Raw genomic sequence first — 56,495 nt, 5'->3', positions numbered from 1 at the left:
ATTTAATGTAAATAGTTTTTTTATATAGTAAACTATGTATATGAATTAATTGCAGTTTAATAGTGGGTTTTTTTGCTTATGCTCATAAATGTATATAATTTATTATTTATATGGAACACAAAAGTGTATTAGATACTTTGCAGATAAATAAAAAAATCACATTATCTGCCCTGAAGTGATTAGTTTAGATCCTTGTCCTGCAATCCAATCCATGCACTGCAAGATCAGGGCCCTAATTTTAGACAATGAATGACAGCAACAAACAATGGGATTGGAATAAGGGGAAAAGTTACAATAAATAAATTAATAAAGACGTGACTTACTGATAATATCTTATATACTGTGATTTTGGACCTGATCCTGCATTTCTTTCATACACACAAAATGTCCATTGACATGAGTGGGAGCTTTGAATGCACAGAAGCTTTGCAACACTGGGCTGAGTATGCAGCGAAACTGATTCACTTCAACTGTCAGGATCACATTAACATTCCATCATAAGTGGTAAAATTACTAACTTCCCCATATTGGCCAAGAGCAGGAGGCATTCATGTTCATTTAATTGTGTGGCTTTATGGGCAAAGAAAGCAGGCCAAATGTATTTGGGTTGAACGCTCTACTTCCCTGCTTAGCATTAGTCACAAAGCATCCAGGTTATCCAGTAAAAATTGACTTTCATACTTTTTGTTAACTAACTTTTTAGTGGCAAAAATGTTCCAGTGTAGAAGGGATGAGAGTGAATAACAGCAAAGTCATCACTTCATGGAAAACATGGCCTAAGGGAGCATGAAAAGCTATGGGAGTATAATGAGAATACATGAAAGGCCACACCAGGGCACCTTAGAGGAACAAATGTGCTGTGAACTGAATATCTTGTCTGGGTTAAATAAAGATGAAAAAAGAATCCACCTGACCACAGACTCAGTCAGGAAAAATTGCCTAGCCTTACATACGAATGTGGATGGGAAAAAAAAGAATAATAAACTGGATAGGATAGCAAAAACCAAGACTAGATACAGCTGTAGGGAGATAGCTGTAAAGGGAAGTACAGTAGAACATCACTAATTCACCCTAAAGATTGGAAGAGACAGTGTAAATTAGAGCCTGGCCAAAGTCCATTGAAGCCAATGGGGGTTTTTTCATTGACTTCAATGGACTTTTGATCAGGCCCTTAGGGGAAAGGGGCCTGATCCTTTGAAGAGCTGGGTGTTCCCTTTCACTGCAAGTTGAAGGTGTCTAGCATACTGCAGGATTGGACCCTTAGGTCCTGATCCTGCAGGTGCATAAGAGTTGGCAGGATCAGACCATTAGCAAACAAACTAAAAAAAGCAAGGCTTATCTCATCACAAAATGCATCATGTGACTTCATTTTAATTATTTGATACCTCATAAGTAGGACTGCCAACTTTGAAGGGCACAAAACCAAACACCCCTGCCCTGCCCCTTTGAGGTCCCACCCCTGCTCGCTCCATCACCCCTCCCTCCACCACTTGCTCTCCCTCACCCTCACTCACTTTCACCGGGCTGGGGCAGGGGGTTGGGGTGCGTGGGGGGTGAGGACTCTGGCTGGGGGTGTGGGCTCTGGGATGGGGTTGGGGATAAAGGGTTTGAGGTGCAAGAGGGGGCTCAGGGAAGCTGTTGGGGGGGCTCTGGAAGGGAGTTTGGGTGCAGGAGGGGACTTCAGACTGGGACAGGAGGTTGGGGTATGGGAGGGGGTTCAGGATGCAGGGCCCTGGTGGCATGTACCGCAGCTCCCAAGAAGCGGCTGCCAAGTCCCTGCAGTCCCTAGGCTCATGGGTGGCCAGAGAGGCTCCGTGCACTGCCCTTGCGCCCGCAGATGCTGCCCCTGCAGCTCCCATTGGTCGCAGTTCCTGACCAATGGGAGCTGCGAAGCCAACACTAGGAGCAGGGGCAGCGCGTGGAGCCTTCCTGGCTGCCCATGTGCCTAGGGGCCACAAGGACCTGGCAGCTGCTTCTGGGAGCCGCACAGAGCTAGGGCAGACAGGGGCCTCCTGCTGCTGACCGGAGCAGCCAGGGTCCCTTTTCGACTGGGCATTCTGGTCGAAAACCGGATGCCCGGCAACCCTACTCAGAAGCATACTTGTAAAGATAGTGTAGTATTTTTTGTTACAAATTCTTAGTGATATGAGATCTTACTACAGGGATGCCTCTGCTATTAAACCTGTACTGAAAAGTGGGAAGAAAATGTTATTTTGTGACTTACAAAATGTGTGGATTAACTGTTTTGGTTTCTTACTCTTGACTAATTCAAATGAACTATCAGTTTCAATTCATTTTGGAGTCTTCATCTTAAGTACCCTGCTTTTAATTAGAAAAGCTATTTCAGCTCTTACTACAAAAGCATGTAAAATATGATTGAAAACATCTCCCCTGCTATTCTGCTAATACGTGAAAGATCTCTAAATGTTTGGCTCCATTTATTTTGTCTATTATGAAGCATCATCCATACATTGTGGTTTGGGACTTAATCAAAATAAGCAACCTGAATGTTTAATCAAAATGTCCCATACTGCCAGTATCACAGTTTTAGTAAGACAAGCACGGCTAACAGTTGTTTTGTTTTGGGAAAAGATTTTATTTGTTGATATTTTGAGTAATTAACCATAAGAAATTACGATTACGTTGTCTTGACACAGATAGACCCATATCTCAATACAAAATTAACATTTTAAGCAACATTGTATATTTATCATATCATGTTATACCATTAATATTTTCTTCCCGTCGCCCCAAACCTACTTAAACACAACCTTAGCATGGTTCATATGTATATGTGTAATCATTCCTATTACTTTTTTTTTTTGGGGGGGGGGGGGGGAGCTGAATGTTTTTTGGGGGGGCAAGTCTCAAGAAAATACAAAGGAAAGCTAATGGAGGAAGGGGGAGGAGATGTAATTCAGTTATTATCCTCTGCATATATTCTTCTTGACTATCCTCAAAATATAGGATTGTCTCTCTCTCAAAGCATATCAATGATTTAATTATTTCTATTGTTTTCCTGTGCAAGGCATACTACTACTTTTATCTGGGTTTTTTTGAGAATTTGTCTGGGACTGTTCTCACATAATTTAAACCTTCCTTTGTAAGATATTCTGTTAATAGTTTTTGCAGTGATCTAAAGTAGCAATCGTTGCCCGATGTCCACAAATTTAAGATTTTTTTTTGCTATAAAGAGCAAGAATAGGAGTAACTTCTTTATTCCTTGTTTGAATCATTTTAATGGTCCAACTCCCAATATACATGTCTTTAAGTCCTGTTCAAGTTCTATCTCTGTTTTTTTTATTTCTTTCAAGATGGTTTTCTAATTTTATTTTTTACTATCCAACAGCTGCATATCGTGTGTGAAAGAGGGTCTGGTTGTTTTGCATTTCATACAAATATCTGGGGCAATACTATGTATTTTATTATATAGAGATGGAGAAATATACATTGTGTAAACTAAAAAGTACTGAATTTGCACTACTTGGTTAGTATTAGAGACAATATTTATCATCTGCATTATCTCATTCTATTATTTTACTGTTGTTTCAGATTTAGTCTGCACTCCATGACAATAGCTTTATGTGATTTGTTCTTTAAAAACATAGTCATGAGATTATACATTCTAGACGTAATCTTGATCGCTGAAATTTGAAGACCACATATACAATTGTAAAATACAGATAGTTTTGTCTGTTCCTTTCTTCTCTGAAAGTATTTTTAATAAATAAAAGATAAGCAATCTGTGTAAACTCATATTATGCATACTTTTCTTTTTTTAATATATCAGCTACATCTGTTTGTTTGAAGGGTTGTCCATGCCTAAATAAATCCTTCCATTTATCATAGTAATATTTGCCCCAACATCATTCAGCTGGGGTTTGAAAGCAAATTACCATTTTTTGGTAATGTTGATATTACCGAGATCTGCTCTTTTTGTTTGGTTTTATGCCTCATGTATGCCAATTAGTAAGTGCACTTTTAAGTAGCAAGTGGTATTTCTGGGTGCCAGAATAATGAGATATGATCCAGCTGAGCACATAATTATATAATGAGATTGGGTTTGTCAGTGTCTGTTGCATCTGTATCCATGATGTACTCTCAGTATTAGAGAGCCATTCCAGTACCTGTCTAATTTGTGCTTCCTTATAGTATCTCTTGAAGTTTCATAATGCCAGGCCTCCCATTTCAACTGGACATTCCAGCCATTCCATTTTGATACTTGGATTCTGATTTGACCATAAGAATCTCTGAATAAGTTTGTTTAATTTCTTGAAGATTTTTTTCAGAGATGTAAAGGGAATAATGGAAAAAGGATACAAGACTTGGGCAGGATATGAATTTTAAGTACATGAAATCTACCTATCAAAGTCTTTGGTAATAATACCCAACTTTCTAGGTCATTGTAAATAATTGTCATTAATGGCTCAATATTTAATTTAAACAGCTCCCCCACTTTAGTGATACATTAATGCCTAAATATATAATGTCATTACCCACTGCTTTCCATGGGTATATATCATTTATTGGGATCATATGAAGCCAAGGTGTAGTATTGCTGATGTAGAGTAGTTTAATCTGTATCCCAATTCCTGACCAAAATCTTTAACTATTTCATGTAATACTGGCCTACTTTCATTTATGACTTGTAAAAAAAGCATAAGGTCATTCGTATATAATGAAACTTTGTTTTCTATTCCCAATACACTTATTCCCTGCATTTCTGCAGTGTCCCTGATCTTTTCTTCTAATGGTTCAATAATTAAATCAAATAATAAGGGTGGTAAAGCACACCCTTGTCTTGTTCCACTTTATAATGGTATTGGCTCAGCTTTTGTGATCTTTCCCCAAATACATGCTATAGGATTTTGGTAGATTATTTTAATCCACTTCTGAAAGTGTTCCCCAAAACCATATGTCTCCAACATTCTAAATAAAGGCCACTGGTCATAGTTGGGTCAGAAATGCAATTAAGTGCATTTCAGAATTTATTCAGGGTAAGAACTATTATTAAAATAATCTTTTCAACTTTGACAAGGCTAACCTTGTAGGTACTTGAAACACATAATTAGATAAGATAAAGAACTGTAGGGCATAATCTGTGAAGAAAGAAGTGGTTCGGGACTATTTAGAAAAGCTAGACGAGCACAAGTCCATGGGGCTGGATGCGCTGCATCCAAGAGTGCTAAAGGAGCTGGCGGATGTGATTGTAGAGCCATTGGCCATTATCTTTGAAAATTCATGGCAATCGGGGGAGGTCCCGGACAACTGGAAAAAGGCTAATGTAGTGCCCATCTTTAAAAAAGGGAAGAAGGAGGATCCTGGGAACTACAGGCCAGTCAGCCTCACCTCAGTCCCTGGAAAAATCATGGAGCAGGTCCTCAAGGAATCAATTCTGAAGCACTTAGAGGAGAGGAAAGTGATCAGGAACAGTCAGCATGGATTCACCAAGGGAAAGTCATGCCTGACTAATCTAATTGCCTTCTATGACGAGATAAATGGCTCTGTGGATGAGGGGAAAGCAGTGGACGTGTTGTTCCTTGACTTTAGCAAAGCTTTTGACACGGTCTCCCACAGTATTCTTGCCAGCAAGTTAAAGAAGTATGGGCTGGATGGATGGACTATAAGGTGGATAGAAAGCTGGCTAGATTGTCGGGCTCAACGGGTAGTGATCAATGGCTCCACGTCTAGTTGGCAGCCGGTATCAAGTGGAGTGCTCCAAGGGTCAGTCCTCGGGCCAGTTTTGTTCAATATCTTCATAAATGATCTGGAGGATGGTGTGGATTGCACCCTCAGCAAGTCTGCAGATGACACTAAACTGGGAGGAGAGGTAGATACGCTGGAGGGTAGGGATAGGATACAGAGGGCCCTAGACAAATTCGAGGCTTGGGCCAAAAGAAATCTGGTGAGGTTCAACAAGGACAAGTGCAGAGTCCTGCACTTAGGATGGAAGAATCCCATGCATTGCTACAGACTAGGGACCGAATGGCTAGGCAGCAGTTCTGCAGAAAAGGACCTAGGGGTTAGAGTGGACGAGAAGCTGGATATGAGTCAACAGTGTGCCGTTGTTGCCAAGAAGGCCAATGGCATTTTGGGATGTATAAGTAGGGGCATTGCCAGCAGATCGAGGGACGTGATCGTTCCCCTCTATTCGACATTGGTGAGGCCTCATCTGGAGTACTGCTTCCAGTTTTGGGCCCCACACTACAAGAAGGATGTGGAAAAATTGGAAAATGTCCAGTGGAGGGCAACAAAAATGATTAGGGGACTGGAACACATGACTTATGAGGAGAGGCTGAGGGAACTGGAATTGTTTAGTCTGCGGAAGAGAAGAATGAGGGGAGATTTGATAGCTGCTTTCAACTACCTGAAAGGGGGTTCCAAAGAGGATGGATCTAGACTGTTCTCAGTGGCAGCTGATGACAGAACGAGGAGTAATGGTCTCAAGTTGCAGTGGGGGAGGTTTAGGTTGGATATTAGGAAAAACTTTTTCACTAGGAGGGTGGTGAAACACTGGAATGCGTTACCTAGGGAGGTGGTGGAATCTCCTTCCTTAGAAGTTTTTAAGGTCAGGCTTGACAAAGCCCTAGCTGGGATGATTTAGTTGGGGATTGGTCCTGCTTTGAGCAGGGGGTTGGACTAGATGACCTCCTGAGGTCCCTTCCAACCCTGATATTCTATGATTCTATGATCTTGCCCTCAAAAGGAATGAACTCAATGATTGAATAGGCAGTTTCCATATCTTACTTCTATGATACAGCAGTGATTTAAGAATTATGGCCTGATCCTGCTGCACTAATATATCTCAAACTCTTAATGACCTCTGTGGGAATTTTTCCTGCGTTGAGTCCTGCAACTGGCAGTAGATCCAAGAAAATCATCTGATCATGTGATTGAAATGAACCTGGTTACCTCTGAAAACAAGACAAAACAAACAAATCATCCCACGCAAACAAACATTTTATTGATGCCAACAACAACAAAGTATAATTCCAAAGCTATCATCTAAGGGACACTATTTTAGCTCTAATCCCAGCTCTGATGCTGATTTGCTATGTGATTTTAGACGTCATGAAACCACTTTGTATCTCAGTTTCCCCTTCTGTAACATGGGGATAATAATATCTTTCATGCCTAATGTATAGGTGTGTTGTGGGCTTTAATCAATGTTTGCAAAGCACTTTGAGATCCTTGGATGGAAGGTACAACTGTATAAGTATCATACAGACAAGTAAAACTGAATTATGTGAGGATATAAAGTCACCTCCTTTCAGAGACTGAAATTGCTCCACTCCTGAGACACTTTACTTCTGTCTTCAAACAATCAGGAGCTATTAATAAGTTGCCCCGCACTCTGATGTTCATTTCGTGTGAAATTATCTGCTCTCTCTATGTGCTTGAAGTTCCATTAATTTAGGGAGAACAGATTACTAGAGTCAAGATTCACTGTGCAAATTTAATATGGGAATTTACCCGTATTGCTTAGCTCTCTCTTAAATTAGAAATCATTTTGTTACAGCATTGTTCAAAAGTGGGTTTGGCAAAGCCTCATCTAGTCTTAGTGCCCAATATGTATTTCAACAAGTTCTCCTAAAATGCCGAAAATCCTAATTCATGATCAAGACAGTAATTTAGACAGTTATAATGTTCCTTTTGTTAATAAATGAAGGTTTTGAGCTCACTGTGCCCTTACTTCATTTCAGTCATCATAATTAATGATGATGTTATTGCTTATGTTAAATGCTGTCTCTCTCTTTGTCCATAGGTCCTGATTCTGCAAAGACAACATTGAAGTCAATGGGATTCTGCACACGCACAGGGGTCTATACAGTTCTCTTTGCAGGATCAGGGCCATACTTTGTCCAACCATTCTGTTGGCTAGTCCAAACCATTTGTGATGTGGTATCATACTGTTTTGCTGAACAGATTTAAGGAGATTGATGTTAGTTTATGGTGTTTGGGTTTGTTCCCGAGCTATCTGTCACAACATAAACCATGGTAAATTGGATGGTTTTACTTCCCAGCCAAGTTATACTTAAAAGAGTTCTGCATGAATCTATTTTAAAAGTTACTACTTAAAGGAGTCCTACATGAATGTGTTTTAATCTCACTTTTATACTCCATTTAAATTTACCTTATCAACATGTTGCAGGGAGCTGGAAGCGCCTCAATTCATTCAGCTTTTTTTTTTTGTTATTCTGTAGGTACTTGTAGCCTGAGCCTGAAACTCTGACTAATAAAGCTAGCTCAGCTGACTTCAGATGAACTACTTTGGTGAATAAGGAACAGTCAAGAAAGAGATGTAGCATGAGTCTTACTTGTCATTAGTTGCAAGTGAGCTGTAGCAGAACTTTAACTACATGCAGCAAATATTCTTATTAACTGGTTACAAAATGCAAGTGAAATGAGGCTTATGAGTTTTAGCTCAAATAATACATGTGATGTTGACACACACATCTTACCTCAGATGATGGTTAATCACAATGGTTCTTTGGCAAGTCTCGGCTTATGAACATTTGGGTAGATGTACTCTAGCTTTAAAAACTCTTCTGTTGGTTTGGTGCAACAACAACAAAAATTAAATCAAACATGACTCTTTGTTTCTGTGACTGGCAGTGTTGATTATTTTCCTCCCATATTAACATTGAAAAGTGTACACAAAAGAAGTCCCTGTTAACAAATGGAAAGCACCCACCCTCTGACTAGAAACATACATATGTGATGCAATATCATATGTATATCCATCACATTTTAATGCAGTGCCTGAGATATCTAATTTTACTTTTCTATTCTCTCTACAGTTCCCCATTGCTTAATTTTCTTGCTCAACTAGTCCTATTTCTAGGGGCCTTATAATACTTTTTATTTATGTAGCACCTTTCACTTAAGAATCTCAAAGTGCTTTTTATCAGCATAAATCCTAGTAAAGTAAGTAAACATTGTCTCAGTTTTGGTGAGTAGTATCATTAATTAGTATACGTTATTCAGCTTTAGAGCTCACTTTTGTCAAATTCAGACCCTGCAGTTTCTGCTTCCTGATCATGGCAGGAAAAGTGGCTGTAAAGGATTGTCTTAAGCACAAACCAAACAACACAGAACAAATATTTTTTGCAGCGTTGTTGTAGCCACGTTGGGGCTGAGATACTTGAGAGACAAGGTGGGTGAGGGAATAGCTTTTAGTGACCCGACAGTTGTGTGAAAGAGACAAGCTTTCAGGTGACACAGAGCTCTTCTTCGGGTCCTGTACCCCTGTGTAGCTCGAAAACGTGTCTCTTTCACCAACACAAGTTGGTCCAATAAAAGAAATAATACTGACAGGTAAGGGGAAATATTTACTTGACTGCACAAATGCTAGGTCCACCTTCCAATGGGAGTGTTTGTCAGCACAGGTCACAGGCTGGGGGACCCTATCGGGCTTTTCCAGAGGACGGGTGCAGTAGAAGAACCAGGTCAGAGAGAGCGGAGCCCTTGTTATGCCTGGCTTTGCTGGCAGCCTTGGCAATTCTTCACCGCAGTGATCCCAACCCGGTGAACCTCACCACTGTGCCCGTAACGAGCCCAGCTCGGGGTAACCCGTGACAGGAACCTGCAGCTGCTGCAACCTGCTCCATGGTGGGCTCTGGCTACCTGAACTCCCCTCTGTGTCTTAACGGCCCCCTCCCGGCCCCTCCCCCACTGGCCTCAGTGGTTCCCCCCCGGGAGGCTCCTGCCCCGTCCCGCGGGGCCCCTTTGTGTGTTGACATCCCCATCCGGGTCTCAGAGATCCCTGATCCGGACTCGCTCCTCACAAGCCTCTGACGGGCCCTATCTAATGCCGCTGCGCGGATTGTCCCCTTCCGGCCCCCGGCCGTTCCCCACGCGGCGCGGATTGGCCCTGTCGGGTACCGTACCGCCCCCTGCGCAGCGCGGATTCCCCTTGCCTCCCCCCAAACTCTGCGCCTCACGGATTGGCACCGCCCACCCTGGCATGTCCCTCGGTGGCCACCGTAGCGCAGCCAGTACGTGGCAGTGGGTCTGTCCTGGCCTATGAGCGGCGGCCCCGTGCCCCGGAAGGGGCGGGGTGTGAGCAGGAAGAGCCCCCCTTCTGCCGCGCCGCTCGGTCCCCCTTGGCTCCGCCATGTCGCCGGTGAGGGCGGTGCTGGCGCTGCTGGCCGCGCTCTCAGCCCCGGCTGCCGGCTACTTCGTGAGCATCGACGCGCACGCGGAGGAGTGTTTCCTGGAGCGGGTCCCGTCTGGCACCAAGATGGGGCTCATCTTCGAGGTGGCCGAGGGGGGCTTCCTGGACATCGACGTGGAGGTGAGGCGGGGGAGGGCGGGCAGGCCGGGGGCGAGTAAAGAGAGGGGGGGAACCGGGGGTCTCGGCCCCGTGAGGAGGGAGGGAACGAGAGCGGGACGTGGGGAGCGGATCTGCAGGGAGAGCTGGGGCTGTGGACTGACCTTGGCGGGGGGAGTGGGGGGGAGGGTAGGCCGAGGCAGGCCATGCCATGGAGCGGGTGATCCGTGCTGTAGGTGAGAGCGATGGGCTCTCATCATGGCTGGCGGGCAGAGGCGGCGTTTTTGGCCATTGCCTTGAGCTTGTGGGGCTGTTGGTTGCTAAAGTGTAAGGGGGGCTAGCCATGGCTGGGGGCGGGGGCGGGGGCGGCGCAGCTGTTTAGGTGGGATGAGGGTTCAGCTTCTGGTATTGGCTCACCCCAGGGCGCATGGAATGTCCTGAGCAGAGCCCAGCCCAGCTTCCCATCTGCCCGTGCTGAAGAGAGGATGATAAACTAATGCCTTGATGAGGCAAAGCGAAGCTTTTTGGCATCGGGGCGCAGAGCTGTGTCAGGCTCTATCTTATCAGGGGTAAAAGCAGGATCCTTTAAGGGCCAGGGCAGTGTATGGATGTGCTCTATTGTGGTGTGAGGGAATTCTGAGTGTAACCATTGGGTGGGGGGTAGGTGGGTGAGAGCAAGGATGTGAAGCTACTGACAGCCTAGGGGGGTGGGGGGGGATGGAAGAGATTTTGCACCCTGAGCAGTTAGTAGCCTAATGGCTAGTAATGGGGAGAGCTCAGAGCTATGAAGGTAGGGAGAGTGATGATGGGAGTTGCCCTGGTGGAGATAAATCCGAAGACAGATATGTGTTAATCACAATTGGCTGGAATGTTCATATAGCTCTCTCTTTGGTCACTTGCATTTCTTTATATGCCAGGCTTACCTGCCAAATTTCTACTGGCAGAAGTACTATCACACTCATGCTAGGTCATGGTCTCTGCTGCTGGTAACTTGAGATGTCCAAATTCCCCCAGAAGAGGCTAAATTACATCTGCAGATCAAGTTGCCCAAGGCCAACTGCTCTCTATTGTCAACATAACTGCAGAAAGCACCTGGAAAAGGCACTACTATGTCTAGTAACTGCACTTTCAAAACCACCCTCTTAAAATCTTCCTTCCTTTCTCTATCCCACATCCTCTTTTGAAAGCTTTCAAAATAAGCAGGGGATGTGGTAGGAGATGTTTCTTACAGAATAGTGCTGATTAGTTTGGGGGGCCCACAGCAGTTTACTAGTTTTGATGCATGAATTTGGACTTAACTTAGTTGGATTTGACTGACATGTTATGAATCGTGGGCTGTTAATTTTTTTAACACCTTCCCCCCCTTGCCCTCCCCCCAAAGAAATCCAGGTCGGTAGGAGAAAAATGTACACACTTCATCTCAAAGAATCCCAAAGACACTTCAGTCTACAAGTGGAATCTCTTCACCAACCACAGATGCAGTCAGCTTTGAAGTGGAACATGGCAAATATTAGGCTTATCTTGAGCACTTTCACAAGAGGATGTGAGATATAATAAAGAAGGACAATACTGAGGGTGATTTTGTGAGTGGAATGACTAGATGTAGCAATACCTCTTCTTGGTGCTTTTTGCAGTTATGCAGTGACATTATACAATAGGTAGGAGAGGTATTGAGGAAAAGTATTAAATGCAGTTTAAACTCACGATATCTAGGACAGCAGAATGTAATGAAACAAGGCCAAGATGCAAGTTTCAACACTCTACTTTTGGCAAAAAAGAGCCTTAACATCTTAATGACCACAAGTTGTCAGTACACTGGTTCAGTCATATCCTAAAAATGGCACCTGCAGCAGCACAGAATCGTATACTTAAAAACAATAGTGATTTGTCAAAACAAGTAAGTTGGTTTCTCATTTACTTTCCTGACAGAAATGAAGGTTAGGGTTCTGTGTTTATCTTATGTTTACTTTTGGATGCTAATGTTCCTCTTGACCGTTGAAAGATAATGCAAGTCTTGGCAGTTAAAAAGCCATTTGCATCACGTTAAAGAGGTGTTTTCTGAAAGGTTCTAATGCAGGTAGAAAAATGTCATGCTGCTTTTTGGTTGTGGGAGGTAAGAGATTATATAGATTCTGTTGGTATTGCATATCAATTGTAGGAGTGGTGTGTCCAAATAGAATATCATGAGTTTAGTTAAAAATTTGCTTTTTCTAAATGCATGATTTCAAGACACACACAGAGTAGTCGCAAAAAGAAAAGGAGGACTTGTGGCACCTTAGAGACTAACCAATTTATTTGAGCATGAGCTTTCGTGAGCTACAGCTCACTTCATCGGATGCATCCGAAGTGAGCTGTAGCTCACGAAAGCTCATGCTCAAATAAATTGGTTAGTCTCTAAGGTGCCACAAGTCCTCCTTTTCTTTTTGCGAATACAGACTAACACGGCTGTTACTCTGAAACCTGACACAGAGTAGTGAAATTTTCTTTTTTGCCCCCAGATTACAGGGCCTGATAATAAAGGGATTTATAAAGGAGACCGAGAGTCCAGTGGAAAATACACATTTGCTGCTCATATGGATGGAACTTACAAGTTTTGCTTTAGCAACAGAATGTCCACCATGACTCCTAAGATAGTGATGTTCACTATCGATATTGGAGAAGCTCCAAAAGGGCAAGACATGGAGACAGAAGGTGAGAAGAACTTCTGGAAGGAAAATGGTTCTGATTTGTGACCTTGAAACACTAATCTTAGAAGCTTTTCTCTGCACACATCCTTCCGAAGTACTGTACAAGAAATCTCAGAATTCTTATCTCATTTAGTCGCTTTAGTTTGTCATTTTCTTGAGCAGCTACAACTGGGTCTAAATATTTTTAGACACTACTATACAACATAATGCAAAATGACTGGGAATCACTCTGCTGCCTGCAGGCACTAATGCTTTCATTCCTTAGTCTTTTCCTAAGTTTCACACTTCCAGTTCAGGTGCTCAGTGCTGTGTAGATTACTACATGCATTAATTGAATTCTTTGATAAGTGTGCTAATATGTAATTTTCTCCTAGCCATGTAAATTACTGGTTTATCTGCAGCTTTTTGTCCTGTACTCGTGTTCATCTCTTACACTTTTCCCTAGGTGGTGGAGATACCTGGGATGGTATGTTTACTGCTTTTTGAAAGCTCATTAGCATCTTGTCTTTTGCATATGTTTATTTACTAACATCTAACTTGTGCTTTTCCTCTCCTCTAACATCTGTTTGTTAGCATGAGAATGTCTTTTTAATAAACTACACAAAATGAAGGTCTGATCTTGATCGATGCTGGTTACCTGCAGCTTCTATTGTGAGGTCTGGGTGCTTAGCATCTCTCAGGATCAGGCCCTTAAACTGTTAATGAAGATTTGTCTTCAGGGGGTTATTTATGGCTAGCAGGAGACATAATCAGGAGTTTTTGTTAAGTAGAATTCAATTTAAAATACTGAACACCTAGTAACTTTAGATATTTCATAGTTGTTGTTTTGCTTTCTGGTATTAAAGTGGGCATGGGGAATTGAGAGCATTTTGGAGGGGAATGAACCATATTATATTCCTTGTAATATAATCTTACAGCTAATGTATAACCTGTAAGTGAAAAATTACAACAGATGTCATTTACTGTAGAATTAAATTAAGGTTTTGGGAAACGGACTGAATCATAAAATTTAGAAAATCATGCTACAGTACAGTAATTAGCAAGAAGACAGTATTACCTTTTGTCTTCTATTATAGCAGATATGTAACCCATGTGTGAAGTGAGTGCTTGACGTTTTCTTGAAATATTTAACAATTTTCTAACTGAGTTCTTATTCATAAGAGATAGTTAAAAGATTCTCTCAAGTCTGTGAATAGCACACCTATCATGCAGAATACTGACACAAGTCTAGTTTCTTCAGCTTAAGGCAGATGTTTGCCTATAAGCAAGTATCTTTTCAGCATGTTTAAACAATCCATACAGTAGTAATCTTTGTTCTTACTAATAAGCTACCCATATTGCAGTAGCCAGCTGGTCATGAGAATGGGTGGTGTATCTTGATATCTGTAAGGTAAGGTCAGTATTGCTCAGGCAACTATAAAGGGTTTTTTTGGTGACAGAATTCATAACTCATGAGTTATTTTCTCCTTCCTAAAAGTGTGGCTTTTGAACAGCCTTGTTCTTTGTCTTATCACTGAAAGAAAAAGGTCCTTCATGTAGCATTTAAGGCTGCATTTAAAATATCTGTCATTTACAAGCAAAAGTAATAGTATGGTGGCTCCCAAGTATTGTCCTTAAATGTCCCATGAATTGTCCTGAACTTGTAGGTAATTCCTGCAAGATATCTGAACTGTTAGTAGCAGAGGTCAACCTCTGGAGGAGTGACTTGAAGTTCTTGGTGCTAGAGAATTCTGATAAGTACACTTTATTAATCTAAATGTTAGAGTTGCACATTGCTCTCAGCATTGAAGGCACTAAACTGTATCCTACTGTCATCTGACATACAAACTAAATACTAGCTCTCTTGCTCCCAGCATCTGGTGAGCCACCTCAAGCCATTGTTCTATGATAATCACCCGGTGTTATTTTCCTCTTCCATTATCAGGCTGCTGTCATGTCATGCCAGTACTTGGAAAGAAAGGTGTCTTCCTTCAGAACTTGTTTTATCCCATATGTCAACTACAAAGGAAGGTCACAAGAGGAGTAGCCAAACACATCTCTTCAGAAACTTATCTTGTTTAGCCAACATCACAAGTTTAAACTAAATTCTCAGTTGCTGTGCTGTTGGCAAGTTAGCATTAAAGCTCTGTACTATTTAAGAGAATGTGTTTGAAGGACGTATAGTGAAGGTAATCCTAGCAGGACAGGCATTAGCACAGTATTGTACTGATTTGATATGATCAGATAAATTTTGCACCCTGCTTCTCTGGAAAAGTATGTATATGTTGAATGTCACTGATCTGTGTTGACTATAAAATTGGTCACCCCTGCCCTGGCGTCCAAGTTAGATACCATGGAGAAGGAGGCCTACCCAAATGTAAAATAAAATTGTAAAGGAAGAAACCTGTGAACCTGACTCTGAGATTCTTAGAAATATCGTTCCCATCATTGTCAATATCAGATTTACTTATCGAATAATCTTTTCCTACAAGGTTGAAAAGTTTTCAGCTGTATAGACCACATTTTACAAAACTAACTATAGTATGGAATTAAATATAAATATTCATCCACTTTCAGGAGAAGCTGTTTTTGATATGTCAATAATACAGACTTTCTGACATCTTTTAAAATTATTCTGCAGCTCATCAGAACAAGCTAGAAGAGATGATTAACGAGTTAGCAGTGGCCATGACAGCTGTAAAGCATGAACAGGAGTACATGGAAGTTCGTGAGAGAATACACAGAGCAAGTATGTGGCTTTCTTTGACTTGCATGTTGTTTTTTTCTTAAACGTTGGATATTTTGAGCTTTAGAGAAAGTATCTAGAAACTACATTTGGTTATTTGAGAATTTTAAAACTCTCAAGTCCTACTGGCATGATAGGATCTCAATGTCCTATCACTTCATTTCTTTCTTTAAACCTGGCTGTCCCTAGTGTAACTAAAAAATTCTGTTATGCAAAATGTGTATCTGCTTTGCCAGTGTAAAATTTGAAAGATAAAGCAGGAACTATTTGCAATTAGTAAATGGTATGTTCATGAATGTCTCAAGGTCAGTGATACGTTTTCTGGTGGTAGATGGATGCATTATTTCATTCATGAAATAAGTCTGGCTTGCTTTGCTGTAATTGAGCCTAATTCATCTTGTCTTCCTTATGCAGAGATAGGCCTTTGGACATTAGTGGAACTATTGCTGCTCATGTGAGGAAGGTGAACAGAGTCTAAGACGCAATCCCCACTCTTAAATAGAATTGGCAGATAGAATAAATACAGTACAAATAAAGGGAAAATCTGTTTTCCTGTGAAACACATAACTGTACGTTAGAACTTTCTGTATAGGATTCAATACATATAATTTTCCACTACTTTAGGGCTGAATTTGTAAATGTACATTAACATCAATGTCTCCTTATCCTCATGGATTCAAAATTACCTTGATAGGTTTTTCATAAAGAGAAACATAATCAAAGGCTTGGGGAAAATGAGGCAGATTCCTGAGAGGACATCCATCAAACAAAATCCAATTATTAAATTCTTCCATTGCTGCATTTCATTACACTGGTTCTAGCAGTTGTGGTCCGTGTTCATAATTTCACATCCAGGAAGAATGTGTCTTCATGCTTTCTTCAAGCAATAATGATTACTGCAAAAGAATTGACCTAACGTTTTGTGAACTAGATATCCATATCCAGTTTCTGTCTTCCTAACAGTGTCTATTATGCTGTTTTTTTTTTTAAGGATATAGAAGATATGATGGTATAACTTTAGGCTCTAGGAGAGAGTGTTTTAAACGCAGTGGCAAACTAGTTGTCACATGACTCAAACAGTTTGCTGCTGTTACTACCAGCATTATTCTAGAATTTTACCTGAGAGTAACAGCTCATTCTTGACATGCCAGTGAACTCTTTAAATGTTTACAGTACAAATGCTTTGCAGTATGTGTAAACTAACCAGTTTTAGTGGTAGTTGGCTGTATTTTTGTTTTATCAATATTGGAAACGGTACTGACTCTGTAGAACAGTGGATTGATAGACTTGATACTGTGAAGTTAGGAAATGCAATTTTTGCACTAAAGGGGAAGAAAGCAGGGGAGTAAATCTGGAGTAAGGTACCAGGTGCGGCCATCAAACTTAGTCTGGGTTAGTAGGCATTCTCATGGAGATGGGATAGGGCATTGAAAGGTGCTGCAACTCATGACTGATGTTGAGATTGAAAGAGCTTCTGGTGTCTGAAATAATTCCAGTAGGAAAATTGCCCCTTGGATTGGAAAAATGGACATGTAACTGGCAAATTCTGCTTGGACCTTTAGACCTTATAACCCTTTTGTAGCTGTAATTTTAGAGTGATGTGTCCTGTCTGTCAGCTTTATTGACCTTTTAGAGAGTAACACAGTCATCCTAGACCACTTGGCTGTGAATGCAGAGTATGCCAGCATTCTAAGGGTTGTATGGATGAATGCACAGATGTGTATAGTGCTTGCCATCATAACCATATAGACCTTATTTAATACCTTACACCATACTTATTTAAATATTTTAGTAGTCATATACTTCTGTTTTTTCTCCAACAGTTAATGACAACACAAACAGCAGAGTGGTACTCTGGTCATTCTTTGAAGCACTTGTACTAGTTGCCATGACACTGGGACAAATCTACTACCTGAAGAGATTTTTTGAAGTCCGAAGAGTTGTTTAAGAACTTTTCCTGATGATCCCAAACACTCACTTTACTATCTACCAAACATCTTGGTCACAAAACAGTATCATTTAGTTTCTAAACCCTAATTTCTGAACTATAAAACTTATTTGCTTAAGTTCCTAGTTAAAATGAAATGTTTTTATATATCTTCTGTAGCAAAAGCTGTGTTAAAATATCTTGTCACTTAATTGGCATAATTTTTTCACTTGAAATCTGCCTAGTCTTTATGCTAAGCGAGGTCTAAACAGACTGCAAATGCTATAATTCAAACGTAGTAATAAGCAATGTTACTGTCTTTTTCTAACTTTTTTTCCTGTTTTCATAATTAATTGCAATTCTGTTTAGGGAAACAGTAAAAGGTCCTAAAGTGACTATTTGCATTCTTCGCACCTTTAATCCTGCAGTAGACATTATGGAATGAAAATAATCCCCTCTTCACTTTCATGTACTGCCCAGAAGGGCAAATGAAGCAGAACTTCATTCTAATATGACTGATAATGAATAGAAGACAGCTGGCATTTCCACTATAGTATGCATACTTGGTCACAAAAAAAATCCACCGTAATGATCTTAATTACATTGATTTGTTCCCTACATTCTTTTTAATTAAACATTGATATTAAAATACATGCTTTCCTTTTATTACCAGACAATTATGTGGCTTTAGTTTCACAAGTTTATAACTATCAAAGCCAGTTGTGTGCAGTGTCTTGGCAAACAGTAGTTATTAACCTCATAGTGCTTGCAGGTCTGAAGCTCATACTGTTGGCACTATTGCAGAATGCACCAGTGTTCAGGAAATCTGGATTTCTGATGCCAAAGGGTTAATGGTTCTTGGGGTTTATTGCAATGCTATGCAGCCCTTATTTTAAGTGGTATTTTCTGCCATTATCTGGTCCTAATTAGCATAATGCTAAGTACTGGTGTGTTTTTTCTTTATTTCAGGCACATGTGGATTTCATTTTTTGTATAAACAATTACTTTATTTTCTTGGTATCTGATGCTGGGTTTAAAAAATTTAAAGACTCGTTTATGGTGTGGGTGCTGATCCAGGATTATGTTGTAACTGATGTATATTAGTTGTAATCTTTTTCTTTTTCTTTTTTGGAATGGGGTGGGGTCTTTTCAAGAGGGGGGGAAGGTCTACAAGTAACACACAACTGTTTTGTACAATTAATTTAAAATTTGTTACAGGTTTTCATGTTCCAAGTAAACTTTTTCAACCTTGGGCAAACACTTGCAGCAGTTCTTCAAAAAGGGTGGCTGTTACACCTTAATGCAACTGTTGTGTGCCAATATTTTTGTGTGAAACACTTCAAAATTGAATTCTAAGATGTACATTTAAAATTGCTTGTGAATCTAAATATGACCCAGGTTCAATAAACAAACAAATTCTTAAAAAAATTGTTTTGTCTTTTGACAGTTAACTAGGACATTCTCTACCTTTTCATGTTTGAGATTTTGCTTTTTAAAATATTTTTAGAAAAAAATGAGTGCAAAGAAAAATACACCTTAGTTGGAATATCCTACTCTGTTTATGGGGTAAAAGAAATTTTGGACAATACTAAATATACAGCTTTTACTAATAACGTGCAGCCACACTTGTATTTGAATTCTATTAGTTTTCTTATCAACCTGTGGAAAGTTTTTGAACTAAATATACAGTCAAATGAGTACAAACTATTTGGCCTGATTTTTGCAGGGAAAGCTAGTTGGGCACTAGTTGCTTTAGCATTAAGTGCAAAACAGTTTGATTAGAGTTGGGTATTTGAGGGCATGTAAAGAAAATGTTTAAAATGGGATGTTAGCAAAGAGTAGATGCTTGATGGAAAATGCTTATTTTATTTTTGTAGGGAGGCTTTTTTATGTTTAAAACAGCAGGATAATAGTTGCATTTCACTAATACCCTATAGTATTCATGCAAAACTAAATAAAAACAACTTTAAAAATTGAGACATCTGACCCAGCAGAAGAGGAGATAGGGAATCTCTCTTTCTTATTTCAAGCTGGTACAGGTGAAAGCACCTGGACTGCTTGTGAAACAGTATCCACATAGGTTTCAGAGTAGCAGCCATGTTAGTCTGTATTCGCAAAGAGAAAAGGAGGACTTGTGGCACCTTAGAGACTAACAAATTTATTTGAGCATAAGCTTTCGTGAGCTACAGCTCACTTCATCGGATGTATCCACATAGGTGCCTGAAGCACTTCATGGGCTTTCCAAACACAAGTACAACTATCTGCTGTCCATCTTCTAGCTTCTGTGCAATTATGTTGCTGACTAGTGGTTTCTGATTCAGGTCTAATCTGCCCACCACAGTGACAAGCACATTTCTGTATCATCATCAAGATCTGGATTTTACTATGCATATCCAGGTAGTATCCACATAACTAGTGCTGCTGCTTTCCTAGCACATCTACAATCTGTCCTTGGTTGAGCCGCCATTAGGTATAATGGGCTCTTAGTTCATCATAAATATAAATTTCTAATGCATTTTATAAAATGCCTGGTCTGTAAGCCCCTAGACTATTATGTGGAATATTCAAATCTGATCCCTTTAAAATGTAATCTTACTGTGTGTTCAGTAACACCTCAAATTTGATGTCTTTGACCTAGATGTCATAAGTTGTCCATTGAATATATTGCTTCCTTGATACCTTCAATATTATAAAGTTTTTATATAGGAAAAATTAAGGCTATAGGGTACCTTATACTGTATCTACATGGACTGTCCTCAATCTTGTTAATTAGAGGTACAGCTGGCTGAAGCTAGCCAGCATATCCACTGTTACCTGGTTAAGTGTGAAGGGCACTTGTATACCAATTACTATGTATTTCAGTTTGGAACTTCAAAATTTCACAGAGGCTACTGAAGAGCAACTTAGTTATTCACCAAATGTTGACCTCTTCCCATAGTGACTTGTGTTGTGAAAGGTACATTTCTATGGTCTCTACTTATGTAATGGAAGGAGAGAAGAAAAAAAAATCTCGCCTAATAAAGCAAAGTCAGTGGCAGAGAAACTCACCAGTATCCCACCGCTCATACCCATCATGACTTCAGGCTTGCCTACTAAGATGTAAACAGGTGTGCTTTGGTACATGTTAAGCAAGAACTTCTTAAATGCATAGGACCTGATTCTTGTCTTTTGTAAGTTTTACACAGACATGTTCCTTCCTTAGTGCTGGTGCAAGGAAGGTCAGAACTGGATCCGTATCTCTTAGCTAGAGGAAATACTTACTTTCCTGTCACTTTGAGGTTATGGGGTAGAAAATTCAGCACGTTCGTCTGTGGCAATCTTGAGTGATGTAAAAATGCTCAAATAAATTGGTTAGTCTCTAAGGTGCCACCAGTCCTCCTTTTCTTTTTGCGAATACAGACTCACAGGGCTGCTACTCTGTAAAAGGAACTGGTGATGGTTGAAAGGTCTGGACGCTAGAAATCACCTCTGAAGCGCTAACTCAGAACGTGCTCAAACATTTACCCTGGGGAGTGTGGAATAAAAGCCTCGAGAGAGTGTAGAAGGATGTGGCTTAGTCCAGAAGCAGCCGCGGAGCAGTTTCTCACGCTACTGTCCGCCTCGGCGGCGCTGTACCGGCACCCTGCTGCAAAGCGGAACGCATCTGCGCCCGGCCGCTGTTTTCCCACGGACTCATTGACGACGGGACCCAGCCGGGCCGGGGGGAGCCTGAGCGGGCGGGCAGTGGCACGAGGAGCCTGTTCAAGATGGAGGGGGTGACCGAGGGGCGCTGGGAGTCTCTGCCCGTCACGCTCAGCCCAGGCGTCCTGCAGACCCTGCGGGAGCTGGGCTTCCCCCACATGACCCCCGTGCAGGTAGGGGGCGGGAGCCGCCCTGCTTGCTGGGCCGTGGCGGGTGGCTCTGCGGTGCGGACCGTGCTCAGTACAGGGGGCCCCCTGCCCTTCCCCCGAGCCGGTGCTCGCCGCCATCCGCTTTCATACGGCGTGGGGGAGAGCTCGGCCGTCTGTCCCCCGGAAGATAGCCGGGGTGCCACCCCCGTGGTATCCCTCAAGGCGGGCTGCGCCCCTCCTCTCTTAATACGGGGGGGGGGCTGTGAGCGACCCCCTCAGGGCTCCACTGGGCAGTTGTACCTGCTGGGCCCTTTAATAGGGGGGAGGCTTTGCCCCCCTCCCCCCCCGCGTGCAGCGGAGGCTCCTGTGAGTATTTTTATGCTGCTTGTCTGCCCCTCCGGCCAATGCAAAAGGGGGGAGCCCATCATATAGCGTCCATGGTGTGACCTGTGTGCGCTGCCTTTTTTTTAATGTGAAGGGGGAGGGCCCCTTTGGTGCAGTTTGTCTCTGTGTACGGTGCATAGGGGATGGCAAGCCCCAAAGGAAGATGCTCCGTTATGTAATGAGTAGCGCCTGAGAAGGCAGTAGGTGCTAGTGTGTGCTGCTCTAGTGATCTGATGGAAATGACAAGTTGGTTCAAGTCCTCTGCTTTAGATGAGGGGCTGGTGCTTAGAACAGAATCAGAACTCCTGGGTTTTCTATTCCTGGGTCAGTCACCGCTCAAACCTGCCCTCCACAGGTCTCTCTGTTCCTGCCCCCTCACCCCAAACCCCTCCAAACACACTTCTCCAATTATTGCCACCCTGTCAAGCTTCCCATCTGCAATGCATGCTATCCCCACCCTGGGGCCCTCTCAAGACCCCCATTTCTCTTGGGGCAGGTCCCTATCTCTGTTTCCCCCTGCACTTCCTGTGTGACCTAGAACAATCACTTAACCTCTCTGGGATTCATTTTCCCATCTGTAAAATGGGGTTGATGACACTTATGTGCTTTTGTAAAGCACTTCTAGATTCTTGGGTGAATTGAGTTACATAAGATTTGTTTAAACCAGTGAAGATGTAATTGCGCCATATTTCTGTCTCCTTTAGTCTGCAACCATACCTTTGTTTATGAACAATAAAGATGTTGCTGCAGAAGCGGTGAGTATTTTGTGAATTGAATTCTCTGTTTATTTTTTCTTACAAGTATTTGCACTCATGAAAAAACTAACTTTGCTTCAATTTTCACAGGTAACAGGCAGTGGCAAAACATTAGCTTTTGTAATTCCCATATTAGAAATTCTCCTCAGACGGGAAGAGAAGTTAAAGAAAATGCAGGTAAGACTGAATTGAGGGATTCTGAATATATAAATAAATATATAGCTGTAACTTAAGATTGAAGACTTATAGGACTACTTAAGAGTCAAGTTACACATGTGATTAAAGGTTTGCAGGATCAGCCCCTTGTTACATTCATAACCAGGAATAAATTGAAAACACTTTTTTAAAGTTCTGTGCTGCTTGTTATAGATTTGTTTAAATGTGTTCCTGAATAGCTTGTGAAATTGATTAGTAATAATTTGTACTTGTATAATGCGTTTTGTTTACCAAGAACAAAAGATGTCTGTAAACTGTTAGAGAACAAGATATCTCAGGGACTATGACCTTTAGTTTTTTATTGTACTGTCTCTTGACTTCTGAACAAATTTGAATTCACTTCACTGCTGCTTGTCACTAAAGATCTTTGTATTGCCTTAAAAAAAATGTTGTGCACCCAATTAAAAAAAAGGGGGGGGGCATTTCAAAGGGATTTTGTGTTACTGTACTGTGTGGCCAGCTGTGTAATGCATCCCATTTTGACATGTTTCAGGACATGAGGGGTGAATTGGATCACTTGTTTATTTCTCAGCACTTTAACAAAAATGGTGTTTGCCCATGGAAACTTTAGCATCATAATTTCATAGTCACAGCAAATAGTAAATGTCTTTTGGGGCATTTGTCTATTTCTGTCTTTCCTTTTGTTCTAATGAGCAGGTTGGAGCCATAGTCATCACACCCACAAGAGAGTTAGCTGTTCAGATTGATGAAGTGCTATCACATTTCACAAAACACTTCCCCCAATTTGGGTAGGTATGCTTAGGTTTGTAATAAAAACAGACTTTTCTTTGGCTTTTGTTTGCAAATTTGTGAGTGACATGTTTCTTGTTTCAGCCAGATTCTTTTGATCGGTGGTAGGAATCCAATAGAAGATATTGAAAAATTCAAAGAACATGGGTGAGTTGACTGATAATGTGTTTCTATTGGTGCCTCTCAGAGCAGAAATGAGGCATAATCCCTGCCCCAAGGAGTTTACAAATTAGGGTGCCAATCCTGCACATATTTAAGGATGTATTTAACCCATTGCCTTCTATAAATCAAGTTATTTATGTGCTTGTGTTTGCGGGATCTGTCTCCTGAATTAAACACGGATAATGAGGGACTAACAAAATAGTAGGAAGGGATCAAATGTAAAATCTGTGTTACTGACCAAGGGCTTGTTGACCTGAATTTTATGGGTTAGTTGTTCTGGCTCGCCACTGATCACATCCGACCAGAAGATATATAGGTTCTTGTCCAATTCAGACTACAGGGTCCGAGAACTCAGAGAGTTCTATATCGGGAGAGGACTCTCGAGGTGCTTGACAAAACCACTTACACTGAGGACGGTACCAAATTGATAAAAGCTTTATTGAGATTAACAAAAGAATAATAAATGCTATGATTCTTCTGACTGCAAAACAGTAAAAGAATGCCAGAACTCCTGGTGGTAACATTCCTATTATAAGTACCTTAACTTAACATACCTTGAGGCCCCGGTAATAGGAGGTGAAGGACCAGCTTACTCCTGGCATGCCCGATAACAGGATGGTTCTGGTTTCCCCAATAGTTAGGAATGTTGAGCACTACACAAGCTGAGCTGATAGCATGATAGAAGATAGGAGAACAAAGAAAAGAAAGCTAAAGCTCCCTATGATATCCTTACAAGGTATTTTATAGGATCCTGACACTATGTAATTCAGATCCAACCTACTATGCCCAAATCTTATTTCCATACCCTAAGAAATTTATGGGTACTCTTAGCCTATAGGTTAGTGGATTATGACACTTACTCTCTCCATATTATCTCACTCCAAAAACTGCCAACCTAGGCTCTCTTGGCAACTTACAAGTTTGTGGAATACCCTGTGGTTACCAACCGGTTGCAGATGCCGGATAAACCTGTTCAGTGTTGTATGTAGTTCCTCCCTTTGGTTCCCCAAAATTCAGGGACCATTCCTATCTGTGCCACAGGTTGCTAGCTTTTATGCTGACTTACTCTTAACTGATTATACTTTTACCTATTTAGCGGATCTTACTGGATACAGGTTGGTAGGCTTTTGCATTTCAGCAAAACTTATTCTATGTATAATTATTAGGAAACACATATTGTATGCCTCAACACATCCTAATTTCATAGGAATTAATACTGATAAAATATACGAATCATATATAAAATGGATTAATTCATAAAGAAAAACATATTTGATACGGATGGCTGAATTAGTAGGATATAATAGCTAGAAAAGTAATCCTATGGGCTACAGCTAGTGCATAGCATAACTTAAAGTGTTGGTGTTTTTTTTTTTTTTAAACTAAAGAGAGATTTTAGTTGGCTTACTTAGTGTAAAATGTCACAGCAGGGGTAAGTGCCAAAGAGGATCTTAAATAAATGGCCTTGTGGTTCAGCTTGGGAAGGTGGGGTTGAAAAAAGCATGTAAAAAATTAATGGATCTTTTAAAAAATACTCTGCATTCACTTAATTGTGAGAGACCAATCTGTGGCCTTGTAAGACAGGCTCCTGGATCCTGTGTTCTGTTCCTGTCTACAAACTACTCTGAGACCCTTCTCCTGGTCCAACACCTTGTGCAGTTTATTTACAATGGATTCCTACCACCTTCATAACATATACAGTTCCTATAACAAGCAAGGGAGAGCAATCTCTCTCTCCCCCCCCTTACTGCCTGTTTTCCCCCTTTCCACTTCCTTCCTGGCTTATGGCTTAATTAGCCTTTCTGCCCTGCCCCACCAACAAATTAGGCACAGCTCTGCTTAGTCATCTCCATTCTGCCTTGCTTGATTGGAGCTGCTGTGAACAGTGCTGACTCAGCCTTCCTTGCTTGGCACTCTGTCAGGGGCCTGAACTGGGAATACCAGAATATTGTCTAAGTAATTTGATACGTAATTTTCACAAACTGCTTTCTGTGGTGATACATATGTGGAAATTCTGAAATAAAGTGGCATAGGCTTGGCGGTCTTGTTTGCATGCCAGTACGCTTTTTCAGTTTACAGCTATTTTATAGCTATGTAAGCTCTAGGATCAATACAGGTAGCTGCGGAGCTGTTGCATGCACAAGTTATTTATCTTTAGGGTTTTGTTCTTTTACCCTTCAGCATAATATCTGAGCACATTATATGTTAATAAGACAGACAATAGCAAAGTCTTTAGTGGACTGAGCTCTCTTCCATTGTCAGAAGTGCACAGGTCAGTCCCCACTTGAAGATTCCAGACTGTGTTTTGAGTGGAGGTTTGTGGTATGATGAGATTCTGGGGTGGTGTTGACATCCAAGTACAATTAAAATATAACCTAAGCTGTATACTCCCTATCACCAATAGTGGGAACATCATTATAGCCACACCAGGCCGTCTAGAGGATCTGTTCAGAAGAAAAGCAGATGGGCTGGATTTAGCAAGTTGTGTGAAATCACTTGATGTGCTGGTATTGGATGAAGCAGACAGACTTCTAGATATGGGATTCGAAGCAAGGTATTTTTTTAATATAATTCTAGTAGTACTTGCCATTCCTATAATGCTATCCATCTAGGGCTCTCAAAGCATTTTAGAACCATTAATGTGCTCAAGATGTTTATTATTCCTGTGCTACCGATTGAAGAACTGAGTCACAGAAAGGTTACATGACTTGTAAAAGGTCACACAGTGAGACTAAAATTTAGGAGTCCCGGGTCAATTTTTCTATCCAGGTGTTTGTGATACCCATCAAGATAGTATATGAGAACCTCAGAAACCATGAATGTGTCCTTACAATACTCCTTTCAAGTAGGGAAGTATTATCCCTGTTTTTACAGATGGGTAGCCGAGGCACAAATAAATTAATGTCCTTGTCTATGTTAAGGGAATTTGCAAGGCCTAAGTGACTTGTCGCACTGGGAATTAAACCTGTTTCTCCTGAGTCTCAGTCAAGTGATTTAACCACAAGATCCTTCTGATTTTGACCACTGCACAATGCCTCCTTTTTTAACTTTATGATGGGTGGGGAAATGCATGTGAAGCTTATTTATACCCTTCTGCTATTAATGGTACCATTGCACTAAACAATTTGGTATTTCAAATATGACATGAAAATTGATCATACACTAATGTAAACTGAAGAGGAAGAAATACCGAACTATAGTATGTATCAAGGATCCACTCTTCTCTGATCTTGTCTTCTTTTTGAGCTTCCTTGTACGTTTTTATCATTCTCTGCAGAGCTTGGAGGAAAAAGAGAAGAGCCAAGGGAAGGGGGCAACATAACAAGGCTAATAATCAAAAACATAGTTATTCATAGGCCTAGTACATTCAAGTAAATATCATCTGACCTCATATTTAAAACCTCGGATGCAAACACACATGAGGTATAATCAGTCAAGCAAACACATAATTGTTAGTGCAACAGCTGGTGTTGTGCACAGCACCCTTTTGTAAAAATCATTCTGTTTTAAAAACTGATTATAAAACTTCCTCTTGATGGAACTCTGGAGCTATTTTCTTTTTAAATTGTGTTTACTTGCAGTTTAAATACCATTCTGGACTTTTTGCCCAAGCAGAGACGAACAGGCCTGTTCTCAGCAACTCAGACTCAAGAAGTAGAGAACCTGGTGAGAGCAGGTCTCCGAAATCCTGTCCGCATCTCAGTGAAAGAGAAGGGAGTGGCAGCGAGTAGCACTCAGAAAACACCCACACGGCTTGAAAATTACTATATGGTGAGGCTCCCTGCTCCCCACGTTTGTTGTTTCTCTTTTAAACATAATGATGAACTCAGAATGTTACACTCTGGTGCACTGCAGTTTGACAGTCATGTTGCCTTCAGAAACAATGCAACAGTGAATATTCTAAGACTGCAGCAAAAACAGCTAGCAACATTATTGCAGTAAACAAAAATTGAAATAGGAGCTGCCAGGAGCTGCCCTCAGAAGGATTCATGCTGATAAATCAACTACTAAAGCAAGCCTAAGGCCTTTCAAATTCCTCTGAAGCAGTATTGTCAAGTAGCTTGAGTTGGAGACACTAAGTCAGGATTGCTGGCCTTAATTCCTTGCTCTGCCATTGATTCACTTTCTATAACCTTGGGGAACTTGCTCAATTTTTCTGTGCCTCATTTTTCCCTGTCTCTGAAATGGGGATAATATGTAACACTCCTCAACCCTTGAGGTCATTCTGTATTTATTCACTGAGGAAATAATTTCAACCAAGATTTGTAATTAGGTCAATAGTTCAGCTTCAGAAACCTCCAATAATAGGTAACTTTAAAGCTGAATTCCAGCGTTAATGTTTATTTCTTTTTAATTAACTTAAGTAAGCACCAATATACATAAAGGACCATGTTCCCACACTGATGTATGTGGAATACGTCTCAGCAAGCATTAACTTGTGTAAAATGCCTCCTATATTAGTGCACGAATCAATCACAAAGGCTCTGTACTGAGGTGAATTGAAGAAACAAGCAAATCAGCTCATCTTGAACCCACTGTTTATTTTCCGTATGTTTTTGATGTTGTGTAGATATGCAAAGCGGATGAAAAATTTAATCAGTTGGTGCATTTTCTTCGACGACACAAACAGGAAAAACATCTAGTCTTTTTCAGGTAATTCATTTGGGGTTCTTTGTGAAAACAGTGCAACGATTATTTGTGTGCTCAGTGCTGCATGAGACATATGCTAAAGGTGATCTACTAGGGAGCATATTGACCACTTTCTGTGTAGACTACAATGCACAAAAAAGGGGGGTGGATCATTGCTTCACATTAAAATTACTTATACTTTGTCATAATGAAAGAACTGCTCAGGCCATATGAACTTTCTGTGTTTATTTCTTAACCACAATAAGGTATTATCATAGACAGCTGTACATTAGTCATTAAAATAATGCTCATACTTTTAGTAATAAAAATAGGCAATTGGTATAGCACCTTTCAGAAGGATCCTCGAGCCCTTTCCACCTGTAAGGCTAGATCTTACATTCCCAAAATTAATTCAGAGTGATTTTGGGTGTGCAAGGAATTCAGAATCAGATCTTTAAATTGACAGGTAAATTATAGTAGGTAAAGCAATTTCTGTACTTACAAAATGGGATGGAATATAGCTGGTGTTTAACTATCAAACGGTGTTGATGTTAAAAACAGGAAGTTATGAAAAATATTGTCTGACACTTCAGGGGGTATTTAGTGAGACAGAATGTAATTGTAACCCTTTTTAGAATTTGGCCAGGGTACTGAGAACCAGTGCTCCTACTCAAGTGAAAAACAGCCTGGGATATTTGGAGACCAGAAGTGGCAGGACCTCAATTTTAGGTCTCATATGAAAGGCCTGTGCTGTCACAAAACAAATTAAGCTGGTTATAAAGACATCTTTATATCTTGGATGAGTTTATAGAACAGTAGAACTGTTAGTGCTTTAAGGGACCCATAGGAAGCCATTTAGTCTAACATCCTGCATTGCTTTTCTTCAGACTCACAATATCTCTCTCCTCAAGAATATATCAAGTAGAAATAGTTGAGTCTAGAAAATGTATTGTAAAAGCTCTTCAGCTACATTCTCATTTTTCATAGTAACAAATTTTCCTAGCAAGAGACTGGATGGCTCAGAGTGCTAGTAATGGAGATGTCATTTGCTTTCAGCTTAGCTGTTCAAATCCAGCACAAGTTGTTAATGACTGAAACTCATCATCTGGTGGCAGTCCTATGTGAAATGGGTTGACCGTCTCAATCCAGTTCCCTATGGATAGCTGTATCACTCATACCAAAAGCATGATTGGTAACTTCAGCAGTGTGGAGGAAGTTTGCACTGTCCTGTCATGTTGTACCTGTTCTGTGGCTAAGCAGAGCACTCCAAGACTGCAGGGCTTTTGAGGCAGGATCTTTCACCAGCGCTAAATCCACATGCAATTGTAACATTAAAAATACAGCTTACAAACAAAAGTTGATGCTGACTTTTTGTGGTTTTCATTGTCTCCTCAGTACCTGTGCCTGTGTGGAATATTATGGGAAAGCTCTGGAATCCTTAGTTAAAAATGTGAAAATAATGTGCATTCATGGGAAAATGAAACATAAACGTAACAAGATTTTTACCGAGTTTCGGAAACTCCCAAGGTAGGAGCGTTTGAATAGACTACTCCAGCGAAAGGTGTAAATGCTAAGAAACGTAAAACTTCATCTTCAGCATGGGGAAGTACACACCACATGAGAATAGAAATGTGGCTTTCCTGTTGAGCAGGCTGCTAGCCAGGCTACTGAAGCAGCTGGGATAATGTGGATGATATAAATCACACTCACTTTTACGTGTGTGTAGGTGTACTGAATGAGGAAAAAATTCAGATTAATTGGTAAAACAATAATACAAACTGCTCTCTGGTAACTCCCATTTGAAAGAGAAGTGATGGTGAAAATTCCCCTCTGTCTGATAAAAGGAGTTGAAACCCATGATACCCATTTATTAGTATATGAACAAAAAGAATGTGGGTTTATCGCCAACAAAATGCTTTTTCATTTCCATTAAAGTTATCTGCTTTTGTCAGTTTTGCAATATGTGCAGTCATTAGGGCCCAGCAATATTTGTCTCTCATTGGAAAAAGGCTGGAATTCTTGCCCTGTGATGTTCTTTTTATTGCCATCCAAGCATTAGGACTTCAGTTTTAGCTTTCTCTGTGAAACAGAATCATTTCCCCAGTCTCCTATTGATAGTTTAAAAACTGCAGTTAGATCATTTGATCTTTCTTTAATATGTTTATAGTATTTAGAAGCAGGGGAAATAATTTAAATATGAAACTTGTAAAGGGAAGAGTTGATTATTCAGTTTCAATTAGTGGTATGTAGGAAAGAATACAAAATACATTCCTTCTCCTAAATACTTAGTGGAATTTTCATTCAATGTGAATTTTAGTTCGTCTGTAATATGTCCTCTAATTTTGATAGTCATATTTTTAAAAAACTTAAGACCAAATATTCTGCCTTGACATGCACCCCCACAGCCTCCAATTGGGATGCATGATGTATAAATCAGGGCAGAAGTTGGGAGCTGTTGGCTGGCGCTTCTCAAATGACTATTTAATCAGAAATTTGCATTTTCTTCCAACTTTCTAGTGGCATTTTAGTTTGCACTGATGTGATGGCCCGTGGCATAGACATTCCAGAAGTAAACTGGGTTTTACAGTATGATCCACCTAGCAGTGCAAGGTACAACTTCAATTCTTCATAAGAACTTTAATCCCACTTCTGTTCCTATAAATGTACTATTTAAGTGCAGAGTGAGCTCAGTACTGTACAAAACACAGTGGAAGACCTACTCCCTGCCCAAGACTTAGTCTGAATGGATAGACAAAACAATGTAGTTGTCCCACATGCCCAAAGGAAGATTGGAGCACTGCAGTTTTTGTTAAAACTGACATTTTAACAGCACTTATGGATGTATAATCGCACTTACAGGTTAGGTGGATTAACATTAATAAAATGGTAGTGGACATTTACATGAGTGTGGAAGAGAGTTCCTAGCATAAGGGGTGGCAGGAGAGAATACCAAAGAGGTAATAAGGTGGGAGACATTCAGGGAATGAAAGAAGTAAATCAGCAGAGATGTAGGTAGGGGCAGAGCTGTTCAGGAAGTGCTGTAATGAGGGTTAAAAATAAAGCTAATTAAAGTAACTATTTCCCTATCTGACAGCTACCAGTGTCATCATTTTACCATAACACGCACACACACATATTTGACAAATCTCCTTTTAACATGAACATTTAAATTCTTATCTTCCGAATAAAAGGATTATATGCTGCTTGCACTGAATTCAGGTAACGCCTGTTGTTGGTAGTTACTCATCTACATCAAGAGTACAGTAGCCCTAGATCTTCCCTTCCATAAAACCTGCCATTCCACTCATTGTCTTGTATTACTTTGAAAGCAATTAAACATCTCATCCTGTTAAAACAACTTTCTGTTGTGTTTTTAGTGCCTTTGTGCATCGCTGTGGTCGAACAGCTCGAATTGGCCATTTAGGCAGTGCGCTTGTGTTTTTGCTTCCCATGGAAGAATCTTACGTTAATTTTCTCTCAATAAACCAAAAGGTGAGTTGGCTTTTATTTCCTAACAGCAGAAATGAATTAAAATGAAAACTAATTCATCAGACCTAAAACCAGTTTTTTGAAATCAGACTTCATAAATTTTAAAACATGTATATGAGTTGTTTTAACCTAGCCGAGTAACAAAAAACAGATGTGAGAGCTATTTATTAATTAAACTAATTCATCTCCCTGTTAAAGCAGGATTGTTCCCTGCATTGTGTAATTATCTATTTAATCTATAATAGAAAAAGTGTATATCTTTGTAGTGACATCCTTCTCATTTTGGGGCTGAAAGTAAAATAATGGTCTTAATTCCACCAGATTAGCAGTAGAGATTGGTGAGATCTAGTAATTGGAGTTGAGTGAGGATTCATGCATTCTGTTCCCTATTCTTTCACAATTCAATGTGTGAACTTGGTTAGGCCCCTTAACTTTGCCTCGGTTTCTTCATCAGTAAAAAACATGAGGCAGGTAAATATCCTCCATGTGTTGAGGCTTTATTGATGTTGAATTATGTGTTTGAAGTTCCAATGCTTATTTTAAGCCATTACATTTACCTCTTGTTTGTGTTTTTTTCTTTTTTTTTGGTTAAGTGTCCCATGCAGGAAATGAAACCACTGAAAAATGTGGTAGATGTTCTTCCAAAACTGAAGTCTCTGGCTCTGGCTGACAGAGCCATGTTTGAGAAAGGGATGAAAGCATTTGTATCTTGTGTGCAGGCCTATGCCAAACATGAGTGCAATCTTATCTTCCGAATAAAAGGTAATTCCCAGGAGCAGCTGCTATTTTTACTTTACTTCAAAGACTATATTCAGTTTGGCAAAAGTTCCAATGTTGTTGCACAAGCGCTACAGGCTCATCCGCTTGCCAAGTTCCCATACACATAGTTACCTTCTGTTAAGTTAAATATTGATACCATTTTGAAGATGTAAAATGCTACATAATCATGAATTACTGACTCCTGAAGTTCTGTTGAAGGAAGGTGTAATCCTATTTCATAGTGGGGTAAACTGAAGCACAGAGGTTGTGATTTTGTCAAAGCCACAGAGGGGAGCCAGAGTCAAAGTTGCAGATAAGAACCCAGCCAATGCCATTTTGACAAAGCAAGAGAGCAAATCTTAGAGAGACATAGACCACTGCTTACAATGCGCAGAGATCCTTGTCTGACTTAATGAAAACAGTAAAAGATGCATTACTTCTTGGTGACAGATTTTTCTAAAGACATCTAACAGTGGGCTGATTTTGCAGAAAAATGCATTACTTTAAGGACTGTTTATATGATGAGCGTGGTGACTGAATAACTTAGCTCTGTGAGGTAAAGCTGGGCAAGGAATGATTTTTCTGTCTCATGAAAGTTTGAGATTTTGAATCTTTTTCCTGTCCTGAAATCGGATGAAAAGTTTGTCTTGAAAATTTTTGCAAACCAATAAGATGAATTTTTTTGATTGGGTCAATCAAAGTTTAGAAACGTTTAGTTTTTTACCCTTATTTTACTTTTTAAAAAATCAATTTTAGAATTACTTGTTAAACATTGCAGTGGGACATTCTGACAACTTCAAAACTTGTTCCCTACAATTATTTTGAATTGGGAGATTTGTGGAAACTGGCCCTATCTTGTAAACAATTTCCATTTGGACAAATTGACATTTTTTGATTGAAAAAAAATATTTTGTTGGACAATTTCCCACTGATAGGCACAGACTTCCAGAAACCGCTAAATAAAGAAGCAATTGAGTATCAGGATGCAAGCAGTATGTCAGGGAAGGAAGGGGTTTTACATACATAAACTCTGTCTGTGTTTAACCCTATGCAAATATTAAGATATGTACCCGCTCCTTCACAACCCAACATAACTTAGCCCCCAACCCAGCAAAGTACTTAAACATGAGTAGTCCCATTGAAATCAGTGGAACTACTCATGTATTTAAGTACGTTGGTGGATTAGGTCTATTACTTTGTCACATGCTAATATCCTAATCATTATTTTAACAGATCTGGACTTTGCTAGTTTTGCTCGAGGTTTTGCCCTGCTGAGGATGCCAAAGATGCCTGAATTAAAAGGAAAGTGTTTTTCAGACTTTGTTCCTGTCAGTATTGATACAGACTCCATTCCATTCAAAGATAAAAATAGAGAAAAACAAAGGCAAAAACTGTTAGAGCAACAAAGAAAGGAAAGACAGGAAAATGAAGGAAAAAGAAAATTCATAAGGAATAAAGCCTGGTCAAAGCAGAAAGCCAAAAAGGAGAAGAAGAAGAAAATTACAACGAAACGGAGAAGAGATGAGGTAAATTAAGTTCCTCAAACTCACATGTGACTACTTCAGTATAGTCACAGCCAGGTTAGAATGTAACACTCCCAAAAAGCAAGGGGGTATAAGGACTTCAGTCTGGCAGAAAGTTAGAGAACTGTCTGTCCACACTGCCTGCCTGCTACCCCCGAAGACAGAACTTGATGAATTCAAAAGCAAGTTCCATCCGTTCCTCCTCTGCCAGTGACTGGATTGCTTAAGTTTCACTCCTCAGAGCTGTAAACAATATGAAATGAAGGGAGCTGCAGTACCTGAGTTTCTTGCATTCTCAAAAGAGTGCGTAAGAAAAAAATTGAGCAGTCAGCCCACTATAGAGAGGGATGAGGCTCTACTCCTTGCCTGGCTTCTGTCAGCAGAACCCTGTTGTAAGCCTCCAGTAGCAGAAAGTCAGGATGGGCCATGAAAGCTATGGAGGCCTGAGCTCTCCAGGTATAGTCCAAAATGGGCAGCATGTAGGAAATACATTGGTTCACACCTTCCTCAGCCAGCCTCCTCTAGAGCAGGGGTCTCAAACTCAAATGACCACGAGGGCCACATGAGGACTAGTGCATTGGCCCAGGGGCCGCATCACTGATTTCCCCCCCCCCCCGCTTGCTGGCCCCACCTCTTCCCACTCCTTCCCCGAAGTCCCCACCCCAGCTCCACCCCCTCAGGGTGCAGGAGGGCTGCGGGGTGTGGCAGGAGGCTCAGAACATGGGGTTGGGGTGCAGGAGGAGTGCAGTGGGGGTTGGGGTGCAGGGTGCGGCAGGGGGCTCAAGGCAGGGAGCTGGGGTGCGGGATGCAGGCGGGCTCTGGGATGTGGGCTCCGGGGTGGCAGCGGTGCACACCGGGGCCAGGGCAGGCTCCCCCTGCCCCGTGCTGTTCCGGGAAGCAGCTGGAACCATGTCCCTGCTCCCCGGGGTGGGGGGGTGGGGGCGGCAAGGGCACAGGGCTCTGTGTGCTGCCTTTCTGCTCCTCCAGGTACCTCCCCTGAAGCTCCCATTGGCCGCAGTTCCCTGTTCCCGGCTAATGGGAGATGTGGGGGACAGTGCCTGTAAGCCATGGCAACACACACTCTGCCGCCGCGGCCCCCCCCCCCACCCCCGGCCACAGGGACAGCCGCTTCAGGGAGCAGCGCAGGGCAGTCACGCGGGCCGTAGTTTGCCCACCCCTGGCCTGGAGGTAGGCTGGGGGTGGGGTGTGGGCTGCTTGGCAGGCTGCAGGAAATAGCTCTGCGGGCCATGTGTTTGAGACCCCTGCTCTAGAGCAAGATGTGAGGCTGCCCTCTCCTTGCAAGTGGCTCAAACTCACTATATTCAGGGTTGAATAAGCAGGACAAAGAGGACTTAAGATTTAAATAGTATTTTGAATGTTAATAGAAGGGAATCCACTGTTCCCCATGTCCCCTTCTGTTGCTAAAGCATCTTTAACCCTTATTGCTGCCTCGTGTGTTGCCGCACATATAAGGGACAGCTTAATATGGCTATGCAATGGATGGCAGCAGCACAATACATGTAACAAAGCATCAGCAGTAAAAAATGAATAGGGTTATTTCTAGACTGTTCAAATATATAGCACATAAGCATTTAAGTACAGGAGTAAATCACTGTTTCAACTATCTGCAGGGCTCAGATATTGAAGATGAGGAAATGGAGGAGCTGCTGAATGACACACGACTTTTGAAAAGGTTAAAAAAGGGTAAAATTAGTGAGGAAGAGTTTGAGAAGAGGCTGCTGAGCAGTGAGAGAAAAGGCAAAGCTGTGGTTGACTCAGAGTCTGAAGATTGACAATCATGCTTCAACCATCTCTCCGTGAAGATATCTCTTGTTTTAGTAAAGCTGTACTTTTACACAAGGCTGCTTCATGCCGTGCTCTGCATTGTTAGTTACCTACAAACTGCCTTGGCTTCCATAAGTACTATGTGCATCTAGTAGAATCTCTACAGTCTCTACTGGGGGCACAAGCATAGCTGCAACTTTGAAGACAGAACTAAATCAGACGACTGTTCCAAAACTGAATGCTTTGGGTAAGAAATGTAGAATTCAGTTATCAGGTGCCTGGTGGATTCTTTTTGTTCAGATGTGTACCTAACATATCTGGAATTATTAAGTAATTTTTCAACCTGTTCAGAGGTTGTATGTGGGGAAAAGCAGTTTAGGTGTCAGGCTCATAATACTGCATCCCTCTACAAAAATTTTAACGCGTCAGACCCTCAATGACTTACACTTCTGTTTGCACACTGGTCCATTTATATGTAATAAATGAATTCAAAACTTGCTGCTTCACTGTAAAAATCAGAAGGCTGCTGGTAATGAAGCTAATCCTTATACAGTTTCCTTTCTACAACATGTTGGGATAGTTTATATCTGTCAAACTCTGCAACTGTGAAGAGATGGTCATTGAACAACAGAGCACAACGTGCAGTGAATCTGCTCTATTACAGATAAAGTTTAATAAGTTCATCGCTGACAGCTGATGGAGTTAATACACCTAGGTCTGTAAACAGCAATGTAATTAGTGATGGTGAGGTGTAGTCAATCCAGGGGTGCTCCTCAGTTAGACTTCGGTTTGTTTTCAGGGTGTCTGCTTTGTACTGGGGGGGGAGAAGAAAACCATGAGTGGTCACAAAATGATAGGCCATAATCTTTTTTTGAGCTTGAATAATAATATGGCCTTAACCAAACTTTAATCGACCCAAGCTGTAGCTGAAGGAACCCACAGCTCTAACCACAGCATAGACTGGTGCCACCTAGTACGGCCACTTCATCATCTACACAGTAATACATAAGGTTTATCGTTCTGGAAAGAGTTTCCCTTGATCCAGCCATTCTGCTGCCAGCTGCTTGTCCTGTGTACTGAGTGAGCTGCTTCAGGAACAGTATGTTGGTAGCACTGAGGGGGAAGTACTGCTGCTTCTGGCAGTTTGGTTGAGTGTACACAGAGCAGGAAGCTTTTCAATATTATAAAATACTAGTAAAGTGCGTGAGGGTGGGAAAATCTAAATTGGCAAACACACTTTTGTTTAAGCTATACTGTGTGTTATTACAGGTTGGGTGTGGCTTTGACTTACCCTAGACAAAAAAATGTAAATTAGATTTTCAGTGCATTAAGTGTAAATTTATGGTTAAGGTCTTAAATTTATGGTATTTGCTCATAGAACCAATTTACATGCAGCTCTGCGGGTTAGAAAGTATTCTGAATTTCCCTTACCTTAAACTTATCTGGGACATCCTGTTGATTTAGAGGGAAGAGTCTTACAAACTTGAAGCTTTCTGCTACCACGTAAAACGGTTTATTCTGAGCTTTGGCGCACACAGCCATTTGATTTGTACCAATCTGCGGAGACAGTTAGATAAAAAACAGTACATATGCTCAGTGCTAGAGTGACAGTAAACTTCCATGGTTCCAACCAGTAGACCCTTCAAGCGTACTTAACATCTAAACTAAAAGCACTTCTGAAAAGGCTGGAACTCATCCTAGAAATAAAGCTTAAGAAACAGTATGCTCTTTTAAAAGAGTTTTGTCTGTGCACCATTACGGGTCACAACACCCCTGTGAATAGACAAGTATTATCCTCATTTTACAAAGCAGGAGACTGATGCACAGAGGAAGCAGTAGTACAAAAGGGAACAGCAGCCAGGAGTCCTGACTTCCACTCCCTATTCTGACAAATGAAGAATACTACCTGTTAGGGTGTTTCAGGTCAGGAAAGTTTCATCTTTGTTTATTCTAACCAGCTTTCATGTGTAATGTACTCCTCCTTCAAGCCAAAAAGTTATCTTTCTATCTGCAAACTAACTAGTCTTTAGGCCATATTCTATTTTGCATATCAATATGAAAGTTGCAGACAGAATATGGTTATTTTTAAACAGTAGTGTAAGCAAAATAAATCTATTGCCTTAGATATAGACTTATTGATGCTGACAACTGTGTAAAACTGAAACTGATTGGACTCTGAAGCAAAACAGATTTTAGCTTAAACTTTAAGTATATTGTAACCATGAAGACTATTCAGTTGCAACGGACTGTAGAAGGTGGCAATTTATTGTAATAGTTTTAATCACAACACTAATACACGGTGGTTATTCACAAATAATTAGCAGCAGCAATCGGAGTTTCCTGAATTAACCTCCCCCTGCATCATCTAGAAGGAGCCCATTAAGCTCTAGTGAGTAAAAATCTATTAGAAATACAATGCAAACATTGCTCACATTTTCAAAATCTATCAACACGCACAGTCTGCTCCAGGTATATGAAGAATTACTAATTTAGCACCTCTTACCTTGTTAATAATTCCTCCGCTTTCAACCACGCCTTCAGCACCAACTATTACCAGGTTCACTTTCTCCATGATGTAGCTGTTTAAGAAAAAAAGTTAAATCGTATAGTACTAGAAATGTGACTTAAAAACCATTTTGTTAATACCTCATGGTCATTTTGCTTTTTCAGTAGACTAGTCATTCTTGCAACTATCCAGATATATGCATGCAGCCTCTTCATATGTCCTTGGAATTATCCTTCCTTGATCTCCCCAAACAGGAATATAAAATAACCAATGCTTCGCCAAACATACTTGAGGCATTAACCTCAAAAGTTCCTGAGGATATTTTGGCTGAAGTCTAGTAGTTACTAGTAATCAGTTACAGAAATTTAGATATTCAATATTAACTTCATAATAGACTATCTTAGCTCCGTATTTCAAGATGGTCACAACCAAAATATACTTTTAAATAATTCCAGATGCCTTTAATCCTGTGTTTTCCCTTCTTTTGATGCCCCCTCACATCTGTTTTTCCCTTATACTGATAGAAAGAAGATACTTTTTGGATGAGAGGTGCTCTATAAAAGTACAGAGATAGCATGTGTCCTGGTGCATGAAGGAAATGCAACACCAACTAAAACGCTCATAAGGAGAGAAGTTCTATTTTTTCAGTTCTGTCTCTAAGAGTTATCTGGCCAGATACTATGAAATCAGTGACCTGACTGATTAAGTTAACTACGTTGTAAAATATAGCAAGTTAGAGTGGTGTGTATCTTCTTGACAATTGGCTCTCAGGCAATTGGATAGAGAATTAAAGTTTTAATAATGCACTGTTCATAAGAACATAAACTTAAGAACGGCCATACTGGGTCAGACCAAAGGTCCATCTAGCCCAGTACCCTGTCTTCCGACAGTGGCCAATGCCAGGTGCCCCAGAATGAACAGATGATCCGTCCCCCATCGCCCATTCCCAGCTTCTGGCAAACAGAGACTAGGGACACGATCCCTGTTCCACTCTCATGCATTTAGGACTCAAATTCTGGTATCTAGTAAGCAATTATTAGCTTTTTTAAAAAAATCCAGTCACAGCACTTGTGTGCATATAAAGCATCTGAGTTTAAAAAAAAAACCCTTAGCTATAGCATCTCAGCTCCATTTCTCCCCCATATCCCTAAATGCTACACTTAAGTTTAATTATCTTTTTCAATTCAATATCTAAACATCACATTATCCTGTTAAAAGATTTAGCTTGTACAGTAGCTGTGCCAGTTGATACTACAGTAAAAGGTTAAATTAGCAAAACCATCCATTCCAATTTGAACAAATTTTTGGGAAGTTCATATATACTTTAGTTAAAATGAAAACCAGAAGGACAATGAAAAGCTTGTTAACATCTAAGAATTTAATTAATATACTTACCCAACTGCAGCATCTAGAATCACAGTCACAGGAACGTTGAGCTTGCTAAGGGCCTTTGCCATTTTTTGCCTATTAAAATAACGTTTATGAAGTTTTGAAATCTTCCTTTAAATAGGTCAGTGAAATTCATAGATGTGATACAACTATTTTTTTTCAGTATGTATGAATAAAACCTGATAGTTAGGGCCCTACCAAATTAACCAAAATGAACTATGAATCAAGTTCATGGTCATAGGATTTTTAAAATAGTAAATTTCATGATTTCAGCTATTTAAATCTGAAATTTCATGGTGGTGTAATTGTAGGGGTCCTGACCCCAAAAAAGTGTTGCGGGGTGGTCACAAGGTTATTGTAGGAGGGGGTTACAGTACTGCTACCCTTACTTCTGCACTGCTGCTGCTGGCGGCGCTGCCATCAGAGCTGGGCAGCTGGAGAGCGGTGGCTGCTGGGCAGGAGCCCAGCTCTGAAGGCAGAGCCGCCACCAGCAGCAGCGCAGAAGTAAGGATGGCATTGAATGGTATTGCCACCCTGACTTCTGCGCTACTGCCTGCAGGGCTGGGCCCTCAGTCAGTAGCTGCCACTCTCTGGCCACCCAACTCTGAAGAGAGCAGTGCAGAAGTAAGGGTGGCAATACCATACCATGCCATCCTTACTTCTGCGCTGCTGATGGTGGGGTGCTGCCTTCAGAGCTGGGCACCTGATCAACAGCCACCGCTATCCGGCTGCCCAGCTCTGAAAGCAGCGCAGAAATAAGGGTGGCAATACTGCAACCCCCCTAAAATAACCTTATGACCCCCTTGCAACTCTATTTTGGGTCAGGACCCCCAATGTGAGAAATGCTGGTCTCCCCTGTGAAATCTGTATAGTATAGGGTAAAAGCACACAAGAGACCAGATCTCACGGGAGTAAACCAGATTTCATGGTCTGTGACGCGTTTTTCAGGGCTGTGAATTTGGTAGAGCGCTACTGATAGTAGAGCCCACACATATCTGCATCTCCCTGTTGGTAATTGTGGTTTTGCAATCACTCCTTTTTTTGGTTTCTCCCTGTTGTATGAAAAACTCACACAAATAAAGGGGAAACAAGCTGACTATCAGGGAAATAGTGAAATTGACAATACAAGGAGTAAAACTGAAGATTCCCCTCTTATCATTCAGTTTAGAAATCATAGGTATGACTCGTAACTATATAAGGTAAAAGACTCAGACAAATGTGATTAAATTGACAGTTTACTGTACATTTAACACCCAGCTTTTTCATCTGCTTGGTGTTAGATACAAGATACTATGAACAGAGCGTACCGTGAAATGTTACTTTCGTGAAGTGGATAAATCAGTTTATCTGGCCGATCTTCGGGTATTTCAGTTGTCATTAGAAATGAAACTGCCCAGTTGGGTGGCCAGAGAGTGGCAGCTACCTGGTTGTTATACAGCATGTATGGTTTGCTATTTTCCTTGCTTCCCTCACACTACGTTGTATCCTTTGGAGACTGACCGCGCTGTACAGATCTGTCAGTAATTTATACTATGTAGTGTCTCAAAGGGAACTCATACTTTTTAAAAAAAAAAAAAAAAAACCCCAAACACAAAAACCACCACATTTTTGGTGAACATTTTTATCCTCCTATTGTTACGAGTAACACTCGCTACTAGTAGCTTATTTTAAAAAATACTTCAAGTTGACTGGCCTTTTAAGCAATCCTTCTTAGAGGAAGGATAGGTTGCCTAGCAGGGGTTGGTCATTAAAGTTTTGTTACACCTTAGCTGGAAAGCTTGGGAATGCTGTAATGTGTTTACTTAGCACAGGGAATTGCCTGCTGATAGCGGTTCTTTAGAAGGGCGTTGCTGTAGACTGTCAAGAGGGATGTGATGTTTTGCAATGAAATAGTTACCTTTCAATTATTCAAAACAGGAAAAAGCTGTTCTTAAAATATGACTCCACTGATAGACATTAGCTCTACAGCATCTTACTAATCAAGAAGATAAAATTGACATATACTTGCCCAGCTTGATCGGGCTGTGATTCAGTAATATAAACACTGAAACGCTTCTTTGATTCAGCAGCTGCCTTTAACACTCTGAGGACCACTCTCGAATAGGCATGTGTTAATATTCGCTGTTAAAGTAACAGACATTTTACTGCTTTAGCAAGTTTCAGGAAAACTTTGTTATTGTCATGATCTCTTGTAATTGTTTACCATGCACAAGTGTTTTAAACATGATCTTCAGTTACTTCAGATGATATCCCGATTTCACAAAAATGTAACATTTTAAGAGTTGTAGATACTTTTGGTGACCTGTCCAATGTTAAACTCCTGTATTTTTACAAAGCATGGGATGTCAAGCCATCAGGAAAATTGGACTTTATAGGACACTTAATTACTGAAGCCCTGACACTGAGAGGGGCTGAGAACCCACAACTTCCATTTAAGCCAGTAGTTGTGGGTGCTCAGTACCACTTAGAACTGGGCCACAGGCTTAATGTCAGTTTGTACGGAAACAAAGGTGGAGGGAGGGAAGGAAAGAAAGACAGAAAAAGGGAGTATTAGAAAATATTTGAATATGTGGCATAAACAAATGTGATGACTAATAAGTAGGAATAACATCTTTAGTTAGGAAACCAACATCAGATAATGTAGTCTCCTTAACAGATGAGGATAAAACCTTCCTATTTCCTCCATCACTTGAAATAATGGAACATCCACAACAGATTCATCAGTCCTGACATACTTACAGCACCATCTTTGATAAACGTATGGCAGAGTTTTGCAATTTTGTTTCTTGAAAGAGAGATTCTCCTAAGGAAAAGTTCCCCTCGTTCAATCATGATTTCTTTACACTTTGAATAGTCCTGGAAAAAGCAATAAGAACAAAAATTAAGGCCCAGGATTACTTTGTGAGTGGTCTTACTTTATGGATGAGTGAAGCATTACAGTTGGTGACAAACTCACCGAGTACTCGAGTGAGGTGAGACTGATAAACCTTAGAAAGAGCTCTCCCCCTGAAGAGACTGCCACTGAAGAGTCAACACCAGATAGAGTTTCAATGGCATTTTTGAGATTTACTCTCAAACCCTGAATGGTCTCACCTGAGAGAGAGAGAAATGCAAACTTCATTTCAAAACAAGATACTCATTACAAGCTGTCAGCCTCCACCCCAAACCCCGCTTTGCATCCAGGATTTATAATGGCGTTAAATATATTAAAAGGTGTTTTTAATTTGGGGGGGAGGTCGCACTCAGAGGCTTGCTATGTGAAAGAGGTCACCAGTACAAAAGTTTGAGAACTACTGTGCTAGACAGAAGTTTAGGTGTATTCTGGTGTGGCACTAATGGGTGTATTTTAAACATTTCCAAATGACTAACTTGTTATTTCTCCTTCAGTGTGTTGGGATTACAGTGGAAGCTTATTACACCATGTGAAAGTTTTTCAACTGATTCCATAAATTTGAGTACAAAATCTATAGTCTTGTAAGCCCTACCTGCAGCATGCCCTCCATCCACCTTTCTCTAGAATAACAGTCATCTAAAAAGAGAATAAGCACTCCTGAAACTTGCATCGCTGCCAGGAATGAAAACTGATGAAATACTACTACATAGTCAAAAGCAGTGTTGACTATTCCTGCCTGCCCATCAATGTGCTTTGACTGTAACCTGAAGGAACAAGTTCTTGCCATTAATGAGGTAATTCAGCACCCATGCTCAGTCAAGACTTAGCCACTCTGTGAGTAGAAGAGCACATATCCAATGAAGCAGATTATACTTAATGAAACAAACACCAAATACATTTTGAAAACCTTTCTTGTACTACTTCTGTTTCCCAGATTTTGATTAGTAATGCACGCTTCTCACAGCATGTGCTCATTTCTGTACAATGTCCACCAGACAAGTTTCTTATTTCTAACTTTGGATGGAGTTGTAGCCTGCTTTTTTATTTTTCTCCTCAAAGACCTCCATGTTTAACTCTTTTCTGAACTTTTAAAAACAGTATGACGTTCAGGTTCAAAACACAGGGCTTGCCTTTTACTGCAATGCAGGAACTGGATTGTTAGTTTTGCTTGTGGAAAAAGAAAAAGCAGGATCTTGGAAGCAGAGATGAACTGCAGTATAGCTTGCTTCTTGAGAAAGCAAAAATTAAATGATCACCTGAAATGCAACAAAGCTCTGAATTCCAGTCCTCTGAAACACCATGAATGCAATTAGGTGTGTGTCATAAATGTTTAGGATTGGCAGAATTTGTTTTTTTTTAAAAGAATTTGGATGGCTAATATCAATAGTTATTTGCGAGCATTATTTTATTTGCATTGATTTGCATTTCACAGTTCTGCAAAATGTTGGGGTTTTAGCATCTTTTCAGTTTTTATCAACTAACAGTTTTCACAGTGGCAGGCAATTACCGGGGCGTCAAACAATAATTTATTAGAGAGCCTCATTCAATAACGACCAGGCAGCATCTTCTGTCGGTCTGTACGCGGACGGTGAAATCGATGTTTATAAAAACGGGATCCGTCCACGCCTATAAATACGGCAAGGTGGTCGGTGAGGTTGTTACCACTGCCCTCTACAGGACAGATTCAGGACTGCTCGTCCTATGGGACCATCTTCCGTTGGCCTGGGGCAGGGGCCTGTGCGCTCGGGGCAGGGTCTGCGGGGTCTCGTCTCGCTCTGCAGCGGAGCGCGGGCTGGGCCGGTGTTGGCCGCCAGGGCCCCTGTACCTTTGTCTCTCTTCAGGAACTCCAGCAGCGCGCGGATGGCGGCCACGGCCGAGGCCACGTCAGGATCCTCCCTCATCTGGGCTTTGAAGGCCTCGATCAGCTCTGCAAGGGAAACGGGGCCCGTCAGCCGCAGCGACCCGCCCGGCAAGCCCCCACCTCGGGCTGGCCAGGCCTGGTCGCCCCCAGCCCCGGGAGCGGCCGGGCAGGCGGGATCTCGTCGCGCCCCCGCCGGCAGGGAGCAGCCCCAGGCCGCGAGGGAGGCTAGTGCACGTACGCCGCGGCGTATACACCCGCTTCCAGGGGCGGCTCTGGCGAGGACCCGGGCCCCTCTTACCTGCTTCGTTCATGGCTGCAGCTGCAGGCGGGACCGGGCCTCTGGGAACAGCAAGAGCCGGGTCCGTTTCCCTCTCGCACGCGCAGGGAGCGGCTGTCCCCGGCCGGCCCCTTTTCGTGGTGACACCGGACCCCGCTTGCACCAGCGCCTTCCCTACAGGCCGGCTCCTGCCGCATCACGCATGACGTACTGGGGCAGTGCGACTAGTGAGGGGTGACCTCATCTCCAGGCGCCGGAAGTGGCGGCCTAGCCGGTGTCTGCTCTCCGCCTGCCTGGGGCTGGGCACTATGAGCGCAGGTGAGTCCTGGCCAGGCGCCTCTGTCCTATCGCCCGGGGGCCGCGCCGGAAGTGTGTGTGTGTGTGTGTGTGTGTGTGGGGGGGCTCCTCTCATCTCCCCCGCGCTCTCCTCAGGGTCCGGGCCGAGGTCTCTCTCTACTGCCACCTCTCCCCGCCGTGGGGTTTGCCGCTGGGAACTCTCGGCCCCGTCCTGTCTCCTTCCCCAGCCCTCTACTGACAGCCCGGGGGCTGCGCGCCCGTTGGGGGCGGAGAGCGCCGGCGGGTGGGAGAGAAGGGGTGGCGGGTTGCCCCCTCCCCCGCCCCCCAGCGGATGCAACTGCTGCCTGCGAGGCCCCCGCCTGTTTGCAATGGGGGGCCGCTGAGTTAAGAGACAGCTGGGGTTTGTAAGCAGCTAACACCTCTTTTCCCTCTTGCCATTCACATGCAGCCACAGTAATTCTGTCTCTTCCCCCCCATTTGTTTTAAACATTGTTCCTGCGCTGGGATCTGTGACTCCCAGAGAGGCTGATAAAAATCCTGAAAAGCAGACGGGTGTAAGCAAAACACTAGAATCGAATTAGCTCGGGAATAGCCCCTGACACTATCTCTGCATTTCTAAAGTGTGTCTTCCCCCCCACCCCCCCCCATATCTGGGTTCAAAAATATATAATGCTTCATTATGCATAACATAATACATTCTACTCCCCTTCCATGTTTTATGCCGTTCATGGAATTTTTGGTAATAAATTTATGGAATAACTGCAGTTATGCTGAATCTTAGCATGTTTGTTTGATCACACATTCTTGCTAAAATTTTTTTTTTTTTTGCTATTGTGTGTGAGACTGAAAAGTGTTCCAAAAGAAAAATGTGTCTAATAGCAGTAGAATATACAGCCCTGATCCTGCAAACACTTATGCACACTCAACTAAATGGGCATCAAACCAAATATGGATCTAGCTTATGGATCTTTAAGTTTTGGCCTTCCCATATTTCTAAAGAAGCTGTTACTTGATGCCATAGTGTCAGTGTGTTGTCTTTTCTCAAATATATGTATTGTTATTGCTTTTCTAGATGATGAGCTAAATCTCTTAGTCATCATTGTTGACACCAACCCTATCTGGTGGGGGAAGAAAGTGCTAGGGGAATCAGAGGTAAGGCTTCCTGACTAGCATGGGGTCACAATGAAGTTTTCCAGAAGACTTTTTCTGTAATTTTTTGACAACTGTTTTATTTTAAATGCATGACGATCCAAATTGAACTGCATTTGCTGGAGAGAAATTGTGAAATACTCTTTCGATTCAAAATTATGTCAATATTACATGATGATAAAAGAGTTGCAATAATATCTTGTCATGTCTAATGCCCCTGTAAACAAATGATATGCTGGATTGGTTTGCGCTGCAGCAGTTTATCTGACTGAATACAGGATGGAGAGTCAGGTACTCTTGAGTTCTAATCCCAGTTGTTGTCACTGACTTGCTCTGGAATCTTGGCCAAGTAAATTAGTTGGAAATTTTCAAAATTGGCCACTAATTTTAAGAGCTCGACTTGAAGCATCTTGGGCCTTGAAATCAGTGGAAGTTGTCGGTGCTCAGCACCTCTGAAAACCAGGCTGTTGGTTTCTCAGGTTGGACGTGCACAGTTGATTAGGGGACACTTGAAAATTATAAAATCTCTATTCCTCGGTTTCCTTATCCTTAAAACTGGGATGATAATACCCACATCAGAGTTCTTGTAAGGATTAACTAGTTAATCTTTGTACTGTGCTTTGAAGGTGCTGAACCATATATAAATGGTATTCCAAGACCAAACATGTTCTGGAGCATGACAATCATTATTAGCGGTTCTGGGGTGTGTCAGTCTATCATATATAATATTTATTTTAATTTCCATTTCTGTCTCTGTATGCACATACATAGAAGTGGGAAAAACACTTTCCCAGACACTTTCCCACCTACTACAGAGAGGATTATCTGCCTCTTGAATTTCATGTTCATTCCCTTTGTAAATTCCAAACCCTAATGAAAATATTACCTGTATGTGCAGATTTTTTAAAAGTTCTTTTATTTAAATACAGTGGCTCTTATGGTACATCTATTTTTCTGAGATTTTCATACGTATCCTTTCTTGATTTTTCAATAGTTTACATTATCAAAATGCCTGGATGCAGTAATGGTGATGGGAAATTCACATCTATTTATGAATCGCAGCAACAAACTTGCTGTAATAGCAAGTCATACACAAGAAAGGTACAATAACTTTCTTTTATCAGGTTTCAGAGTAACAGCCGTATTAGTCTGTATTCGCAAAAAGAAAAGGAGTACTTGTGGCACCTTAGAGACTAACCAATTTCTTTTTTCTTATATCAGTATCATTTTTATTTATAAAACTTCCCTTTATATCTTCCTCTTTTGAATATCTCAGTGTGCTGAAGAGAATAATTCAAACCAAGGTTAAAATACATGATCTATTAGATACCATTAAAAAAAAAACCAAACTAATAAAAACAGCAAGGGGAGTTGGATTCTGGGTTGGTGATTATTGAATGCAAAAGAAAACAAGAGAAATGGATTGTAAGAAGAAAGAGGTGAAGAAAAATAGCTTTTGAAATTAAAAATAAAAACCTTGACTTTTAAATGTTGACTGTTAACAAAAGAGGTGCAAATTCCCTTCCTGGAGATTGTCAGAATAACAGGGTGCTTGCTTGCTGAGCTAAGAAATGATGGGGAGTTCCTTAAAGGCAGATGGTATCTGAATGCCAGTGCCCATTAGGATGAGTATCAAAGCGAAAGTATTTAATGTTGGTGGGGCTTATGCCGTTTAGGGCTTTGTAAACACACTCCTTACATAGTTATTAGTGTCCTGGGTACTAAGAATTGTTTGGAATGAAATTTTGTCACGGTGGTTGAATTTTTGGCTCTTCACTTATTTCCTTAAAAACAAATGATTAATAGTGTGCTGCTGTTTCTTGCTTTTAGTCGTTTCTTGTACCCTGGAAAGCACTGGGCATTTGCAGATCTCTTTGGAGATGGTGGTAGTTTCGTAGAATCTAATTGCTCTGGCAGCAAAGATGGAAAATATGAATTATTAACTGCAATAAATGAAGTAATCGCAGAGGAGCTTAAAGACCTGATGACAAAAAGTAAGATTTTTTTTTTTTTTTTTTTTTTTAAGAATATAGCCATCTTGGTTAATTTGGTTCCACATTCTTGTTAGTTTTTTTAAATGCTGTTTAAAGTAAGAAAAATAATACTTTGAGATGTTATGTGAAAAGGACACTGTTAAGGAGATTAAGTTCCACATTTTACCTATCTTTATAATGATTATAATCTACTTGGGAGCTGGGTTGCAAAAACAACTGTACAACTGTTTAGAACACACCTGAAATATTTTGTCCCATTCTAAGCAGCTCAGTACCAGAAAGCTGTAATCAAGCTGGAGGGAATTCAGAGAAAAGCAAAAAACCTAAGGGGCTGACTTAATAAAGACTGAAATATAGACAGTTGGCTAAATGGTAACTAAGGATATGATGGTTGTCTACAGGTCTGGATGAAGTAAAGGAAATTCCTAAGCTTAATATGAATAACTACAAAATAGCTGGAAAGAGCACTAAGAACTGATGGAAAACTCCTTTGCATTTGTCTTCCGAAGCTTATTCTCCGTCACTCCATATTTTGTTAATGTGCAATTATTTGTTTCAGGCCAATGGGATACTGAATTATCGGACCTTTATTAGAGCCTATGTTTTCATGCTATTTGCCCAAGACACAATTCAAATGAAATGTTTTTAGTATTCAAATACTTTTAATTTGTACAAAGGTCAATTCTGTGTATTTTTGGATTACAGCTGACATGAAGGGCCAGCAAACGGAAACTTTGTTGGCAGGATCACTTGCTAAAGCACTTTGTTGTATCCTTTTTAATACTGGAATGTTCAAAATCTCTCTCTCTCTCCCCCCCCCCCTTTATGTTGTTCACACTGTCATTCTAGGGAATCTTGAACTCTTCTGTGGTAGCATTCTGTGTTAGAATATTGTCAGTTTATTATGCTAAAGTTATGACTTATGAGTATAATACCATCAGATCAGAAACTTCAGTAAAGTGTGTGTTGGTAAAAGAGGGTAAAATTGTTTAGTGCAGGTAGTACACTTCCTTTCTGTTTTGGAAGGTTTATAGATCTGTTTCTCAGATGTTCCTAGAATAAAGTGTTTCCTGAATACCAAGTGGAATAGATATTCACAGGATGAACAAGGAAGTAAAAGGTATTGTCTTTTCTTCTACTTGAATATTTACCTGAGTTTTAGAACTGGGGGGGATGCTGAACTTTTTTCAACTGGCAGCAGTGGGCAGTACTGGTTGTCCTAATAATCTAAACTGCCCAATTTGAGCACTGATTGAAGATCGGCAGTATAGGGGTTGACATGTGTAACAGGGTGTGCTGAGTCAGGAGCTAATTCAGCACCCTGTCACTGTAATACCCACCAATATATGTAAGTGGGACTTAACTGGAAGACAGGTAGTTGACAGAGGGTGTCAATTAACTAATAGCATTGCAACTGAAAGGCTAATGGAAGCAGAAGCAACCCCAGCAGGTGGGATTATATAAATTGAGAGGAAGGAAGAGTGGGGATCTTGAAGGAAGACTGAAGAAGGCAGAACTAGGTGCTGCTTGTACTGTTCTCTTCCTAGAGGCAAATGGGGCAGCTGGCTATGGAATGTAAATACATGTAAATGACACTGCAGGCTGTGGCCTGCTGAAAGACTATAATAAAGTCTGGTGTTGGTGAAGGAGACCTGGAGTGGTTGTGGTCTGTGATTAAGGCCTGAAAAGACTCTTGGGGGATCACCTCATGACACTGTATGTAAGTTGATCTTTATGACAGCAAATTAATACAGCCATTTGTGTTGGTGGTTTTGTGATGTGAACATCTATGCGTTGGACTGAAATTACAACCCGAAAGCCATTATGATGACTGTCACATGCTTGTGACTTGGTCTGTGTTTGAATTAGTGAATTGTCAATGAGAGACTGAAATTCCCTTGCTTTTTACCATCCAGTTGCTTTTTGAGAATGAATGAATGTGGTGGTATCTGCTTTCATACCAATGTTGAATTAAGTCTGCTGGTATTTGTCAGATTTTTCTGTCTTGCTCTTTTCATGATACTTGGTCTTCTCAGTATACCAATAAAGCAGTCTCTCATGTACCTGCTGCAAGTGAGGTGTATGATCATACTCCATACATTAGCCTCCAATATTTTTTCTTTGAAATTGTGTAGTAACTGTGAAACACTAATTCATGTTTCTTTGTCTCCAATATGTAGCCAGCCAAGAAATTAAATCAAGAATTTTGGTAAGAGCTTCTGTATTAAATTTTCTTAATGAGCTTTGATATCCAGTAGTAGTAGTGTGTAGGCTAACAGGTGTCAATTGCTTTACCTAGGTCATAAAAGCTGCAGAAGACAGTGTGCTGCAGTATATGAATTTCATGAATGTGATCTTTGCAGCACAGAAACAGGTGAAGTTAATGTTTTATTATGATAAATATTCAATTATTTCAATATCAACATGTAAACATAAAGATTGTCTCTCTCTGTTATGTATGTGCTTCTAATTAAGGGGTGCTTGGGGATGTCTGAGCATCTTCTTGCCACGGGAGGAGGCAGCTAAGTTAAAATGTAGATCCAGGTCACCACACTGTAACAGAAAATGGTCAAAATTACTACTGAGCCTTACCCCCTACACCTTAGAATTAGATATTGTATATTAGGTAAGCTTCATCTGTTGTCCTTCCCATATTGCCAATTATTGGACAGGGAAGGGTGGATGATGTGGTACATACTATGGCTAAAGTAAAAGACTTTGTTTTGGTGCCGAAGGCCCATAGCCTCAGCAGTCTGTTCATATGTATGTAGTGTGACTTACAGCTAAAATAGATCTCAGAAGTAATGCTAATGGAGAGTTATAGTTATTGTACTATTGTAATTTCCATTTTCTGTAAGCCTCATTGTTTTGGTTTCAGAATATTTTGATTGATGCCTGTGTTTTGGACTCTGATTCAGGACTCCTACAGCAGGTATAATATACTTTTATTACTCATTTATTATGTTGGTTCTTAGATGAAGAATTGAAAATAGCTATTTTGTGACCGCTTGTTTGACACATTTGAAATCACTCTTCTCTCAAACTTTTTGCACCCTTTGCTTGGAGATGGAAAGATCAGAACTGCGCAAATCAAGCCTCAGTCTTGTGCGATAATGAACAGGCTCCCATTTGCTCCCTTTTATGTGACAAAATCTTAAATCCAGCTCTTTCCACTTTATCTCCTGGATACTCTGTCACATCAGAATTTTTTTTTTATCCGTTCCTCTCCCCCTGTTATTGGAACATACTGTCCTGAATCTGAACTGTTCTCTATTTTAACAGACACTGATTGCTGGAAACTATTGCCCTCCTTCCAGGGATAAAAATTTGTTGAGTAGGCACTGGTTTTGGTGGCATATATGGATCAAGAATCTTAATGTAGGATAGTACATGAAACAATTGAGGATTCTTTCAGTTTTAAAATGTCAACTGGGAATCCAGCAAAAAAAAAAAAAAATGTTCAGGTGTATAAGCAATGTAAGAACTCTGATTTTAAGAAACTTAATTAAAAAATAAAGTTGGCTCTGTATCTAAGTTTGAGGTCCATTGACATCTACTTATTTCTAACGTCTGTCCTTTACTGCACTACCAAAGAGAGGGGAGACACTTTCTTCCTCATCTCTCTCTCCATGGACAATCCTCCCCCTTTAAGCTTCCCCTGAGGCTGTTCAAAAGCCAGGGATGGACATATCTGGGGCAACTGACTTCTTTAGAATCTGAAATCTGTGGGACTTGAAAAATGTGTGACTTTTTTAACCTTTCTGTAGCATATAGCAATTTCTGTTCAGGTTTGTGTCAAAATTGTTCCTATGTTAAGTGCTTGAAACGTGTGCTTTCCAGGCTTGTGACATTACAGGAGGCAAATACTTGAAAGTGCCCCGGATGCCATCCCTTTTGCAGTATTTGCTGGTAAGTTAACTTGAAAAAACACTTGAGGGCTGCTCTTACTGCTGTTGAAGTCAGTTGCAAAATTCCTCTTGACTTCATTGGGAGCAGAAGCAGACCCTTTGAGCTGACATGGAAGTTGGGAACCCTGACTGCTCGAAGGGATTCAGCTGTGTGATATGCTTCAGTAGATGCTGCAGTGGGAGGTCATGGGAGGGTATGGACCAGCATCACAAGGGACAGGCTTTGCAGGAGGGCTGTCACACTTGGCTGGCATAGTCATTTGTGACGCTTCACTGTGGTGAGGGGATATCGTGAAAGAAGACTGGGAAACTGAACAAGGGGAAATATCTCTCCAAGTATCTAAGAATATCACTTACCTGAAGTGCTTGTGCATAACATTGATTTTGCCTGGGGAGACTTGGAGGAAAATGACAATATGATATAAGCTTGTACTACTGGGTTGCTGGTTTCAATCCAGGCCAGGCTGGTAATGACTGAAAGTAGGTATTATGTGATGGCTGTTCCTTGGTCTATTTGAAATGAATTGGTCTAGTCCAGTTCCTAGTGGACAAGTGCCTATGATGCAGAACCCACCAAAATTGACAGCAACTGACAACCTGGTTGGCATTTGCTGTATAGTGCTCAGTGAGTGGATGGGCCATGACAACTGAAGTACGCTCTTACCTGCAGAGGTGTTTGCAGCAGGTTAGAATTTGAGGCGTGGTGGTGGTGGTGGTAGGAGGCAATGAGGGGCAGCAAACCTTCCATGACTGTTCTTTGTTCTTTATGGATTCTGTGGATAAATTTGTGATGTGTCTCCGGGGTATCATTCTGGCACCTCTAACCCCCACTAAACTCACACATGCTTAAAATTGATGTTGAATGAAGGTTGAATTAATAGTCATGCCTTAAAATGACTTGATTTTTAAAAGGCCATCTTTTATTTCTTGCGGTATGAGCATCAAAACATTTCCTGGAAGGTGAATGAGGACAAAATTCCCTTCTTCCTCAAATTACTTAATGACCCAATGCAGTCATAGAGGTGAATTTCTTTGGCAGGTGGGAGGGTAACTTTCTTCTCTGCAATAGTTTTGGTGTATATAGCAAAGTCGTTTAACACAGTAGTTTCCTCCCAGATTCTAAAATACCCTCCCCTTTTTTTTAAATTTATACAGTGGGTATTTCTTCCTGATCAAGAGCAAAGATCCCAACTAATCCTTCCACCCCCCATTCATGTTGACTATCGAGCGGCTTGCTTCTGTCATCGAAATCTCATTGAAATAGGTTATGTCTGCTCTGTGTGTTTGTCAAGTAAGTTTTACAAATATATTTAACAGAACTGACGTAATTTCTCTTGTTTCAAGGTAACTATTTTAGTGAAACTGGCCTATTCTTTTATTTTCCAGTATTCTGCAACTTCAGCCCTATTTGTAGCACATGCGAGTAAGTACGCTTCTTGACTTTTGTTTGCTTGTGTAGGCTTGGCTTAGAAATGTATTCAGCATATCTTATCTTATTTTTCTTTCTTGTATTATTTCAGGACTGCTTTTAAGATTTCATTACCACCTGTCATGAAGGCCAAGAAAAAGAAACTAAAACTAGCTATATAGCAACATTATAGAAACGCACCAACCATTACCTCCTGCATGTAATTCCATGAAACAGCATGTAGCTGAGAAGGTGGCATTTTTTTATAGGTGTGAAAGAAATAATTGTTCAAAGTGTTCAAATCTATGTTGCTAAACATTTAAAAATATCACAAATGTTGTATGCACTATCCCTATAAGCAACAAATGGTTGTATTGGTGCATGCTCTGTATTATTTTAAAATCAAATCTCCTATTTGTGACTATCAGGAGCCAGAAGCTGCTTGTATAAAGCAGAGGGTGCACTTACCATCGCAGAACAACATAATAGCATCCCCGAGTTTGTTTACAGTTAGAGACAGAATGCAAATATTTAGGCTCTGATCCTGCATGCATGTTAAAGTAAAGGTAAGCATGGCTGTTTATGTTTGCAGGATCCAGGCTGTAGTGTTATGGATGGATTCTATAGTTCTTTTCAACACGGTTTGTAGTTCAATTTCATTTGTGAAGAGGCAAGTTTGATATATATTTTTTCCTTTTCCCCCCACTAAATTCCCTTTTAGTGGGTATTATCTCCTTTAAGTGTGTTTTATTCTTTTCTCACTTTGATATCTTCTCCCCAAAACAAAAGTAGTCTGAAAATTATTCACCTGAATAATCTATTACCAGGTAATACAGAGATGAGTAATTTTCCTTTTGAAGTTCAGCAACAGAAGCATCTGTGTATTTTTTTTTTTTCTTTCATGTGCAGGGATTTGTTTTTATGATATTTTGAAACTGGAAAACAGTTTAATTGTCTGAAATCTGATCACAAGTTTCTTTTTTAGATTGACTAGCACCAAAGAAAGATAATATAGGAAGGCCTCTGTTATGAATTGATTTTTTTTCCCTGTATCTCAGCAGGTGAACGCATGGTGCATGTTCTCAGTTTTCCAAATGTTTTGTGTTTAAACCAAACAAAAAATGTAATTCCCTATTTTTAATTCCCTATTTTTAATCTGTAACTGTATCTTTTGGTGTTTTAATCTATATTTAATAATTGTTGTACTATTCAGAGGCAATATGGGAATAATTGTTTTCTAGGTAGAAAACAGGACTGTAGATAAAGTTCTCTTTGTAATGGTATACGCAGGAGATGATGATTTATAATATTTTCATCAGGTTTTTGCCTGTGTAACCATTTTATTGAAAAAGCCAATCTTTTACTGGCTTGTTTATTAGCTAAATGCAATTTTATATGAACACTGTATTTATAGTTTGCTTTATATACATTTTTGTAATAAAGTGACTTTTTAAAAAAATAAGCCTTTTTTCCCCTTCCTTTTATAACCTTAAAGGCAAAATCATCAAAGTTTAATTTAGTATGAGGGTCCACACCAGACAAAGCATCTTGCATACTGCTGAGTATCTTGATTAATATTTTAGCCTTAAACATGTGCGATAAAGAAGGCAATATGGGCCCTTGCAATGTAAAATTAGGCGTGGTTTGTAAACACTGGTACATACTGTTACTCCTGAGGACATTCTGCGCCTAAAAATTCTGTGCACAATATTTTAAAATTCTGCAAATTTTATTTGCCGAATAATATGGAGGCTCCAGCATGACACTAGGGAGCACAGGTCACTGGCTGCACAGAGGTGGGAGATCACTGTGCAGCTCCCCCCTGGACACGGACTCAGCGGTGAGGCTGCACCTAACCCTGACATAGCGCAAGGACTGGGCCTGCCCCAGAAACACCCCAGAGCCCTGTCCCTCCATGCCAGGTGAACCAGGTGTGGGCAGGCAGGCTCAGCAAGGCAGGATCCAAGTGTGTAGGGGCTTAGTGTGGGGAGATCCAGCTGTGCGTAGAGAGGGCTCTCTGTGGGGCAATCTGGGTGTGGGTGGCTCAGTGAGGGATCTGGGTGCAGTGGAAATGGGACTCTGTCAGGGGGTCGGGGTGAAGGTGGTTGGGGCTCGGGGAGGGGACTGTGTGGGGTTAGAGCTCGGCAGGGGGGTCTGGGAGGGCTCAGTTGGGGGGGGGGGGGGTCTAGATGCTGGGGGAGTGGGGCAGGGATCCGGGTGTGGGTGGCTCATTGTGGTGGTGCAGGGGGAGTGGGGCTCATCGAGGGGTTCTGAGTGCAGGGGAGTGAGGCTCTGGGAGGGATTGGGTATGAGCGGGTCTGGATGCACAGGGGTCAGGTGGATGGTGGAGCAGCTCCCTGTACAGGGATTGTTCCCTCTGCAGCTGAGGAGCTATGGGTGTAGGAAGTGGGATGGGGGGAGTATGCAGAGATTCCTGCAGCTGGGGAGAATTCTGGGGGTGGGTCTGACCTGGCCCCAGAGGCTGTGCAGGGGAAGAGGAAGTCCTGTCCTCCCCAGCCCAGCCAGGACTAGCAGCTGAACCCAGCGCAGGGTAGGAGCCACCAGCTGGGTCTTCCCCAGCCACAGTGATTTACCTCTCTGCCGGCTGCTGGCATCTGAAACATACTGCTGGGGAGCATCGCATGGCCGTTCTTGTGGCTTCCCTTTGCTTCCCCGTCAGAAAGTCATTTTTCTGCAGGGAAGCAAAGAAATCTGGGGGGGGACATAAATTCTGCACATGCTCCCACAGGAGTAATACTGTATATGTATTTATTTAGATTTAAGAAAGATGCCTTTACAAGAGCTCTAGATATCCTGACAATTATACAACTGCACAAAACAGCCACTAGCAAGGCCACTGCTGTGAAGACATTTGCCTGCCCCAGGGACATGGCCTGGAATAGCTACTGCAGAGGGAGC

General features: G+C 41.1%; 4 protein-coding genes across 5 annotated transcripts; 3 read left to right on the top strand and 1 right to left on the bottom strand.

The window, feature by feature from the left end:
- Positions 1-10,030: 10,030 nt before the first annotated feature.
- TMED2 (transmembrane p24 trafficking protein 2) lies at positions 10,031-19,028 on the top strand. Of its 2 annotated transcripts, XM_074972688.1 has the most exons (5): positions 10,031-10,297; positions 12,772-12,964; positions 13,406-13,426; positions 15,581-15,688; positions 17,509-19,028. In XM_074972688.1, the coding sequence occupies exons 1-5, from the start codon at positions 10,118-10,120 to the stop codon at positions 17,631-17,633; spliced, it is 627 nt and encodes a 208-aa protein (XP_074828789.1). In that variant the 5' UTR covers positions 10,031-10,117; the 3' UTR covers positions 17,634-19,028. The 2 variants fall into 2 exon arrangements, with proteins under 2 accessions (XP_074828789.1, XP_074828790.1); XM_074972689.1 differs by lacking the exon at positions 13,406-13,426 and having other exon boundaries at positions 10,036-10,297.
- Positions 19,029-21,303: 2,275 nt separating this feature from the next.
- Positions 21,304-36,368, top strand: DDX55 (DEAD-box helicase 55). Its single transcript, XM_074973036.1, has 14 exons — positions 21,304-21,466; positions 22,531-22,581; positions 22,672-22,758; positions 23,455-23,546; positions 23,632-23,694; positions 26,114-26,263; positions 27,291-27,480; positions 28,280-28,362; positions 29,734-29,865; positions 30,856-30,948; positions 31,716-31,830; positions 32,421-32,589; positions 33,820-34,112; positions 35,741-36,368. The coding sequence occupies exons 1-14, from the start codon at positions 21,359-21,361 to the stop codon at positions 35,900-35,902; spliced, it is 1,788 nt and encodes a 595-aa protein (XP_074829137.1). The 5' UTR covers positions 21,304-21,358; the 3' UTR covers positions 35,903-36,368.
- EIF2B1 (eukaryotic translation initiation factor 2B subunit alpha) lies at positions 35,286-45,036 on the bottom strand. Its single transcript, XM_074973037.1, is given in 10 exon segments — positions 35,286-36,708; positions 37,326-37,451; positions 38,398-38,473; positions 39,796-39,864; positions 41,798-41,910; positions 42,529-42,645; positions 42,746-42,882; positions 44,508-44,609; positions 44,842-44,867; positions 44,869-45,036. Coding segments are annotated over 10 exon segments (1,071 nt in total). The 5' UTR covers positions 45,018-45,036; the 3' UTR covers positions 35,286-36,552.
- On the top strand, positions 44,970-54,976 carry GTF2H3 (general transcription factor IIH subunit 3). The gene is made up of 13 exons (XM_074973038.1): positions 44,970-45,138; positions 46,190-46,269; positions 47,261-47,367; positions 48,097-48,260; positions 48,966-49,028; positions 49,351-49,380; positions 50,441-50,469; positions 50,560-50,634; positions 51,139-51,192; positions 52,101-52,169; positions 53,324-53,459; positions 53,555-53,591; positions 53,689-54,976. Exons 1-13 carry the CDS (start codon positions 45,129-45,131, stop codon positions 53,756-53,758), a joined length of 924 nt encoding a protein of 307 aa, XP_074829139.1. The 5' UTR covers positions 44,970-45,128; the 3' UTR covers positions 53,759-54,976.
- The last annotated feature ends 1,519 nt before the right edge of the window (positions 54,977-56,495 follow it).

The sequence above is a fragment of the Natator depressus genome, chromosome 15 (genome assembly GCF_965152275.1).
Source record: "Natator depressus isolate rNatDep1 chromosome 15, rNatDep2.hap1, whole genome shotgun sequence".
Lineage (NCBI taxonomy): Eukaryota > Metazoa > Chordata > Testudines > Cheloniidae > Natator > Natator depressus.
The sequence above is the reverse complement of the archived record's forward strand: the minus strand, read 5'-3'. Positions and strand labels throughout refer to the sequence as shown.

What these genes read in the sequence shown, in the direction of transcription:
- GTF2H3 (XM_074973038.1), top strand. An exon ending in TAAAGACCTGATGACAAAAA is followed by an intron (nt 48,261 to 48,965) that starts GTAAGATTTTTT and finishes TTTGGATTACAG; the next exon opens with CTGACATGAAGGGCCAGCAA. An exon ending in CCTATTTGTAGCACATGCGA is followed by an intron (nt 53,592 to 53,688) that starts GTAAGTACGCTT and finishes GTATTATTTCAG; the next exon opens with GACTGCTTTTAAGATTTCAT.
- DDX55 (XM_074973036.1), top strand. Translation starts at nt 21,359, where the DNA reads ATGGAGGGGGTGACCGAGGGGCGCTGGGAGTCTCTGCCCGTCACGCTC. An exon ending in GAAAAATTCAAAGAACATGG is followed by an intron (nt 23,695 to 26,113) that starts GTGAGTTGACTG and finishes TATCACCAATAG; the next exon opens with TGGGAACATCATTATAGCCA. An exon ending in TCTTATCTTCCGAATAAAAG is followed by an intron (nt 32,590 to 33,819) that starts GTAATTCCCAGG and finishes TTATTTTAACAG; the next exon opens with ATCTGGACTTTGCTAGTTTT.
- TMED2 (XM_074972688.1), top strand. Translation starts at nt 10,118, where the DNA reads ATGTCGCCGGTGAGGGCGGTGCTGGCGCTGCTGGCCGCGCTCTCAGCC. An exon ending in GCAAGACATGGAGACAGAAG is followed by an intron (nt 12,965 to 13,405) that starts GTGAGAAGAACT and finishes ACTTTTCCCTAG; the next exon opens with GTGGTGGAGATACCTGGGAT. An exon ending in TGGTGGAGATACCTGGGATG is followed by an intron (nt 13,427 to 15,580) that starts GTATGTTTACTG and finishes ATTATTCTGCAG; the next exon opens with CTCATCAGAACAAGCTAGAA.